The following is a 72,089-nucleotide window of genomic DNA, read 5'->3' on the forward strand; positions in this document are numbered from 1 at the left end:
TATTTATAATTCAGGGACAAACACAAATCACCTTCTTGAAGGTTTTCTGGACTGGGGATTCCAGCAATGCCTTGTCCACAGATTAGAGTTTCAAACATTTTCATTGTCTGTGTATAAGAGGAGGAAACAGCATGTGATGAGCATAATGTCACTGGGTACAAGCAACGAGGTTCTCTGCTAGAACAAAAACCGGCCATGGTGGGGAACGGGATCCTTCAGATTTTCTCCCATAAACTATTATATATGTTGGTAAGGAAGTTAGAGGAGAATCCCAGGGTTAGTAGACAATCCAAAGGTGCACATTTCTGCATTTTTGCTCAGTCAGAATTGTCTGACTTCATGTAACAAAAGTTCAGTGTAGTATTGAAGGGAAGGAGGTCAGAGGAATGGGTGTGGGAGGGGTGCTAGGTGCTTACCTGAGCTGCAGGGGCTGCTGTATTCAGCAAAAGCCATTTCATCTGAAAGACATGGGGTTAGAACCTGAGAATGGGAGTTTTTGAGAGAAGAGTGTGTGGAGGGAGGGGTGTGTGGAGGGAGAGGTGTGAGGAGGGAGGACATTGTGGAGGGCAGAGTGTGTGGAGGGGAGGTGATGTGTTGGAACTGACCACTTTGCTCCATCAAGACCTGAATGATTGCTAAAAAGTCATCTCTCTGGGAATATCAGACAAACTAAAGAAGGGAATTTCTCCCTTTGAAGCCACTGGTTGACATTTTTATCCTGTGCTGGCAAAATGGCTCAGTGGGGAAGGTGTTTGCTGCCAAGCCTGGTAACCTTAATGAGTTCCACCTTCAGGATCTGCATGGCAGAAGGAGAAAGCCCATTTCTGTCACAGGCCAGCTGAGCTCCACAGGCACCATGATGTGCCTGCCTCTCGCAAAATAAACAAAAACAGAACACTGGAGTCATTTACCCTGTGGAGAAAATCAAACACTTCTACAGTGTTTGAGCAGAAGACTAGCTGCGATCCTTGAAGACATAGGTCCTTTCAGATTCCATTCTATGTTCCTGTTTTCCTTCACTATATCTTGAATTCTTCTAGTCTGAAACATTTGGTTTGTATCTCTTCCCTTGACAGAAAGTCCTCCATTTAATTCCCCAGCTCTGGCGTTGTGCTCCTTCTTTGGTCACCACTGAGCACACAGCCTCCAATTCCCTCTCACCTTCAATTCCCACTCTAATTATTTGTACATTTCTTCCTCTTCCCATTACTACATTTCTAAGATTTGTGTGTCTTTCAACCTATAGACCCAACTTTGTAAAGTGTTTGGGCCCTTGGGTTACTTGGACATGTTTGGTCTAACATGGTTGCCTGGACAAACAGGAACAAGTCATGAAATTTCAATAAACTGAAATTTTATAAATGGTTGTCTGGCCTGCATAATATGTCAGGGTCTGAAAAACAATTGTCTTTACTAGTGGGTGTGATGGTGTATGTCTGTAATATTAGCATTTGGGAGGCTGAGTCAAGAGGACTGAGAATTTGGGCCAGCCTGGGTTACATAGTGAGAAAGTGTTAAAAAAAAAAAAAAAAACCCAAAACAACAACCAAAACAAAAAGTTTCTTTAGGGTCATCTCGCTCACCGGTCTCATAGTAGTCATACACTTTCACAATGGCAGGCTGCAGGTTCTTTACTGGGATGTCTTGTTGAATGATGAAGGAGAAGGACAGTGTCTGATTGGTTACCTAGGAAAGAGAGAAAAATGATCCAGACTCACAAAAGGGGCCAGTGTTTTTCCTCGGCGTGACTGAGTTATGTGTTGGGTAGCATTTGCTCTCACAGTCACTGTGTTCCTTAACTGCCCCCAGCTACGTGGATGCTGATATGGATTTTAGAGTGGGGGTGGGAGGAACTAAAGTACAGGTTCCTGGGATTATGTGAAGGTTTTCCAGTCTATTAAACCATCCCAAAAATCCATATTCCTCCTTAATGTATGATATTTGGCTTCATCCATTGTGAGAGTTACACCTTTGGCTTGTTGACTTGGACGCTAAGTCCCAGGAAAGCCAGCAACAAGGAAAGAAGATTTAAAAATTTGTTTTATCACTACTACTGCTACTACTGTTGTTGTTGGTGGGGGGGGGTAAGAATGGAGCCCAGAAGAGGGAATCAGATTCCCTGGAACTGGATTTAAAGGGAGTTGTGAATTGGGTTGGCTTCAGGGAACTGAATTCTGATCTTCTGCAAGAGCCGTAAGTGCCCTTAACTGCTGAATCAGGTCTCCAGGCCAGAGAGAAAGAACTCACAGCTCATCTAGTAAGAGGGAACGTGCCTCTAACTCAGTTAGAATTGATAAATCCTTTAGAATTGCTTCTCTTCTGCTATGTGCTTCCCACATAGACTCACCAAGAAAGATTGCCCACCTGGGTATGTATAGGAAGGCGGGAAGGACCCTCACCTGACCCACATAGATCAAGGACTACCATCTCGGCAGGCCTAGGGAGGAAGGAAGGACTCTTACCTGGTCCAAATATAACAGGACGTTGGTGGTGGTCACTTCTGTTCTGCTTACGTGCTCTAATCTTTCAAGCTGAAAATGAGAGAAAACCCCGAGTTACTGAAAAAGCCTTGGAGGGGGGGTGAGGAAGAGAAATGAACTGTGGGGTGGCAGATGATAAACAGGTGATGTTACTGAATTCACTTAAATAGATGAAAAAATCTTTTTCCAATAAGAATGAAAATATATTTAGAAAATTGTGACTGCTACTCTACTAAAAGCCTGACTGAATATGAACTCACTGAGTAATAGGCTTTTTTGCCTTTTGTTTGAACGTTAAAAATAGTCACCGCATCTGACAGTTCTTACCTTATATTGCCTGTGCTCTGTTAATGATCTAAACTTGTTGTTAAATTTCATAGTTCTTAAAACATCTGAAACTACACCTGCAATTTTGCCATTTATCATTTTCCCATGAATCATTATTGACCAGGTTCATCACCCTTTAAAAGTTATCATTAGATAGATTGTGGCCTCAGTGAACTCAGACACCTTTCTTTTATTATTATTATTATTATTATTAACTTGAGTATTTTATATACATTTCGAGTGTTATTCCTTTCTTCCGGGCAAACATCCCCTCCCCACTCCCCCTTCCTTATGGGTGTTCCTCCCAACCCTCCCCCCTTGCTTCCCCCCCCCAACAGTCTAGTTCACTGGGGGTTCAGTCTTAGCAGGACCCAGGGCTTCCCCTTCCACTGGTGCTCTTACTAGGATATTCATTGCTACCTATGAGGTCAGAGTCCAGGGTCAGTCCATGTATAGTCTTTGGGTAGTGGCTTAGTCCCTGGAAGCTCTGTTTGGTTGGCATTGCTGTACATATGGGGTCTCGAGCTCCTTCAAGCTCTTCCAGTTCTTTCTCTGATTCCTTCAACGGGGGTCCTGTTCTCGGTTCAGTGGTTTCCTGCTGGCATACGCCTCTGTATTTGCTGTATTCTGGCTGTGTCTCTCAGGAGCGATATGCATTCACTTTTTGATCATCCGTCTTGAGTTTCATTTGTTCTAGGCATCTAGGGTAATTCGAGCATTTGGGCTAATAGCCACTTATCAATGAGTGCATACCATGTGTGTTTTTCTGTGATTGGGTTACCTCACTCAGGATGATATTTTCCAGTTCCATCCATTTGCCTATGAATTTCATAAAGTCATTGTTTTTGATAGTTGAGTAATATTCCATTGTGTAGATGTACCACATTTTCTGTATCCATTCCTCTGTTGAAGGGCATCTGGGTTCTTTCCAGCTTCTGGCTATTATAAATAAGGCTGCGATGAACACAGTGGAGCACGTGTCTTTTTTATATGTTGGGGCATCTTTTGGGTATATGCCCAGGAGAGGTATAGCTGGATCCTCAGGCAGTTCAATGTCCAATTTTCTGTCAGACACCTTTCTTACGTTTCTTGTCCTGGCTGCTATCACAGTCCATACATACACCAGCATTTTAACAAACCCAAGTGTGTTAAATTAGTGCTACCTGCTTTGACATGGGTTGACGTAATCATGATGGTATTGGTAGGCTCCTAGTCTGAGGATACAGGAACACAAACATCTCGTCTCTGCCTACCTTCTTCACTGTTGGTTTCAATGGGATGAAACCAGAGAGCATCTTCACATCAGCAATCACCATGTTGGAGGCTGGACGGCTCCCCGTGTAACTACAGACCAAAGAAGTGCACAGGAGGAGTCATTTTAATAATTTGCATCCTGCCTTCTTTGAGGTCCAGCAGTAATTCCTGATATAGCCAGTGTGATATTTTCCATATCTTAAAATACATGACCTTTATCGTCAATATAAATAGTTCTGACAATAGACAGCATAATAGTATCATGTGCAGAGTACATTAATGGCTGGATCCTCCAGGCATGCTGGTAAGTCAGCAGTCTGCTTGGTTAGTAAGAGACCTAGTATAAAAAACAAGTATGTATGGAACCTGAGGGCTGACATTGTCTTTGTTACATGCACACGTGCTTATATATTTCTGCGCCTGCGCGTGCGCGCGCGCACACACACACACACACACACACACACACAAACACACACAAACACACACGAACATAAGTCTGATAAGGTCACACCATGGGAGTATTCTCTGTATATAAGATCCCTTTGGCTTTTACAGTTAGAGCCCTTTACGGGTTATATTTCCTATGAAACCTTTGATGAGCGTCAGAGGAACTGAATATCTCTTTTCTTATAGAAAATGGAATTTTAAAAGACCAGGAAGTCTATTCCTTGTTGGTGAAGAAGAATAATCCTTGTTAAAGTCTCCTGGAGAAGAATGATGTATTATTTTATTATGATAGTGGACTAGAAAGGAACACTAAAATCAGACTAATAAGAAATTATAATTTTACAATTCCCCATTGTTCACTTTGTTGAAGCGCAGTATTTTTAATCATTTATTTTACCAGGAAAAGCAAAATGTTAATGAAGAGACCCACTTTAGGTATCTTTGAACGCGTTCCATGAAGAGTGTTAGGAAGACAGCCCTATAGTAGCTGAGAGACAGAGACAGAGATAGATGCTCTTACAGAGACAGAGACACGTGCCTATCTCATACCTGATTTCTAGTGAGATCTGGAAGCTGTTCTGGCCTTTGGGGTTGTTACAAGTCAGGGGTACTGTCTGCACCTTTAGAGCAAATGCAGGCTGCTGCTTCTCCAAGGGCATGTTGTATCTCAGCGTGGTCTGATAAGTAATGAACAGAAATACTTCACCTCCATTGCACTGTGTCCTTGGATCAATTTTCCCCAATGTGAGCATAGTGTGTGCAAAGTCAGACTTTCCATTTTGGGGAAGGAGGCTCACAGCCGCATACCCACAACTTCCCAGCATCTTACCTGAGCATACACACATCCTTCCCCTGACACACTGATGGTATAGTTCCCAGGAATGTCTGGTAATGCAACCTGCTGCAGTAACAGGCGATTACTGTTGTCTACTTGGAACTTTTGGGAAAATGACCCTGAAGACTGGACAGTCACCGAAGGAGTTTTCTGGCTTTTGGAAAAAGTAACTGCTCCATATTTGGACAGAGCATCGAGGGCCACCACAGTGTCCTGGCAGGAGTGAATGAAAACGTTCAGGATAGCATCCATTTGGAAGGCCTTGAGCTCTTCTCAAAGTTTGCTCTAGCTGTGACAAACGGTCATGAAACTTCTGTCTCTAATTACTTGAGCTCTAGACTTTATTTCAGGCTTTAATATAGAAACATTTGAGGGTCAAAAACTTCCACATGTCTTTCCTACTTAGCGTATCCTGCCATATGCAAATCCTTCCTAGTCAGAGGAAATAGGAATACAGATCAGATTTTCCTCCCAACATTCATTGTTTTTCTCCTTTGTCCCCAGCTCCCATGGTTACCCCCCCCCAAAAAAATCACGTCCCTGCTCTCATCGATAAACTTGCTTCTGCACTTACTGTGCACTCAAGGCAGCATGGCCATGTGCCTGTCCTGGTTCAGTCTTATCACATAGAAAAACTACGATCTAGTGTTCTACTTCACTGCATTGCTCCTCAGTGGCATATTCTGTTCAACTGTCCTCCATGGTCCAGAAAGGATCTCTCTCACACAATCCTTTCTTATCCTAAGAGAACTTCAGCTGCTAACCTGAGAACAGGGCTCAGCAAGAGAGCAGAAACTTGCAGCAAGGGCTTTATGATCACAACAGGGGCTGTCTAGTGAAAGGAAAGAGGAAAAGAACTGAACTGCAGAGCAGGGTGGCTAGCATCACAGAAGGTTTCTTTTCAATACATTGTACTTGTCCTTTAGAGGACCCTGCCTCTCACTATGACCTCTGCCATGGTACCAGAACAACTGGAGCATGAATTACAGTCACTGTGGCAGATGTGTTTGCAGGTGGAGATGTCATTACCTCAGGACAGCCCTGGGGGTTCCCAAGTGTCAAGAGGTAGCAGAACCTCCTGCCAGCTTGCAGAGAAGCCGAGAGTGATCTATCCCACATAAGATTAGGAGAGCCTATCAGGAGAAGGGAAAGAGCTGACCTAAGGTCAGTAGGGCAGCAGACATGTCGGTTTGGTCTTGGGTCTCTGTATGCTGTTCTAGGGTGAAGGAGCTATGTCTAGGGTGAGGGAGCTATGCCTGGGATTCTGGATATTCCAGGATTTTGGCCATTGTTTTATATTAAGGATTGGATCTGGGTTAGGAAGTTCTCAGAAACATAGGCCTGTTTCATCAATCTTTGTATCAAGAGAACTCCTGTGTCTGGGAACAGGAACTAGAGCAATTTATTGTAGGATTCTATCATCCCACACTTCCTACACACACAAAATATCCACGAGTAACATTTCCTTCTTCTCTTCTCTTCACCTTTTTATGGTTCCTGTGTCTCTTGTTCAAATCCCCTAACCCCATGTGGACTCTGAAGGAAAACCACTGACCTGTGTGGAGGAGAAGCCACCACGGGAATTCTGCTGCTTTGTGAGCCACTTGATGGTGCCCATTGACAAAGCCAGGTCCTTAGGGGATGGGGCTGACTGGGCAGTGAGGCGAGCTAAGATGACATAGGCATTCATCTCTACTTCAGCAGAGGAAGCCTGGGGTTTGTACAGAGAACGCGCTGATTTCACGGGTTTCTGAGGTCTTTCCCAGTGAATGGAGTTGTCTTAGGGTAAAAATTGAGAGATAATTAAAGGTCTGAATACATGACAATATGTAGAAAGAAGGAACTGTAAAAGATTGTAGAAGGTTTTAAAGTTTTCACTCACAATACACCCAGGTTTACTAATTCGCAGTAAAAATCTGCAGTTGCTACAGATGGGTTGTGATTGAGAAAGACCATGGACATATATATTATGTTATTAACTAAATTACGACCTCAATGGTGCTTTAGCAGAGCTGTTGAGGAGACAATAGCAGACACAACTCTTTTACTCATTAACTCCCTCACACCCAACAAAAGGCCACTTGTTCAGCTTTCAAACCAAATGACTTAGTAAAGTTTCCCAGTGGGTTCAGAGTTGCAATTGAAATAACAGAATCCTTAAAGCAGTAAATGGAAAAAGCACACAGTACCATAGACAAATCCATACTGCACTGTGCTAGAGGGGCCCTTTACCATAGACAAATCCATTCTGCACTGTGCTAGAGGAGCCCTTTTCCCCCACTTAAGAGCCCATTGGGATGCAGCAGTGCTAATGTCAACCAATTACTATTTTGTCTATGAATAGGAAAATATGTGAATGGCCAGTGCAGTTGCAAAGTAAAACATTTGCATAACATTAGCCCTTCCTTGGTTGTACAATTAATCTTTTGGGATTAGGCATTTGTAAACATAATTTTTCAGAGCAGTGTCAAGAAAGTTCATTTTACCTATTGAAACACTCTAAGTCGTAGTTATAGCCTGCCATTGTTTATTGAGCACCCACTAATACCAGACATCATACAAATATGACTGGTGATCCTCACTACAATATTATAAGGTGACTTTTATACAAGAATTTAGACTAGGAAGCTCAAGTCTGAAAAGGGCAATTAGAATGTCCACAGAAATAAAGAATTCAAAACCAAAAAAAAAGAAAAGAAATAACAGAATCTTGAAGCATCTTTCCTCTGTGTGTCCTTCATAGCAGAGAGAAAAGCTAAGCTTTAACTATGTTCACCACTGTAACATAGTTAGACCTGTGTGCATTCTACTGTGATATTACATTTGTTGGTTTTGGTCACACTATCAGCAAATGCCAAACAGAAGGCTTTTGTAGAGAAGGAAGACTCATTTCGAAATAGGGCAGTCAAGGAGAAACCTCAGCATGGCATAGAGCTGGGACTAAAATGTAATGCTATTTCCACTCTCCATATGCTACCCTGTTTTCCTTCAGGAGGGCTGGATGGAGACAAACTCGAGAACACACATTCTTACCTTCCTTTATAGCTTCCTTATCAAGGGATTTCAGGATTTCATTTCTCTTCTCCTGGTTCCCCGCCAGAGCGAAAGCATAGGCCATCAGTGCCTTGGTGTACACGGAGCTGCCATTTCCTCCTTGCTCTATGTTCTCCCAAGATGACTCTAGGCAGCTCAGAGCTTTGGAGACAACAGGATGGTCCTGGCAGTACAAGGAAAAGTGAGCTACATGTGATAAATAAAAGGTCCTAGTAGATCCAGGACAAATATGGAGGCTACAGTGTTTACAATTTTCAAATCAACCCGCCCTCCTCTCCCCTTCCCTCCCATCCCCTCCCTTCCAACTCCCAGCTCTTTCTCTGTCCCTCCCTCCCTTTTCCCTTGCCCTTTCCCCTTCCCTCTCCCTCCCTTCCTTTTCTTTTCCATTCCTTCCTTACTCCCTCTTCCCTCTCTCTCTCCCCTCCCCCCTCTCCTCCCTCCCCTTTACTTCCTCCCTTCCTCCTCCCCATTCATTCCCGCTCTCTCTCCTTCCCTCTCCCTCCCTCCCTGTATTCCTCCCTCTCCTTCTCCCTCCCTTTCTCTCCATTCCTTCCTTTCTCCTGCCCTTCCATTCCTTTCCTTCTTCCTTTCTTTCTTTCCTATCATCTTCCTGTCATTGATTATCTGTCTGTCTATCTCTCTGCTATCTTTTGGGAGCCATTCCTTTCCTCTAAGGAATGTTCTATTTAAGATACAGACAAATAGGGACAGTATCCGAGGCTGTGTTTTGGGGTTGATTTTTGGAACATCTCCAGGATTTCGTTGAGCAAGTGGATGCTTATTAATGGAATCTGACGAATGCAAAGCATTGTAAAACAGAAGGAGGAGGAGGAGGAGGAGGAGGAGGAGGAGGAGGAGGGAGGAGGAGGAGGAGGAGGAGGCAGCTGTACCTTGGCTTCAGAAAGGATAGGAAGCCACAGGCTTTACACATGGATGCTGGAAAGCAATGTGGTACTTACAGTGTCTGGGGGTAAACTTTCCAAAAGGGCCACAGTTATATAGGCAGAGAGGGTGATTTCATCATCGACTCCCCCCTGCAAGTAACCAAGGAGTGAAGTCAGCAAAATATACAGCAAGCAAGATGTCTTCCCCGCTCATGGCCAATCCACATATTCAATGGAAGTTCCCATTCACATCGCCATTATGAGAAAGTACATCCCAACATAGAGGCTTATTCCTCCCCATGGTAAGTAGTAGGACTTAGCCTTGAGGAGTTATTAGGTCACCTGCTTATAAGCACTTCAGAAAAGATCACCTTCATGGCATTGTTGAACAGTGATCCAGAGCTCCTGAAGCAGCCACTGTCCTTCTGCTGATGGGAGAGCCAGGTGAAAGCGTTGTTGATGTGTGATTTGTCAATGAAGATGAAGGCTTGAGCTTGGGCAAAAGACTTGAGCACAAAGGCTGTGAGCCTGATGGGGAGGGAGAGTGTGGAGATGAAGCCTTTATTCTGAGGCAGCATCACCACACATGGGTTTCCAGGGGCCAGGTTCACACTCATGAGAAATCAGTCTAAGAATCTCTGAGTAGAACAGCTGGACAGTCTCTCTGTCTATTCCAAGGTAGTCTAACATTTCTTAGTCGAACTGGATGGGCATGGTGGTTTCAGGTGCTTCCTGCTTTCCTTTCTCATTGCTTCTATCTTGTGCCTTCTCGTGTTTATCTAACACACCTGCATGCTTATCCTAGGCTTCCCTTCACTTCTCATGATTTCCTTTTGTAGATAAGAAGAATGTCCTTTCCTAAACGTCAAAGCCATACATTTTCTGCCTCAAAAAATTAGGTCCCTCATCTGGTTTATCTCCAGGTTATGCCTGTCACTTTTTCCTTTCTCACCTGTTGGCTGATTGTGTGTTTTATCTCAATAACACAGACCTTTTTGTTTTGTTTTGTTTTGTTTTGTTTTCAAGTGAGTAATGTTTAAAAAAAAGATTTATTATTTTATGTGTGTATACAGTTGCTCTCTTCAGACACACCAGAAGAGGGCAACAGATCTCATTACAGATGCTTGTGAGCCGCCATGTGGATGCTGGGATTTGAACTCAGGACCTCTAGAAGAGTAGTCAGTGCTCTTAACTGCTAAGCCACCTCTCCAGCTGTGAATAATAAATTCTTATGTAATGAAAGGTCACATGAAGACTGGTAAGAGCTTTTCAAGTCTCAGTTATAAGCATCTTTGAATGTTCACTAAAATGTAGCCAGGCACATACTAATGAATGATCTTGTAGAGAAATGAAAACGCCAGCTTACCAAAGCCATTAAAGCACATGGTACACAGTCAAAGGCTCAAAGGAATCTTAGTTCTTCAATTCATGATTTGCACTACCTCAAATATGTTCCTCTCAGGCCCAGGCATCCCCTAGACTTCCATGAAATTAGATGCATGTAGAGCTGCTGTGAGGAACAAGAGTTGAACAAGGCCAGGTACACAGTGGACTCCTCTTACCAAGTGTTTCCTTGACGCTGGCCATTGTGATCCCCGAAGGCACTGTAGGAGCCATCCTTGTGTTTGTAGTTCAGTTCCCTCTGATAACCTGGAAGAGAAGGCTTTGGGTGTGTTCTAAGGAAACGATTACAGCAAAGACTGGCAGGCTGTAAATCTGAAGAAAGAAAGACCCTCACATACCCTGGCTTATAGGACTGACTAAGAATACCGATCAGCTCTCCCCTCCAATGCTAAACCCATTTCTAGACATTTCTAGGGAGAATATTTACAAGAATGAGGCAGAGTTTCTGAGCCTTACTGACCAGCTCTGAGGTAGCCAAGGGCCTTGGACTTGATCTTCTCTGTCAGCTGTTGGGTTTCGTTCAGGTATTTCAGAACATAGATGTTCGGAGCAAAAAGGACCATGTTCTGCTCCCCACAGCCATAGGGCATTTGGATAAGATTTTGTGTGTTTTTTATGGCTGAACTCAAGATATCACCTGGAATTGAGAGTGTGGGACATCAGAATAGCCATTATCTTTAAAAATAAAGTAAGGTCTTTAAAAGAAGCACTTCTCAGTGATGTGAAGGAGTTTTATGGGTGACATGTGTTGGATCCCAGAGGATATTCAGGGGATAAAGTCAGAAGAATGCTGTGAAAGAGGTCAAGGGTAGTAGTTTGGAAGCTACATTTGAAATCGTGGTGGGGGCAGGGCAGTGGTAGTGATGATTGTTCCAAGTCCCCCAGGGATGGATTGACTCACCCATCACAGAGAAATGTGCTCTGGCTGAATCTTTCACTACTGTTGGTGGAAGCAGCAGAGACAATGTTTCCGATAGCTCAGCATCTTATAAACAAAACAGATAGTTAGATGATCATCTCTGTTCTCTGCATATCTAAAGTGCCCAAAGATCAGTGGCTTCAGAAGTGCACCTTAAGCTTTGATTTCTTGTCTCCTTCTTGAGGTTAAATATCACAAATCCACATTTCCTGGAACCACAGGCTTGTCAAACTCCACCCTCTTCCCCTGTATCACCCACTGCTTTGAAGCACAGCATCTGTCTAAAACAGAATGTCTAAGGCTCTGTGACCTGTGTCCCTCTACTTCTGTCAACACTAATTAGTTATTTTAATGAACACATAAAAATGTGTCATTTATTGAATTTTGGTTTAGGAAAACCCTGCTTCTGTCTGTCTGTCTCTCTCTCTGTCTCTCTGTCTCTCTGTCTCTGTCTCTCTCTGACTTTCTCTCTCTCTCCTCGTGTGTGTGTGTGTGTGTGTGTGTGTGTGTGTGTGTGTGTGTGTGTGAACTTTGACATGTTTTGTTTTCTGGGAGTGGGGAACCACAGTTGTGAAAATCCTCCATGACACTGGGCTGTAAGCCAGTCTTGAAGCTTTTTTTTTTAATATAAATAATAGATGTGACAGTTCCTGGCCCAGTGCCCACCATCTGTGCTGTATAAGAAAGCAAACTGAATCAGAGCAGAGCAAGCTAGAAAGTTGCATCCCTCCATAGCTTCTACTTCAGTTCCAGATCCCTGACTGCCTTCACTTCATGATGGACAGTGATCATGTAAGCTGATCAACAGTCCAACTATGTTAGGTCCTAGTGTTGAGGATGGAATCCTACAACAAAGCAATGTGAAGAAGCATCCAACATGTCACAATCAGTGAGTGGAGAAGTCCTGAGCCAGCTTTTGTTCTTCCTTGTTCTCTGAGGTGCTTGGGAGGCTCTCTGTTCTCTCCCATACAGCTGTCATGGACGGCTTCCTAAGGCAGGGATGATGGGTAGATTACATTGTAATCAGTAACTGTGAGGGGAAGCACAGTTGACCAATGGAAAGAATAGGGCTTTTCTTATCCTATCTTTAGATTTCTTTATTCTATTGACAAGTGTGTTCTGAGTAGACATTACAAGCACTGGCTAACAGAGGTGCTGGCCTTAGAGCCATTATTCTAAGTGGACAGTACCTGACCTTATGTTTGTCCCTCATATGGGATAGTGAGCTTTCCCTTATGTGAAGCATTGCTATATTTCCTTTGCAATCATTGGCTTCCAGTGAGGAGCAGGGATAAAAGAACAAGGTATCAAAACATCTAGTAGAGAGCAATTTTATGCTAAGTACACACTGTGATTTATCATGGCTTATGTATTTCTTTCAGTCATATAAATCTTTGCTTTTATTTGTGATCTAACAAAAAACAAATATGGTGTTTTCCAAGGTATTCTCTATATTTCCATCCCTCCCCCTTTTTAAAGAAAAATTATAATTGTGACCTCTTCTTAGTCACTCCCTATCTATAACTTTCTAAGTGTTGAGATTGAAGAAGAGGCTTCTGTATTCTAAAAGTAAAAAGGGCTACAGTGTAAACAATATTCTTAGGAAACTGCATTGCATAAGTGTTGATCTTAATTTACAAGACACAGTTTTGTTAGTTTTTCTTAGGGGTTATAAGGGGTTATAAGGTATGTAGTATCCTGATTTTCTTCTAGGAATATTGCAAGATCTCTAAGTAGGCAACTTAAGTTATTATTTCATTGTTGTTTTGAAAGGTTCTCACCTGATGCACAGAGCAGTGAGCTGAAAGTATGCTCTGTCTTGATTCCTTCAGGCTTGAACAAAAGATAAGAAATTCAGACATGAGAAATCACCGAGCATGCAAACACTAAGTGGGTAAACACAGAAATGCTGGAGACAATTTTTAGTTCTCTCTTTTTTTGTCTTTTGAGAGAAAACTTTACTTGTGAGGCCATGAGCTGGAATGGCTTCAGCATGTGAGAATTTTGTCATGCCAGGACAAAATGAAGATAATAGGGAAAGATAATAAAGAAAAAAGTGGTGAAGCATAATCATTAGAAAGAGGTCTACCCTGGAACAACGATTCTGGAAATCAGTCTGGAGGTTCCTCAGAAAATTGGACATTGAACAACCTGAGGACCCAGCTATACCTCTCTTGGGCATATACCCAAAAGATGCCCCAATATATAACAAAGTCTCATGTTCCACTATGTTCATAGCAGCCCTATTCATAATAGCCAGAAGCTGGAAAGAACCCAAAATCCCTTCAACAGAGGAATGGATACAGAAAATGTGGTACATCTACACAATGGAATACTATTCAGCTATCAAAAACTATGACTTTATAAAATTCGTAGGCAAATGGATGGAACTGGAAAATATCATCCTGACTGAGGTAACTCAATCACCGAAAAACACACATGGTATGCACTCATTCATAAGTGGATATTAGCTCAAATGCTCAAATTACCTAGATGCACAGAACACATGAAACTCAAGGAGGATGACTAAAATGTGGATGCTTCACTCCTTCTTTAAAAGGGAACAAGAATACCCTTGGAAGGGGATAGGGAGGCAAAGTCTAGAAGAGAAACCGAAGAAATGCCCAATCAGAGCCTGCCCCACATGTGGCCCATACATATACAGCCACCAAACTAGATAAGATGGATGAAGCAAAGAAGTACAGGCTGACAAGACTCGGATGTAGATCTCTTCTGAGAAACACACTCAGAATACGGCAAATATATAGGCAGGCGAATGCCAGCAGCAAACAACTGAAACCCATTGAAGGAATCTTAGAAAGGACTGAAAGAGCTTGAAGGGGCTTGAGACCCCATGTGAACAAGAATGCCAACAACCACAGCTTCCGTGGACTAAGACACTACCCAAAAACTGACCCTGGGCTCCAACTGCAGAGGTAGCAATGACTAGCCTAGTAAGGGCACCAGTGGAAGGGGAAGCCCTTGGTCCTGCCAAGACTGAACCCCCAATGAATGGGATTGCTGTTGGGAGGGACAGCAATGGGGGGAGGGTGGGGAGGCGAACGCCCATATAGAAGGAGAGGGGAAGGAGTTAGGGGGATGTTGGCCTGCAAACTGGGAAAGGGCCTAACAATTAAAATGTGAATAAGAAATACCCAATTTGACTCAAGCAGCAGGTCCCCTGCAGTCCAGACACAGCCCAGATCTGAAGGGACCAGATCAAAAGATCCCTGCACACAAATCTCGAGGGAAGGAGAGCTAAACCTTCAGAAGGGCAGACACGCCTGGAAAGCCAGAAAAGATTACACTCTGCCCACATTTCTGACTACAGAGGAAAACACCTAATGACATCTGGGACCATAGTGCACGGCAGTTCAGGCCCTCCTGGTTGCTGCCCTCACAAAGAGCTCAAAAGCAGCCCCCAGGAGCAACTTCAGCCACGGGACCAGAGGTAAGACCAACTTTTCTGCTCCAAGTGACCTGCCTGGTGGACTCAGGGCACAGGCCCACAGGAACAGCTGAAGACCAGTAGACAGGAAAGACTACACGCCCAAAAGCAGAACACTCTGTTCCCATAACTAGCTGAAAGAAAACAGGAAAACAGGTCTATAGCACTCCTGACACGCAGGCGTTTAGAACAGTTTAGCCACTGTCAGAAATAGCAGAACAAAGTAACACCAAAGACAACCTGATGGTGAGAGGCAAGGACAGGAATCCAAGCAACAGAAAAGAAGACTACATGGCATCATCAGAGCCCAATTCTCCCACCAAAACAAACGCTCAATATTCAAACACAACAGAAAAGCAAGATCTAGATTTAAAATCACATTTGATCATGATGATGTAGGAGTTCAAAAAAGACATAAAGAACTCCCCTACAGAAATGTAGGATAACATAAATAAACAAGTAAAAGTCTACAGAGAGGAATCACAAAAATCCCTGAAAGAATTCCAGGAAAACAGAATCAAACAGGTGAAGGAATGAAAAATAGAAATAGAAGCAATAAGGAAAGCACAAAGGGAAATAACCCTGGATATAGAAAACCAAAGGAAGAGACAAGGAGCTGTAGATACAAGCATCACCAACAGAATACAAGAGATAGAAGAGAGAATCTCAGGAGCAGAAGATTCCATAGAAATCATCGACACAACTGTCAAAGATAATGTAAAACGGAAAAAGCTACTGGTCCAAAACATACAGGAAATCCAGGACACAGTGAGCAGATCAAACTTAAGGATAATAGGTATAGAAGAGAGTGAAGACTCCCAGCTCAAAGGACCAGTAAATATCTTCAACAAAATCATAGAAGAAAACTTCCCTAACCTAAAGAAAGAGATTCCCATACGCATACAAGGAGCCTACAGAACCCCAAATAGATTGGACCAGAAAAGAAACTCCTCCTGTCACATAATAGTCAAAACACCAAATGCACAAAACAAAGAAAGAATATTAAAAGCAGTAAGGGAAAAAGGTCAAGTAACATAAAAAGGCAGACCTAACAGAATTACACAAGACTTCTCACCAGAGACTATGAAAGCCAGAAGATCTTGGACAGATGTCATACAGACCCTAAGAGAACACAAATGCCAGCCCAGGTTACTGTATCCAGCAAAACTCTCAATTAACATAGATGGAGAAAACAAGGTGGTCCATGACAAAACCAAATTTACACAATATCTTTCTACAAATCCATCACTACAAAGGATAATAAATGGTAAAGCCCAACATAAGGAGGCAAGCTACATGCTAGAAAAAGCAAGAAACTAATCGTCTTGGCAACAATACAAAGAGAAGAAAAGCACACAAAAATAATATCACATCCAAATATGAATGTAACAGAAAGCAACAATCACTATTCCTTAATATGTCTCAACATCAATGGACTCAATTCCCCAATAAAAAGACAGATTAACAAACTGGATACGAAATGAGGAACCTGCATTCTGCTGCCTACAGGAAACACACCTCAGAGACAAAGACAAACACTACCTCAGAGTGAAAGGCTAGAAAACAACTTTCCAAGCAAATGGTGTGAAGAAGCAAGCTGAAGTAGCCATTCTAATATCAAATAAAATCTATTTTCAAACAAAAGTCATCAAAAAAGATGAGGAAGGACACTTCATATTCACCAAAGGAAAAATCCACCAAGATGAACTCTCAATCCTAAATATCTATGCTCCAAATACAAAAGAAACTACATACATAAAAGAAACCTTACTAAAGCTCAAAACGGGCATTGCACCTCACACAATAATAGTAGGAGATTTCAACACCCCACTCTCATCAATGGACAGATCATGGAAAAAGAAATTAGACAGAGACATAAACAGACTAAGAGAGGTCATGAACCAAATGGACTTAACAGATATTTATAGAACATTCTATCCTAAAACAAAAGGATAGAAATTCTTCTCACAACCTCATGATACTTTCTCAAAAACTGACCACATAATTGGTCATAAACAGGCCTCAACAGGTACAGAAAGATATACATAATCCCAAGCGTCCTATCAGGCCACCACAGGCCAAGCCTGGTCTTCAATAACAAAAATGGCAGAATGCCCAGATATACGTGGAAGTTGAACAATGCTCTACTCAATGATAACCTGGACAAGGAAGAAATAAAGAAAGAAATTAAAGACTTTTTAGAATTTAATGAAAATGAAGGTACAACATACCCAAACTTATGGGACACAATGAAAGCTGTGCTAAGAGGAAAACTCATAGCACTGAGTGCCTGCAGAAAGAAACAGGAGAGAGCATATGTCAGCAGCTTGACAGCACACCTAAAAGCTCTAGAACAAAAAGAAGCAAATACACCCGGGAGGAGTAGAAGGCAGGAAATAATCAAACTCAGAGCTGAAATCAACCAAGTAGAAACAAAAAGGCCCATAGAAAGAATCAACAGAACCAAAAGTTGGTTCTTTGAGAAAATCAACAAGATAGATAAACCCTTAGCCAGACTAACGAGAGGACACAGAGAGTGTGTCCAAATTAACAAAATCAGAAATGAAAAGGGAGACATAGCTACAGAATCAGAGGAAATTCAAAAAATCATCAGATCTTACTATAAAAGCCTATATTCAACAAAACTTGAAAATCTACAGGAAATGGACAATTTCCTAGACAGATACCAGGTAACAAAGTTAAATCAGGAACAGATAAACCAGTTAAACAACCCCATAACTCCTAAGGAAATAGAAGCAGTCGTTAAAGGTCTCCCAACCAAAAAGAGCCCAGGTTCAGATGGGTTTAGTGCAGAATTCTATCAGACCTTCATAGAAGACCTCATAACAATATTATCCAAACTATTCTACAAAATTGAAACAGATGGAGCACTACTGAATTCCTTCTATGAAGCCACAATTACTCTTATACCTAAACCACACAAAGACCCAACAAAGAAAGAGAACTTCAGACCAATTTCCCTTATGCATATCGATGCAAAAATACTCAATAAAATTCTGGCAAACCGAATCCAAGAGCACATCAAAACAATCATCCACCATGATCAAGTAAGCTTCATCCAAGGCATGCAGAGATGATTTAATATACAGAAGACCATCAACATAATCCACTATATAAACAAACTGAAAGAACAAAACCACATGATCATTTCATTAGATGCTGGGAAAGCATTTGGCAAAATTCAACACCCCTTCATGATAAAAGTCCTGGAAAGAGCAGGAATTCAAGGCCCATACGTAAACATACTAAAAGCTATATACAGCAAACCAGTAGCAAACATTAAACTAAATGGAGAGAAACTTGAAGCAACTAAAATCAGGGACTACTAGACAAGGATGCCCACTCTCTCCCTACTTATTCAATATACTTCCTGAAGTTCTAGCCAGAGCAACCAGAAAACAAAAAGGTTATCAAAGGTATAAAGATTGGAAAAGAAGAAGTCAAAATATCACTATTTGCAGATGATATGATAGTATATTTAAGTGATCCCAAAAGTTCCACCAGAGAACTCTTAAACCTGATTTAAAAAAACCTTCAGCAAAGTGGCTGGATATATAATTAACTCAAATAAATCAGTAGCCTTCCTCTACACAAAAGAGAAACAAGCTGAGAAAGAAATTAGGGATACGATACCCTTCATAATAGTTCCAAATAATATAAAATACCTCGATCTGACTTTAACCAAGCAAGTGAAAGATCTGTATGATAAGAACATCAAGCCTCTGAAGAAAGAAATTGAAGAAGATCTCAGAAGATGGAAAGATCTCCCATGCTCCCATGAAAACCCAGAAATGAACCCACACACCTATGGTCACTTGATTTTTGACAAAGGAGCCAAAACCATCCAATGGAAAAAAGATAGCATTTTCAGCAAATGGTGCTGGTTCAAATGAGGTCAGCATGTAGAAGAATGCAGATCGATCCATGCTTATCACCCTGTACAAAGCTTAAGTCCAAGTGGATCAAGGACCTGCACATCAAACCAGATACACTCAAACTAATAGAAGAAAAAGTGAGAAGAGTCTCCAACACATAGGCACTGAAGAAAATTTCCTGAACAAAACAACAATGGCTTATACTCTAAGAACAAGAATCGACAAATGGGATCTCATAAAACTGCAACGCTGCTGTAAGGCAAAGGACACTGTGGTTAGGACAAAATGGCAACCAACAGATTGGGAAAACATCTTTACTAATCCTACAACAGATAGAGGTCTTATATCCAAAATATACAAAGAACTCAAGAAGTTAGACCGCAGGGAGTCAAATAACCCTGTTAAAAAATGGAGTTCAGAGCTAAACAAAGAATTCACAGCTGAGGAATGACGAATGGCTGAGAAACACCTAAAGAAATGTTCAACATCTTTAGTCATAAGGGAATATCAAAGCAACTCTGAGATTTCACCTCACACCACTGAGAATGGCTAAGATCAAACTCAGGTGACAGCAGATGCTGGCGAGGATAGGGAGAAAGAGGAACACTCCTCCATTGTTGATGGGATTGCAGACTGGTACAACCATTCTGGGAATCAGTCTGGAGGTTCCTCAGAAAATTGGACATTGAACTACCTGAGGACCCAGCTATAACTCTCTTGGACATATACCCAAAAGATGCTCCAACATGTAACAAAGACACATGCTCTACTATGTTCATAGCAGCCTTATTTATAATAGCCAGAAGCTGGAAAGAACCCAGATGCCCTTCAACAGAGGAATGGATACAGAAAATGTGGTACATCTACACAATGGAATATTACTCAGCTATCAAAAACAATGACTTTATGAGATTTGTAGGCAAATGGATGGAAATGGAAAATATCATCCTGAGTAAGGTAACCCAATCACAGAAAAACACACCATGGTATGCATTCATTGATAAGTGGCTATTAGCCCAAATGCTTGAATTACCCTAGATGCACAGAACACATGAAACTCAAGAAGGATGACCAAAATGTGAATGCTTCACTCCTTCTTTAAAAGGGGAACAAGGATACCCTTGGCAGGGAATAGGGAGGCAAAGTTTAGAACAGAGGCAGAAGGAATACCCATTCAGAGCCTGCTCCACATGTGGCCCATACATATACAGCCACCAAACTAGATAAGATGGATGAAGCAAAGAAATGCAGGCCAACAGGAATGGGATGTAGATCTCTCCTGAGAAACACACTCAGAATACAGAAAATATATAGGCGAATGCCAGCAGCAGTCCACTGAACTAAGAACAGGACCCCCGTTGAAAGAATCAGAAAAAGGACTGGAAGAGCTTGAAGGGGCTCAAGACCCCATATGAACAACTATGCCAACCAACCAGAGCTTCCAGGGACTAAGCAACTACCTAAAGACTATACATGGACTGACCCTGGGCTCCAACTGCAGAGGTAGCAATGAATAGCCTAGTAAGAGCGCTAGTGGAAGGGGAAGCCCTTGGTCCTGCCAAGACTGAACCCACAGTGAACGTGATTGTTGGTGGGAGGGCGGTAATGGGGGGAGGATGGGGAGGGGAACACCCATAGAGAAGGGGAGGGGGAGGGAATAGGGGGATGTTGGCCCAGAAACCGGGAAGGGGAATAACAATGGAAATGTAAATAAGAAAAAAAAAAGAAATAGTCAAGTTAATAAAGATGAAAAATAAAGAAATCTAACTACAAAGAACAAATAAGGTAAATGTTTTGTAGACCAACTCATAGTATAATCAGAATTCAAAAGAGGTAAGAATATATAGCTAGAGTATTACATAAAATATTTTCTGCAAATCACTTTTCTGTACAGAATCATGGAAAAACATTTTTAAAATTATTTATGAATTTCAATGTACTAGATGTATGACTAATACCTACAGAAGTCAGAGGAAGGTGGCAAGATCCCTGGTATCAGAATGAATGAAGATTGTTGCAAACCATGTATGTTCTGTGTATGAAAATATCCAGTGTAATCAAACAGCAAACCATCTTTCTTGCCACCATGGGGACACATTTAATATCTAATGTATTATGGATCCATGACACACTCTTATGTCAATCTAGAACATAAGGAATCACACTCCTGACTCTACTCAATGCCCTGGTATTAGAATAAATGAAGATTGTTGTAAAAAAAAATACCCAATTTGATAAAGATGAATATATATATATATATATATATATATATAATCAAACACACACAAGAAAAGGAAGAAGTCTAGCTTTAAGAAGATAAACCAGCCTAGATCATCTTCCCTTCCCCTTCCGCCCATGCTTCAATTAAAAGACTACGAAGGGAAAAGAAGACAGAACACATATGGATTTAAAAGCATGGGCTCACTAGCTATGAACTATGCCAAGGTCATATGTTATTATCTTTTATTTTTCATCTAAATATAGTCAACATTGTTCCATTTTCTGGACAAAGCACACTGCTGACTGAGCAGGTTTACTCACCTCAACTATTAAGACTTTGACGATTGTGTCCTTTCTCCCGGTTTCAGGCACTGTGGCCACCTCAGAACCACAAGGCTCTGGTGACTGTTGTGCTTCCGCAGACACAGAGAAATTCACATTCCCTGAAACACATGGTCCAGAGAGCTAAGCTCAGATCTGCCAGGACCCTGGCATCCACCGAACTTTCCAAGATCTGCCGTTTGTCCTCAGTTCTGTGAGTGGGTCAAGAGCTTGTCTTGTATTGAAGAAGGTGGTAAACGTTGGCCAGAAGCAGCAATGACTGAAAGCTTCCTCTTGGGGACCCAGTAAGAAGAAAGTAACTGAAGAAACCTTGCTACCCTCACCTCTTCTAGGTAGAGTCCCCTTACAAAATGTTCACTCACCTAAAGATTTGGGAGTTACCAACCAGGAAGAGGTGTGCCTCCCATTGGCACCGAGGCAGTAAGAATCTTGGTCCTTTCCCACTGGGACAGCTGTGAAATCAGGAGAAGCTTCCAGCTGCACTGCCATCTGTGGCCCCACAGGGACAAGAAAAAGCAAATTAATAAATGAAAACCAATGTTGCCACAGAAGGACAACACATTATGCATGGAGGTAGATAGGCAAAGAGTCCAGGAGGAGACAGAGGACATGTCTAAAATGTCATGTAACTTACACAGAAGGCTTGCCTAGATTTCATCTGCAGATACATGTCTAGAACTTTATTTAGCTATAATCTATGTATTATCTACACAAGCCATTGAGGAGATAATTACATATGTGTCAATTTATATGTGCTTTATTTTGATGGCAGTACTACATTTACTGTATTAGATTTTTAGCTACTATTTTGAGTATAGACCTACCTTGAACAAAACCAAAGTCCACTCTAAAACAATATGCCATTTTATCCTGACAGCAACCTCATATACTCTGTGAACCATGTCCTTTGGTGGTATACAGAGGCTACATGGAATATCCTATCTCTGTCAGTACAGTATGTGCTGTTTAAATACTGGCCAACTCACCTAATTATATGTAGTGTTCATATTGGTGAACAACACTTTGCTGTATATATGTAGCTAGACTCTGGAAGTTGTTTAAGCATTTAGAACCACTTGCTGACTGGTCCAATACAATCTCTTCCTTCCTTTCTTTCTTCTTTTCATTTATGTCTTAGTTATAATTTACATACACTAATTGCTCTCCTCCTCTCTGGTCACACTTAGTTCAGAAAGGTGTTTACCGGCAAGCTTGTAGGGAGGTAGTTCATCACTGTGGCCTTGAGCGTGAAGGCTTCTCCACGGATCACAGAGTAGGGCATTGTGAGCTCCACAAAGAAGGGCTGGAAGGCTTGGAGAGTTGCCACAGAAGAGAGACCAAGACCAGTGTCATTGGACAGGCAGAGGGCTCCAGCCTTCCACTCAGTGATGGTGTCAGGGACTGTCATTTCCAGTTCAGTCACTCCTGAGGAGCTGGGAGAACGGCATTGTGAAGCACAGAGAGGGAACACATGAGTTAGTTTTCTCTGAGGTGATAACTGAGTGTGACAAGGCAGCATCCCATGAGCCCTTCAAAGGAGTGGTAGGAAGTGAACAGGGTGAATGCGGCTCCAGATGGAAGAATGAAATCTTGTTTCTCCAACTCAAGTCGTAGCCCCACAACATCTCCAAGTTCATATGTTAGTGGAAAGCTGAACATAGATTTGAGGTTTTCTCTGAATTCCCATGTTCAAAATAATTAACAGTTTTATGATGTATATGGTCTGCTCCATGCAGCAGTCCCATGGTCTGCTCCATGTAAGATGGCCTCACCTACTACTCAACATGGTGATCCTGAATGGCTTTAACTATCAGAAAGGTACATGACACATTTTATGTGCATTTTCTGGGAGTGATGGAAATACATGTGTTTCATAATTGGTGGGTTGATATGCTATGGTTTTCTAAATGACTAATTTCCTTTGCTTATGATAAAAATCAATAACTAGAGAAATACAAGAAAATAAAGAAAAATTTTACACCCAGCCCAAATCATATGAATGGAAATCACTTACTTTACTGTGACTAAATCCCAGACCCATGTTTCAGGAAAATAATTCCTAAGGGTCTCAATAACTGGATCTTTAGGTGGGGGATCTTTACGTGCTGCCTTTTTAAGAGGTGGACTTTGTATTCTTCCTGAGAGAAAACCTCCAAAAGAGCTATCGAAATAGTCATCAAGAAATCCCGCAGCAGGTACTATGAAGAAATGAATACACAATGAGACACAATGGTACAGTGTAAATGTACCTTAATCTTCAGTTTCTTCCTGACTGTTAGACACTATTATGGTTACACAGGAAATGATACTGTCAATCACTCATTATGGAGGAGACTAAGTAACATCTTTCCAACAAAGTGAAACCTCATCTGGAGCAGTTGGAGTTGGAAGAAACTATGAAGCATATTTTCCTAGGTTAAAATTGGAAGGTTAGTGAATGTTTACAGATCTACTGTGCTCCGTAGGAGGAATGAATATCCATAATGCGATCCTAGGTAACAGATCTTATGGCTGCAATGAGATCACTCCAGAAAAGAGCTGAATGATGTCTACATTGTCGTCAGAGATACTCTTGCCATCTTTTTTCTTTCTTAAGATCTGTAGGATTGACCCAATATTTTCATAGGTTTTCAATTTATATAAAAATGGAAATAGGTATAAGTACAAACTCTTGGGTTAGAGATAGAAAGTTTATGACCCAAGAATCATAGCATTGGCTTGCGTTTGGACTGGCAAGAAATGTAGGATTTAAAGCTGGTGATTGAGGGTCTGTACTCTGCCTTTTTTCCAAGAACAAGTATATATGCAGATTTAATTAGGGCTTCACCTAAGTGTTTCCCATTGACTTCTAAGCATGGAGTATCTCTCCCAATTTTTTAATCCATACAAACACAAAGCTACATTTCCATAGGTCCTTCCCTGCGATCACCACAACCTGTAACCTGACCTCAGACTTTATATTTGCCTTCAAGAACAAGGTCAAAAAAATAACTGACAACAAGTGCTGAAGAAGATTTGGGGAAAGGGAGCCCTCATTCACTGTTGGTGGGGATGCAAATGGTACAGTCACTCTGAAAGGAACTCAAATGAGAGGAAGAGGGGAAGACTAAGTGATTAGTTGGTTAGTATATGAGTGTGCTTTTTTTTCTCCCTGTCCTCTCCTTTATTTGCAATGCCTGACTTTTCTGTCCCTTTCCTCTCTAATGCTTAGGGAACTCTTTTCACCTCTCATGACCCATGTACAAAAGTCCTTCCCACTTCACACAATGCTCCTGTACCACAATAACTATTATGTTTTTGTCTTATTTTAACGTTGAAGGAAGGACGTCCAGCCTTTAACTTCCTTGAAGTAGCAGCATATTACCTAGGCACATTTTGTTCTGCTAAGCTTGGGCTCTTTTCCTCTCCTTGGATGCTCTACATGTGCACCACAATTTCATTTTACCAGCTTTGATAAACAATTCACATTTGTTTTATTCTGAAAATACAGATTTTTATTTTACCTGCTAATGGAACCATGTCATAGTCAAAACAAAATGTACGAAGTTTCAAGTTGGTGAGTGCCGTTAAACCCGTGTCCTAGAAAGAAAAATATTGATCAAGCAAAATATCTCAAAATTCTGAAAAAAAAGTATATAAAAATCTCAGTAACTATTTCACATACAGTTTTACATGTTCAAGTAGAATTCCTACACAAATTGTGTGTCTCATACTCATGGAGTGCAGTGAGGAACAGAGTTTATAGAGAGGCTCATGTGCAGGCCTTCTTTCTGATACACTGCTGCTAATTTTAGAAGTCGCTCTCAGCCATGCATGGTGGCACATTCCTTTAATCCCAGCACTTGAGAGGCAGACAGATCTCTGTGACTTTGAGGCCAGCCTGGTCTACAGAGTGAGAACCAGGACAACCAGAGCTACATAATGAGAGCCTGTCTGTAAAACCATTAATAATAATGATAATAGTTAATAATAATAATGATAATGATAATAATAATAAAGTCAGTTCCCCTCTCTGTGCCAGTTTCCTCCATAGAGAGAAAATAGTAGTCTAGACTGTCCACTTTCCAAGATACAGATTTTTGGAAAGCTTAGGAGTGAACCCTGAGCCTAAGCCTAAAATTCTTTCCTAATATAGGGTTTCATTAAACCTAAATAATTCACATAGCAGCAGGTCAATAGACAGCATGGCTCACCCTCACGTGTCTGTAGACATCCTTCTCTCGTCCATATGGTACTGAGTATGTGAGCTTTCCAATGACTCTTGGTCGGTAATCACACAATGATCTTCGTCTTCAAATGGATCAGTGGGAACGTGGAATGAAGTTGCTGTCTTGCATACCTGGTAGATCATATATCTGTAAGAGACAGGACATGACGGGGCTTGTGGGGAGCACTCCCCGAATTAACTTTGGCTGATATTGTGGTTCCTGAGTTGACTGACTGGTTGCCTCTGGCAGGGTCCTCTTTCTTGGGCTTTCTTCGAGGATTCTCAAAAAAAAAAATCACTGTGATCAGCACAAATACCTGTATGTTCAAGAAAATAGCTGTCCTCATCAAAAGTATGGGTACCCAGAGCAAGGAGAGGGCAGGGTGGACAGAGTAAGGAAGCCCCACCCCCTTTTCTTTTTGAGGTTTTGCAGAATGTTTATTGATACTCCAACAGCTCCTTGGGATACAACCTATCATTCAAGAACAAGCTGCTCAGATGAACTGGGAACACACACCTTTTAAATTATCTTGCTACATTCTGTATTCCTACATCTGTGAGTAGGACACTAGCTGCATCAACCCACCACGTTTACATCAATCACTGGCCAATACTTTTTCTATGTGACACTATTTCTTAATCCATCCCAAGCACCTTCGCCATATACCAGGATAATGTATAACATAGCTGTACTTTCATTTTCCTACCCATGTAGTCTCTTATATCATGTCTACACATCTCTAAATAAACCCTTTAAGAAAGAACACTCAAATTAAACTATTTTGGCATTTTTTTAGGTTTTTTTTTTATTAAATTGAGTATTTCTTATTTACATTTTGAATGTTATTCCCTTTCCCGGTTTCCAGGCCAACATCCGCCTAACCCCTCCCCTTCCCCTTCTTTATGGGTGATCCTCTCCCCACCCTCCCCCAATTGCCGCCCTCCCCCAACAATCACATTCACTGGGGGTTCAGTCTTGGCAGGACCAAGGGCTTCCCTTCCATTGATGATCTTACTAGGATATTCATTGCTACCTATGAGGTCAGAGTCCAGGGTCAGTCCATGCATAGGCTTTGGGTAGTGGCTTAGTCCCTGGAAGCTCTGGATGCTTGGCATTGTTGTTCATATGGGGTCTCAAGCCCCTTCAAGATCTTCCAGTCCTTTCTCTGATTCCTTCAACAGGGGTCCTATTCTCAGTTCAGTGGTTTGCTGCTGGCATTCGCCTCTGTATTTGCTGTATACTGGCTGTGTCTCTCAGGAGAGATCTACATCCGGCTCCTGTCAGCCTGCACTTCCTTGCTTCATCTATCTTGTCTAATTGGGTGGCTGTATATGTATGGGCCACATGTGGGGCAGGCTTTGAATGGGTGTTCCTTCGGTCTCTGTTTTAATCTTTGCCTCTCTATTCCCTGCCAAGGGTATTCTTGTTCCCCTTTTAAAGAAGGAGTGAAGCATTCACATTTTGATCATCCATCTTGAGTTTCATGTGTTCTGTGCATCTAGGGTAATTCAAGCATTTGGGCTAATAGCCACTTATCAATGAGTGCATACCATGTGTGTTTTTCTGTGATTGGGTTACCTCACTCAGGATGATATTTTCCAGTTCCAACCATTCGCCTATGAATTTCATAAAGGCATTGTTTTTGATAGTTGAGTAATATTCCATTGTGTAGATATACCACATTTTCTGTATCCATTCCTCTGTTGAAGGGCATCTGGGTTCTTTCCAGCTTCTGGATATTATAAATAAGGCTGCGATGAACATAGTGGAGCACGTGTCTTTTTTATATGTTGGGGCATCTTTTGGGTATATGTCCAAGAGAGTTATAGCTGAGTCCTCAGGTAGTTCAATGTCCAATTTTCTGAGGAACCTGCAGACTGATCTCCAGAATGGTTTTACCAGTCTGCAATCCCACCAACAATGGAGAAGTGTTCCTCTTTCTCCACATCCTTGCCAGCATTTGTTGTCACCTGAGTTTTTGATCTTAGCCATTCTCACTGGTGTGAGGTGAAATCTCAGGGTTATTTTGATTTGCATTTCCCTTATGACTAAAGATGTTGAACATTTCTTTAGGTGTTTCTCAGCCATTCGTCATTCCTCAGCTATGAATACTTTGATTAGCTCTGAACCCCATTTTTTTATTATTATTACTATTAACTTGAGTATTTCTTATATACATTTCGAGTGTTATTCCCTTTCCCGGTTTCCGGGCAAACATCCCCCTCCCCCCCCTCCCCTTCCTTATGGATGTTCCCCTCCCAACCCTCCCCCCATTGCTTCCCTCTCCCCAACAGTCTAGTTCACTGGGGGTTCAGTCTTAGCAGGACCCAGGGCTTCCCCTTCCACTGATGCTCTTACTAGGATATTCATTGCTACCTATGAGGTCAGAGTCCAGGGTCAGTCCATGTATAGTCTTTGGGTAGTGGCTTAGTCCCTGGAAGCTCTGTTTGGTTGGCATTGCTGTACATATGGGGTCTCGAGCTCCTTCAAGCTCTTCCAGTTCTTTCTCTGATTCCTCCAACGGGGGTCCTCTTCTCAGTTCAGTGGTTTCCTGCTGGCATACGCCTCTGTATTTGCTTGAACCCCATTTTTAATAGGGTTATTTGTCTCCCTGCGGTCTAACTTTTTGTGTTCTTTGTATATTTTGGATATAAGGCCTCTATCTGTTGTAGGATTGGTAAAGATCTTTTCCCAATCTGTTGGTTGCCATTTTTTCCTAACCACAGTGTCCTTTGCCTTACAGAAGCTTTGCAGTTTTATGAGATCCCATTTGTCGATTCTTGATCTCAGAGCATAAGCCATTGTTGTTTTGTTCAGGAAATTTTTTCCAGTGCCCATGTGTTTGAGATGCTGCCCTAGTTTTTCTTCTATTAGTTTGAGTGTATCTGGTTTGATGTGGAGGTCCTTGATCCACTTGGACTTAAGCTTTGTACAGGGTGATAAGCATGGATCGATCTGCAGTCTTCTACATGTTGACCTCCAGTTGGACCAGCACCATTTGCTGAAAATGCTATCTTTTTTCCATTGGATGGTTTTGGCTCCTTTGTCAAAAATCAAGTGACCATAGGTGTGTGGGTTCATTTCTGGGTCTTCAATTCTATTCCATTGGTCTATCTGTCTGTCTGTCTCTGTACCAATACCATGCAGTTTTTATCACTATTGCTCTGTAATACTGCTTGAGTTCAGGGATAGTGATTCCCCCTGAAGTCCTTTTATTGTTGAGGATAGTTTTAGCTATCCTGGGTTTTTTGTTATTCCAGATGAATTTGCAAATTGTTCTGTCTAACTCTCTGAAGAATTGGATTGGTATTTTGATGGGGATTGCATTGAATCTGTAGATCGCTTTTGGTAAAATGGCCATTTTTACTATATTAATCCTGCCAATCCATGAGCATGGGAGATCTTTCCATCTTCTGAGATCTTCTTCAATTTCTTTCTTCAGAGTCTTGAAGTTCTTATTGTACAGATCTTTCCCTTGCTTGGTTAAAGTCACACCGAGGTACTTTATATTAATTGGATCTATTATGAAGGGTGTCATTTCCCTAATTTCTTTCTCCGCTTGTTTCTCTTTTGTGTAGAGGAAGGCTACTGATTTATTTGAGTTAATTTTATACCCAGCCTCTTTGCGGAAGTTGTTTATTAGCTTTAGTAGTTCTCTGGTGGAACTTTTCGGATCACTTAAATATACTATCATATCATCTGCAAATAGTGATATTTTAACTTCTTCTTTTCCAAACATTATCCCCTTGATCTCATTTTGTTGTCTGATTGCTCTGGCTAGAATGCAAGAACTATATTGAATAAGTAGGGAGAGAGTGGGCAGCCTTGTCTAGTCCCTGATTTTAGTGGGATTGCTTCAAGTTTTTCTCCATTTAGTTTAATGTTAGCAACTGGTTTACTCTATATAGCTTTTACTATGTTTAGGTATGGGCCTTGAATTCCTGCTCTTTCCAGGACTTTTATCATGAAGGGGTGTTGAATTTTGTGAAATGCTTTCTCAGCATCTAATGAAATGATCATGTGGTTTTGTTCTCTCAGTTTGTTTATATAATGGATCACTTTGATGGTTTTCCGTATATTAAACCATCCCTGCATCCTGGGATGAAGCCTACTTGATCATGGTGGATGATTGTATTGATGTGCTCTTGGATTCGGTTTGCCAGAATTTTATTGAGTATTTTTGTGTCGATATTCATAAGGGAAATTAGTCTGAAGTTCTGTTTCTTTGTTGGGTCTTTGTGTGGTTTAGGTATAAGAGTAATTGTGGCTTCATAGAAGGAATTCAGTAGTGCTCCATCTGTTTCAATGTTGTGGAATAGTTTGGATAATATTGTTATGAGGTCTTCTATGAAGGTCTGATAGAATTCTGCACTAAACCCGTCTGGACCTGGGCTCTTTTTGGTTGGGAGACCTTTAATGACTGTTTCAATTTCCTTAGGAGTTATGGGGTTGTTTAACTGGTTTATCTGTTTCTGATTTAACTTTTTTACCTGGTATCTGTCTAGGAAATTGTCCATTTCCTGAAGATTTTCAAGTTTTGTTGAATATCGGCTTTTATAGTAAGTACTGATGATTTTTTTGAATTTCCTATGATTCTGTAGTTATGTCTCCCTTTTCATTTCTGATTTTGTTAATTTGGACACACTCTCTGTGTCCTCTCCTTAGTCTGGCTAAGGGTTTACCTATCTTGTTGATTTTCTCAAAGAACCAACTTTTGGTTCTGTTGATTCTTTCTATGGTCCTTTTTGTTTCTACTTGGTTGATTTCAGCTCTGAGTTTGATTATTTCCTGCCTTCTACTCCTCCTGGGTGTATTTGCTTCTTTTTGTTCTAGAGATTTTAGGTGTGCTGTCAAGCTGCTGACATATGCTCTGTCCTGTTTTTTTCTGCAGGCACTCAGAACTTTGAGTTTTCCTCTTAGCACAGCTTTCATTGTGTCCCATAAGTTTGGGTATGTTGTACCTTCATTTTCATTAAATTCTAAGAAGTCTTTAATTTCTTTCTTTATTTCTTCCTTGACCAGGTTATCGTAGAGTAGAGCATTGTTCAACTTCTACGTATATGTGGGCATTCTTCCCTTATTGTTATTGAAGACCAGCTTTAGCCCATGGTGGTCTGATAGCATGCATGGGATTATTTCTATCTTTCTGTACCTGTTGAGGCCCATTTTTTGACCAATTATATGGTCAATTTTGGAGAAAGTACCATGAGGATCTGAGAAGAATGTATATCCTTTTGCTTTAGGATAGAATGTTCTATAAATATCTCTTAAGTCCATTTGGTTCATGACTTCTCTTAGTCTGTCTACGTCCTTGTTTAATTTCTGTTTCCATGATCTGTTCATTGATGAGAGTGGGGTGTTGAAATCTCCTACTATTATTGTGTGAGGTGCAATATGTGTTTTGAGCTTCAGTAAGGTTTCTTTTACATATGTAGGTGCCCTTATATTTGGGGCATAGATATTTAGGATTGAGAGTTCATCTTGGTGGATTTTTCCTTTGATGAATATGAAGTGTCCTTCCTTATCTTTTTTGATGACTTTTAGTTGAAAATTGAAGTTATTTCATATTAGAATGGCTACTCCAGCTTGCTTCTTCCGACCATTTGCTTGGAAAGTTGTTTTCCAGCCTTTCACTCTGAGGTAGTGTCTGTCTTTGTCTCTGAGCTGTGTTTCCTGTAGGCAGCAGAATACAGGGTCCTCATTGCGTATCCAGTTTGTTAATCTATGTCTTTTACTGGGGAGTTGAGACCATTGATGTTGAGAGATATTAAGGAATAGTGATTATTGCTTCCTGTTATATTCATATTTGGATGTGAGATAATGTCTGTGTGCTTTTCTTCTCTTTGTTTTGTTGCCAAGACGATTAGTTTCTTGCTTTTTCTAGGGTGTAGCTTGCCTCCTTATGTTGGGCTTTACCATATATTATCCTTTGTAGGATGGATTTGTAGAAAGATATTGTGTAAATTTGGTTTTGTCATGGAATATCTTGGTTTCTCCATCTGTGTTAATTGAGAGTTTTGCAGGATACAGTAACCTGGGCTGGCATTTGTGTTCTCTTAGGGTCTGTATGACATCTGTCCAGGATCTTCTGGCTTTCATAGTCTCTGGCGAAAAGTCTGGTGTGATTCTGATAGGTCTGCCTTCATGTGTTACTTGACCTTTTTCCCTTACTGCTTTTAATATTCTTTCTTTATTTTGTGCATTTGGTGTTTTGACTATTATGTGATGGGAGGAGTTTCTTTTCTGGTCCAATCTATTTGGAGTTCTGTAGGCTTCTTGTATGCTTATGGGCATCTCTTTCTTTAGGTTAGGGAAGTTTTCTTCTATGATTTTGTTGAAGATATTTACTGGTCCTTTGTGCTGGCAGTCTTCACTCTCTTTTATACCTGTTATCCTTAGATTTGATCTGCTCACTGTGTCCTGGATTTCCTGTATGTTTTGGACCAGTAGCTTTTTCCACTTCACATTATCTTTGACAGTTGTGTCGATGATTTCTGTGGAATCTTCTGCTCCTGAGATTCTCTCTTCTATCTCTTGTATTCTGTTGGTGATGCTTGTATCTACAGCTCCTTGTCTCTTCCTTTGCTTTTCTATATTCACGGTTGTTTACCTGTGTTCTTTCTTGATTGCTTCTATTTCCATTTTTTTTATTAACTTGAGTATTTCTTATATACATTTCAAGAGTTATTCCCTTTCCTGGTTTCCGGGCAAACATCCCCCCTCCCCTTCCTTATGGGTGTTCCCCTCCCCACCCTCCCCCCAACAATCTAGTTCACTGGGGGTTCAGTCTTAGCAGGACCCAGGGCTTCCCCTTCCACTGGTGCTCTTACTAGGATATTCACTGCTACCTATGAGGTCAGAGTCCAGGGTCAGTCCATGTATAGTCTTTAGGTAGTGGCTTAGTCCCTGGATCTCTGGTTGCTTGGCATTGTTGTACATATGGGGTCTCGAGCCCCTTCAAGCTCTTCCTATTTCCATTTAATTCCTTCAACTATTTGATTGGGTTTTCCTGGAATTCTTTCACGGATTTTTGTGATTCCTCTGTATAGGCTTCTACTTGTTTATTTATGTTTTCCTGCATTTCTCTAAGGGATTTCTTCATGTCTTTCTTGAAGTCCTCCAGCATCATGACCAAATATGATTTGAATCTAGATCTTGTTTTTCTGGTGTGTTTGGCTATTCAGTGTTTGTTTTGGTGGGAGAATTGGGCTACGATGATGCCATGTAGTCTTGGTTTCTGTTGCTTGGGTTCCTGTGCTTGCCTCTCGCCATCTGATTATCTCTAGTGTTACTTTGTTCTGCTATTTCTGACAGTGGCTAGACTGTCCTATAAGCCTATGTGTCAGGAGTGCTGTAGACCTGTTTTCCTGTTTTCTTTCAGCCAGTTATGGGAACAGAGTGTTCTGCTTTTAGGCGTGTAGTTTTTCCTATCTACAGGTCTTCAGCTGTTCCTGTGGGCCTGTGTCCTTAGTTGACCAGTCAGGTCGCTTGGAGCAGAAAATTTGGTCTTACCTGTGGTCCCGAGGCTCAAGTTTGCCCGTGCGGTGTTGCTTATGAGCTCTCCGTGAGGGCAGCAACCAGGAGGACCTGTGCCACCCTTTCCGGGAGCCCCCATGCACCAGGGTCCCTGATGGCGTTTGGTGTTTTCCTCTGGAGTCAGAAATGTGGACAGAGTGTAGTCTCTTCTGGCTTCCCAGGCGTGTCTGCCTCTCTGAAGATTTAGCTCTCCCTCCCACGGGATTTGGGTGCAGAGAACTGTTTATCTGGTCGGCCCCTTCAGGTTCTGGCGGTGTCTCGGGCGCAGGGGACCTGCTGCTCCAGTGCCCTTATCTAAGGGATCCCAGAGGCCGTATCACCCCACCACTTTTAAACAAACCTTGCGTTTTCAAACTAATTGCCCATATTTGTCAGCTAAAAACATCTGATCAAAAAAATCTCGTGTTTAAAAGCTTTGGGGAAAGTAAAAATCAAAAAGAGAAACATTATAGCAGGATACTTTCCAAAGCATTTTCTCCACGTGCATCACAAAATCTCATCATTAAACTACTTAAATACTGGTTTAATTTATGTGTCAGTTTAGGACTGGTAAGTTCCCAGCATTATTGGAACTAAAGAGTTCTGTTTTTAAATTTACATATCTACCTTACATTCTAAAACATGCTATTAGCCAATGTTATTAATAATTTTACACTATTTTACACTATTAGTGATCACAAAATTATCCCTAATCAGTCCTGTTTTTAATTCAATATAAAGAAGAGGGTTTTTTTTTCATTATTTTGGGTAAGTCTCTTGTAAATAGTGCATGGTTCATTTGTGCTTCTGAGAATTTTCAAAACGAGGTGAGAACCTTGCATTTTAAAATTATAAATTTTAAACCACTATATATCGGGGTTTTTTTTTTTTTCTTATTCTGGAGAACTCTTGAGATGTGCACGATTCTATTCGTATAAATGTTTTCGTTTGGCTCCCACATGCAGTGTGAGTCTGAAAAGCTGCGTCATGAACATCCAATGTGAACAAGCCATGTCTGGGGTAGGACAGATCCAGTAAGAGCACAGAAGACTTTGCAACTCAGAGAGCCTCATTTCCTTCTCTGTCTTCAGTTTATTGGCTAAAGTTTTCTAATCTGTTCTCTGGGATGTTACATTGAAGAGCTCCCTTACAGACACTGTCAGCATGAAATGCAGTATTTTAGTGTTCAAGAGCTCTCGTGGCCGAACAAGCAATTTCATCAGAACTAGGGCCACTTCGGGCCCAGAGCCCACTCTGTTGAACAGAGGCTTAAGAGGACTCACCAAGGAAGGGGAGAGCTCAGACTCAGGCTTCAGGAGCAGCACGCTTTGGTCCACAGCTCTCAGGCCACAGAGGGACTGAGGAGAAGCTGTAACCCGCATATGGGTTTGTGAGGCTGGAAGACTTTGGGATGGGCTGAAGCTCAGGTGCACCTGTGGGAAGGAAAATCACACTTTAGCAGGGGTTGGGTTCCTGCCTTGAGCCCTGAAATCTGCCACATGGAGTCACTCGGGAACTCTGCAGACACATGTGTTTTTCCAGATTATGAATACGGTCAGAAGCATAACTGAGCTTCGTTGTTTCCCCTTTCTCCCCTGGGATTGATTTACGAAAACAGGAAATGTGTCAGTCAAACTCCAAAGCAACAAATGATTTCGGCTCCCTGAAATCTTGCAAATGGATCATTTTCGGTGTGCTTGCACGTGTATGTGACTATGAAGCAAAGCACACACATGTGCAGGTGTATGTACCCATGCACCCAGCAGAGGCCAGAGGAGGGTGTGGGTGCCCTGCTGCCACACAGTGCCTTATTCTCTTGAGAGTGTCCCTGGAACTAAACTGGCAGCAGGCAAGTCCCAGCAATTCTCCTGCCTCTAACCTCCACATCACTGGGGTTATAGGACCCTTTGGTCACGCCTGGCTTTTACATGAGTGCTGGAATCAGAATTCAGTGCCACCAATGCTATTACCTATTGAGCCATCTCTGCTGCCCTGAAGTTACACTTCCTCCCTCTCTCTCTCCACCTCCCCTTCTTTTTCCTCTCCCCTCCCCATCTTCCCCTCCCTATCTGATCCCCTCCATCTTTGACTCTCTCTGTCTCTGTCCCTATCCCTGTCCCTGTCCTTGTCCCTGCCCCTCTCTTCCTCCTACCCTTCTTTCCTCCCTCCCTCCCCTGGCCCCCATCTTTCTGTGTATCTCACTCTGGTGAGGTTTTTTTGAGACAATGTATTTTGTGTGTTATGTGTGCAGTCCTGGCTATCTTGGAACTCACTCTGTTGAACAGGTTGGCTTCAAACTTAGAAATCTGCCTGCCTCCTGTGTGCTGGGATAAAAGGGTTACAACACTAACCCTAACAAGGTTACTCATTTTAAAGGACTTTTTCATGAAGAATCTTATACATGGGGTAGAAAAATCAATATTCTAATTGGAAATATGTCTACTTCTGCCTTTCTGTCTGGCTATTGATCATCTACCATTCATCTTCATCTCTCAATGCTTCCTATTTCATTTCAGCGAGTGAAGCAAATTGGGTTATAGTGAAGGGGGCCTAGAAAGCAGATCAGGGACATTAATTACTCTAGACCAAGCAAAGCATAGATGCTCACCAGCATACATAGTTTCAATGGCCTAATGTGAACAGGTACTGAAGGTCTATGATGCTACACACATTCAATAGCAAAGGTCTTAGGTTCTTATCACACGTATAGAAAAATCATAATGAAAAACTGGAGGGAAATAAAGGGACCAACAATTGATAGGCCTGGATCATCTGACTGGATTACGTGACTGAGATCATGGGACATTAAAAATCTTTGAGATGACTCAGTGGCTAAAGGCACCTGCTGCCAAGTCTGTTGACCTGAGCTTGACCTCTCAGACTCAAGAAGGAGAGTACATGTGAGATGATGTCACAGGGGAGGCAGGTACAAGTTAGAATGAGGCTTGTCATTGGATGAGAAGGAAGGATGGGCAGGAGAAAAGTTTGAGGGAAGGGGAGGAGACTGGTATGGAAAGGAAGAAGAGACAGAGGAAGGCGAAGAATCTGCAAAAGAAAGACAATATAGAGGCTGATGTTAAGATTCCACTCTGTGTATTTACAGGTTGTTATGAATATTCTCAAGGGATGGATGTGTACAGGGATCTGTATGTTTAGGTGGGCAATTATATCTTTTCAGTTGGATCAGAGGTTATAGTGTCCTGTGTTCTTTCATGTGAAGATTTAAGTGTAAGGGAGTGTGAGGCAGCTAGTCTGGGCTGCCAGAGTTGGGATGTGTACTTCTGGCAAGATTTCTAGCAGATATCTTGGGGCACAGCGGTGCTGGATCTAGCAGGGTAAAAGACAGCATTTTATTTTATATATTTTTACAACAACAAGTATGGGCTTCTAAAACTCTTTCTGCCACATGTGTTAATTCACATGTTCATGTGCATATGCAGGTAAATACAGCACAACGTAAGCTCCACAAGGTTAAAGTAGTTCCTAAGGATTTGGTTCTCCTCCCCTGCTCTCCACCTCCTTGCTTCCTTTCTCCTAAACCTCTGACCGTGTGTGTGGTTTGTGAACTCAAATCTGGCACTCTGGTACCGTTCACGTCTTTGCCACTGAGGCACACATCAGTGACTGGGTTTAGCATATTGATCTGAAATCTATGTCTTTAAGACTCCCCCCTTTTTAAAGAAATTTAGGTAATAAATCCCTTACTTTATGACGAAGACATTTTTCAACTTGAAACTTTACAGAATCTGCAATCACTTCTCCATCAGGCAAGATGGTGTAGATGAGCATTTTAGCCACGGGAACCATGCTGAACTCCACAGGGATCTCCAAGGTGAAGTTGCCTTGTACTTGAGCTGGAGGGAATGGGAAGAGATGGTTATGGGTCAGAATACTGACAGGAAAACACAAATAACTGAACACAGGGATTTGGAGGACTGTCTAGATGTGGAAGGCGGTCTTCCTGTCCTGTGGTTAGTTGTTTGCATGCTAATGATCTCAGGAGGGTATCTCAAAGATAATCTCCCACCAGGATGTTAACTGTCAAAGTTATATTGGTTATTGATAGCCAATCCTACACTAACCTCATATCTCTTCTATACCTCAGCATCCCAAACAGCATGTTAGATCTTCCCGTTATAAACAGGATGAGAGAACCTTGGCTTATGTCCCTTTTATTATTCAGATAAAAGGAAGAATGATAAGGGGAAATCCTGGTACTCAGGGAGCTGAAAATTAATAATCACCTCAGAGGGGCAAGACACGTTTGATAGAACAGGCATTGCTTTGTATTGAACTGGTTTTCACTGCAATGTTCACAGTATTTACTTCTCTTCAGAGAACTTTATGCGTTTTTTGAAGTCTCACTTATTGTTTCTGGTAACCCTGAGGGGACTCATAAAACTTCTCAAGATCAATGCTCTGATTCCCTCTTAGTGTTTTTTGAAGAACTAATTGCATATCTTATTGAACAGCTAAATAGTTTTGAAAATTGATCAATGACAAGGAAGCCGCTTTTCAGTCATTTTTTTTTTTGAGTATCCACTGAGTATCTACCACTTCTAGAAATTACGTGAAAGATATCTCTGACTGCATGGAGCACACAGGTTTACATCTAGAACATGCTATTAGTCAGTGTCAATTTTTAAGCTATTAGTGCAATCATATAACTATATGAGCAATAGAGAGAGAGAGAGAGAGAGCAATCATATAACTAACCAGTCCTGTTTTTAATTCAATATGAAGAAGAGTTTTACTGTCATTATCTTGGGTGAGACACCTGTAAATAGTGCATGGTTTCAATTGTGCTCCCTGCAGTTGATATGGCCATGAAGGGAGATGAATAATAGAAGGTAAATTATAGAAAATGTGTTTGCATGTGGTAAGTGCTCTTTGGGAAGGGAAGGATGACCAGAGCAGAGCATCAAGATTACCAGGATTCAGAGGTTACTTGGGATTTTAAGGAGTGGGTGGAAGAGGTCCGATTAAGGGAGTGACAAGTGAGTCAAGTTTCAGTAGAACTGAGCAAATATCAGGAGATGACAGGGTGACTTGACTCAGAAGTCACAGCAGCTATGGTTTGCTGCCCAAAACCTTTACAACAGCCAGTCCATCAATATTCCAGCATGGAAGGGGAGGGGTTTGTGAAAACCCACTCTTTGCTAAGGAGCTAACACCATTGATGACTGCTGAGAAGAGGAAGAGTCAGATCTCTTCAGTGATGTGGCTCATGGTAAATTGTCCCTGTTTCAGGGACTTGCCCAATACTATGTCATATATGGGTAGCACTCACTGAATTGAATAGGTTAAAAAAAAGACATAAAATAGGACAGGGGCCTGGTGAGGAAGGCAGGGAGGAGTTGGAGAGGGGGATTAGTAGGAGAGAGGTTGTAAGTAAAATACATTGGATAAATGAATGTAACTTTCAAAGAATAAATAAATTATCTTTAAGAGTAAAAATAAAGGGCTGGAGAGAGAGTTCAGAAGTTAAGATCACTTAATGTTCTTCAAGTTTGATTCCCAGCACCCACACCAGGGTGCTCAGATCTCTGTAATTCTGGCTGCAGTATTCCAGGGGACCTGATGCCTCTAGCTTTCAGAGTACCTATATTGACATGCCGATAGTTACCCAAAGCACTTCACACAAAATTTAAAAATAATAAAAATGAATCAAAATACATGAAAAACATTGTATCCAAAATGGGAAGGACCAAGTCTACAGATTATTACTATTTTTTTGGACAGACACTAAGATAACTCCTTTCCCATGTTGGGGATAATCTACATGTGAGTGCACAGTTTCTGCACATGGGTCGTATCTCTCAGTACATTCTGTACTCGGGTGTTACTTATTCACAATAGATATTTCACCATTTCAAAGGATACTCAGTTTGGGACTCTGGGACTTTTTCCCTGAAGGGCATGGTATGAGTAACAACACACATTAGAGAGCAGAGCCACGAGTTCCTACTGTGGAGAATGTTTACAGAGACACACAAACATGATGGCACTGCTAGTTGCTCAGTCATGAGATTCCATAATGCGTATGTGGACACTCACTTGGGAAAATGTTTCGGTGTGAGGAAACACTTACATTCTCCTGGTTCCACTTGATGAGTGTGGTTTCCAGTCTGGAGGATGCTGCCCTGGGCCATGACCTACAATGGAAAGTATTTTCCAAACTTACATCTGTGTTTTGCAAGACTTTCTTCTAACTGTGCTAGAAGAAATAGAAGAATTTATTGTATTCCAGGCAGAAATAACCAGCCTAGATCTCAATGAGTCAGGAGAGACATGGTCTTTTCTTTTCTCTTTTTCTTTCTTTTCTTTTTTCCAATTTGGAACCAGAACTCACCAGGTAGTGGAAAACAAACTGTGGCAGCACTCTCAAGAGCTGCCCCTTCAGAATAAAATGCGCCTGAACTGTGTGAATCTGGTTGCAGGGCAAGACGTCAGCTTCTGTGTCAAGGTAGATGTAGCTCTTGCTGATGGAGTAAACAGCATAGGCCGTATGATGTGCCTCTGCGTGTCTTTCTGCTGTGCAAGAGGAATCGCTACATGAATTTTCCTCCTTGTGGTAGACCTGGAGAAACAAGAAAATACTATGCTGTAGACTGCCTAGGCAGAATCTCTCTTCTGTGATGACTCAGCAGATTTTCCCATCTCATTTAATGATTGAATATTTTGTATACCTTAATAAAAAGGGAGGGGAATTTCATTAAATGAATTGATGTCTAACACCATAAATTTTCAGAATTGAGGCAAATGTTTACACCAGGGAAGAGTGAAAAGGGAAAATAATTTTTTTATAAGACAAAGGAAGCATTTTTTGTGTATCTAATACATAATGAAAAATGTTTTACATATATGAATTTTAGTGCATAATGAATGTATGAATTAATGGGCTGATGAGAACCTTTTCATATATTAATGTAGAGCACTCTGAGTATACTCGGCCACCGTACTACCCAATCCTGTGTTTCGTGCTGCCTTCCTTCTTCCTTAGTAGAGCCTCTCTACTTCACTGTGTTCTTTCCCTACATTCCGCATATGGGGGACAATTTCTCCTAGCTTATACTTTTTTCTTAAATTGACAGTTTCTAAATCCAAGCATCTCTCTATAGACAAGATAACCTTCTTATAATTATCTGAGTAAAAATCATGAGTAAATGTGCATGTATTTCCAATTTTCTCTATTCACCCATGTAATGGTGGGCTTTTCCACCCGTGCCCAAGTTCAGGAAATAATGACTCCAAGACTGGATTATTATGAATAATTGTCTAGTCCAAAACCTTGGCTCCTCCCATTGGGTCATAATTAATTATCCCGTTTATTCTATTCTGTTGGTTACCTCTCCTCAGTTTGGGGTGAATCTCCCATGCCTGACTTTATCCCAGAAATCTTCTCTGTACCAGAATTTTTAACTCCCTGTTTCCTGCCTAAGGTAATAGGCCAACAGCATTTTATTGACAGGTGATGCTTCCATACATTGCATAAGAGAGTCTCTGTAAACACTCATCCATCACTAGGCATTAAAGTTGGCTCCATTGCTCAAATTGTGTTGAGAACTGCTGAGATTGCCATGGGGATGTAGGTCTCTATCATATGTTAGCTTTGACTCATATGGACATGCATATGGCTGTAGCATGCCTGCACTATACACTGCTTTCATTTTGGAGTTTTGTAGAAGCTCTGAGTTTCATGGTCACACTAATTTACCTCCTCAGTAGCTGTGCACACAGGTTCCCTTGTTCTCATAACCTTGCCAATATTTGCTTTCCTGATGATAGCCATTTTGGTGGGTGAAAGATGAACTTTCAACATAGTGTTAGACTTCATTTTATTGAGAGCCAAGTGTGGTGAGCATCTTTGCATGTGTTTCCTGACCATTTGTATTTAGTGTCTTGAAAATAGATGATTTGTTGGGTCTACTGAGATGACCATGTGATTCTTAACTCTTGATTCTGTTTATATGCTGTTTCACAGTTCTCAGCTTACAAATGTGAAACCACCCATGCATTCTTAGTATGAAATCAGTTTGATCATGGTACAAAATTTGTGTAATGTGTGGTTGAATTTGGCATGAAAGAATTTCATGTAGACTTTCCTTTAATGTCCATTGGGTAAATTAGTCTGAAGGTTTCTTGTCACTGTTTCCTCATCTAGTTGTGGTCTCTGGGTTGTTCTAGATTCATAGAATGGCTTAGGAGGCATTCCTTATTTTGAGTCTTTATACAATAATATTTCTTTTTTAAAGTTTGGTTCAATTCAGCAATGAGTTCTTCCCAGTCTCAGCTCTTGTTTTTCTGGGTCCTTTTAATTATTTCTTCAGTTCTGTTTCTCATTGCTGATCCATTTAGGTTTTTTTTAACATCCTTTTGGCTCACTTTTGGTACAATATAAATATATAATAATTCACTTGTCTCTACTGGATTTTCTAATTTATTGGAATGAAAGCTTTCAGATTATTCTCAAAGAACCCCATGGATTTCATAGTATGTTCTGTGATATTTACATCTAATTTTCTAATTTGGGTTTTATCTCTCTTTGGGTTTAGATAAAGGCTAATCAATTTCATTTATCTTTGTGTTTTCATAAATACATTTTTACTGATCCTAGTTTCCATCCCCATCATTTACTTTCAGCAATATTATTTTTTACTTCCTTTCACTAATTTTGTATTTTTACTGCTCTAGGTATTTATTTTGAGGTAAAAATTGAGGCTATTTCTTTGATAGCTATCTTATTATTTAGTGTAAGGTTTACTATACACACACCTGTTGAATTTCATTCTGTAAGATGTAAAAAATTCTGGTGTGATTGAACCAAAATAAAAAATCTGAGATTTCTGATACAGATGATAATCTTCAATGGATCACTATAAAACATTATTTGGTATAAATAATTTGTATTTATCTATTTGTCCATTTTTATTTGTATTTAGTGTTTTTTTATGATAAATGATTGAAATTTTTGAAGATATACATTTTACCTAAACTGGATCTTTTAATGAATTATTTGCTGTTTAAATGCTTAAAATCATTACTGTTGGATATCGCATTCTGTTGGATTTAGCAGTGTTCAGGTGTTTAGTTTAACCTGAGATTTTTCTTGGTCATGGAATGATCCATCTATCAATGCACACTTTTTATGAAGTGAGTTTCTTTACAATAAGCATTAACCTATTTGTCCTTTTAGTTGTTGATGTTGTTTTTAAAAATCTATTCTGCCCATTTGTGTTTTCTTGCAGGGGGTAAATTTATTTATGTGTATGTTCTTGGTGAATTATTTACTTTTTAAAATGCAGTGGTGTTATCTTATTTTGGCTTGAAATCTTATTGTCAGATATGGGCATAGTAATTAATTCTTGTTTTATAGGTTCATTTAGTTGAACTATAATTTTTCTTTCATTCAGTTCAGTCTCTATGCTATCTTTTTTATTCGGTGAGTTTCTTGTAGACAGCAAATAGTTGGATGTTGTTTTAAAATCTATTCTGCTCATTTTTGTTTTGAATGCAGAGATGTAAATTGGTATTTATTTACACTTAGTATTGAATGCTACAGTACTACATATAATTTTTTGATGGTTACATTAAGTTTATCTAGAAGAATGGAGCAGACAAAATGAAGATATATTAGTCTTTATACTTAAATTAACCCATGAATTTATTCGCAGCATGACTAGAGGTTGACCTACTCTCTCCATCACAGGCCTGTTGCAGAGATGATTCTACATCTTGCCAAGTTGAAGTTAATATTATCATCATACTGGTTTTGGATGGTCTCTGTTATTTTCTTCCTCCTTTGTAAATCTTAGAAGTTTCTTAGCTTAATGAATTGATAATGTTTGTTTTTTTCTCTTTTATCTTTCTAACTTCTGATGATTGCATATTTTCTCGTTTTTCTGTGAGTACTATTTCTTGAACTATCTTCTACGATGCTGGTATGGTAGTCATGAGTGGCTTTAATTTACTCAACTTATTTTAAAGTATTATTTATTTTATTTTAGCTTGAATGAATGCTTCTTCAGCATGCATGTATGTGCACCATTTATATCCCAGATGCCTGAAGAGGTCAGAAGAGGACATTGTACCCCTGAGACTGGAGTGATGGATGGTTGTAAGCTACCACGTGGGTTCTGAGAACTGAGCCTAGAACCTCTCAAGGTTATCAAGAGCTCAGCACCTTTTGAAGTACTTCTGCAGGTCTGTATTGGGTCTCATCTCATCAATTACCCTTCAATTTTACAGGACAACTTCATCTGAATAGTAAAGTTGGATGCCAGCTTTTTGTTTATATCCATTTATTTACTTATTTATTTATTTATTTTCAACTTTAATTCCATCATCCCAGGATCTGAGCCTTCAGAGTTTCTGTGGTTAGGACTGTTGTTACTTTAATAGTTTGTCTTATAAGTGAGCTGGACCTTCTCTCTTGCAGCATTTAGTAATCTTTTTATTGTTGTTTCTGTATTCTTGACATTTTAATTGAGGAGTTCTTTTCTAGTTGTCTGTCATTCTAAATGTCTCCTGTACTCTCATGTCTGTATCTTTTCTCAGCCTTGGAGAATGTTCTGTTAGTCCACTGAGTGGGTTTTCCATGACACTTGCTTGCAAGTTGCACTCTGTGCAATGCCAACACCTTCAGGCCTTGTCTCCTAACTGAGTTCTAGAGGCCTTGAGAGTTGGGGCCATAATGATTTAATATTTCGTTACCACACATTAAGTGTAATAATACTTTTTCATTATCTGTAAATCCTGGTATTTTTCTTCCATTATATCTAGACTATCAGTGAAACTTTCTACTTAGTTTTTTTTATTTAGGTTATTTTTTATATTTCCATTTTTTTATAAAATTGTGGGGACAAAATCTATAGTCTCTTCTTTACTCCACTTGGCAGTCTGTGTGACTGTGTGTGTGTGTGTGTGTGTGTGTGTGTGTGTGTGTGTGTGTCTGTGTCTGTGTCTGTGTGTGTGTTAGGTGTTGTATAAGTGTCCAATTTTGTCATTAATAATTTTAAAAATTAGAACTATGAAATTATTTGTGTAACATTTCATGTGCTTCTATAGCTTTGAGTTCAGTTATTGGAAAAAATAAGAGCTTTGGGACAAAGCTCTTATTTTCAGATTTCTTCTATTTTGATGTTGCAATTTATAAATCTCTAGTGATGGCTATAGAGCACCTGCTATTATAAGGATATTTTTATCATGAGTGGCTCTTTTTCAAAGGCTTTAACTCCAACAAACCCCTAGAATATCGAGGAGATTTCAATAAATCCATCAACAACAAAGTAAATCACATGTATGGATGTAATTAAAAAACAATTAAAAATAGCCACTCTACCCCAAATTCCAATGCATAGAAAGTGGAAAACACAATGTCCAGTTAAATGTTAAGTCAAAAAATAGAGGTAAACTTTATTACTCAAGCAGCAGTAAAGGAAGTCTGAGAAAAAGAAAAAAAGGATTAAGATCAGAGAGAAAGGAAACAAGGACTGAAGAAGGAGAAAGAAAATCAGGGAAGAACACAAGAGGAGTCTGCACTCCGTTATGTGGACGTGGAAGGAAGACTCTTGGGAGCTGAAGTATATGAGTAGGGGAGTAGCAATTTGGGGGATGGAGGGATCATTGGGAGAGGAGGATTAAATGACAAAATATATGAAATGCCATAATGAAGCCTGATAGTTTCTACCCTAAGTAAAGAACAAAACAAAACATTGACATGTCAAATTCAAAGGAAGAGAAAGAGAAGATTGGAAAATCTGAAATAGGATCATGAAGGAAAAAAAGAAAACAAATTTTCATCACTTAGGAAGACATGGCTCTTTCCCTAAGGATCCATTTCTAGGGTCACCAGGAATCCGAGGAGAAGACTAAACAGTAGTGAGCCTTGTGCAATCTGGGACGCAGTGAAGCCGCTCAAGGCAGATGGGCAATCAGAGGGATGAGCGCACCTGCCTAAGTCATTAACTGAACTAAGACAATGTCTGCTGTCCTGCAGGACTGACTTCTGGTCACTGAGTCTATGTATGTGTTTCTGTGGGGGAGATGTTAAATGACAAAGTGAGCTACATGTGGTTAAATCAAGCCAAATAAACCAATTCTGATGGAGTTTCTCCATACAAGAGAAGAACCCGCTCAGTCCACATGAGCGTGTGTGACTGCATGGACAGGTGTTGTGGTGGAGGACTGGAGATAATAATGTTTGGTGTCTTATCCGGTATGTGACTCCGAATGTCTGGGCTTGGAGAAAACCTCCAAACCAAAACTATCTGAGTAATGTGACACTGGCTGGCCTACAAGTGAGTGTCACACTACTCTTTCCCTCCTCCATCGAAATGCACACTCCATCCTATCTCTAGGGTCCATCTGCTGTTTGCAAAGGGACATGTTTTTCAGCTTCTTTCTATAAGATAGAATATGAGTTCCACCATTTAAATTTGCAGCCAGAGATGTGTGTGAGTCACCGCTGGCATTCCTGTCCCCACAGGGGTTCTCAGAGAGGTACATGCTGAGACAACTGGGGCAAAGACTATTGGGATTAGAGATGTAAGGCCTCAGGGTCTTCAGAGACCTCTCCTGGAAAGTCAGATAGTGAGCTTCTCTTCGAATGGCTCCCCTTTGTGACATATCTGACTAAGCTATGATATACAGGGAGAACTCTGTCAAATTCCAGCTGACTGCAGATTGCAGATCTCTAGAGTTTTCCTATTTCCAAATTGCATTTCTAGAAAGTGTTGAATCTCTCTTTCTCCTCTCCCCACACCGACTTTGTGCACCTCAAGCAGGAACTAGCGTAATGTCAGTAACATTCAGTGACACAATAAGTATCTCTTGTTTGATAAAATGGGCACAACATACTTGGGTAATGAATTTGAGGATACACAACAAATATCCTTCACTAAGTAGAAAAAAATGGACTTTTAATCATTTTTGCTTGAAGGTCCCAACTTGACTTATTTAAAACACACAGTAAAAGAGACTATGAAAAATACCGTGTTTAAAATGTGTTCAAAATATATGCTCATACTTTTATTAATGGTCAGAAACTTTTTATGTTTTGCCTTAAAATAAGAGTTTGGCATGGAATTTTATTCATTAAACTAAACATTATTAATTTCAAACTGTTGCAAAGTTTCACCTTGTATCTTATGTCCTCCTCATTTCTGACTTACTTTGATATTGAGGATATATCGTGAGATGCCGCTGGTATCTATGGAGAACTTGGCCAAGCCATGCTGATCAGTGGTAGTAGCATTGGTGTAGCCAGCTTCTTGTGCTTTGATGAAGACTTGCTCATTTGGGATAGGATCTCCCTTGATATCCACTAGGCGGACCTAAATTGAACAAGGAAGAAAAGTAGAGTCTAGGCATGGGTAGATGACACGGAAGAGAAACCCCTGTTTCAGTATTATACAAAGATTCCAAAGATGCAACCACTAATTCAGTCTACAAAAATTCGTTTCTGAAAATCTATACCTGCAGAACCAGCTATGTTGTGAAAGTACAGAGACTGAAGGTATCATACTCTTAATTTCATAACAGATGCTTTTAGATGCTTCCTATTTTCCTATTATTCACAAGGGACCATCAATGAGCCCATCCTGTAAAACACTGCAAGTACATGCTCTGACACAACAAGTACTTGCAGTGTTTTACAGGATGAAAAGAACAACTCGTGAGGGAGCAGAGGCTACCAGCGAGCATGAGTGTGTTATGAATATGTAGCTCATGCTGCTTCACCATTGAAACACGGTGATACTCTGGGGTTTAAGGTTTTCAGGTGCAGCAGTTATAAATGAAAACTCTGCTGCATAGGTTTGAGATTTGGAGCCTCTTGATAAACTTTCCTAGTCTTCACTTTAGTTCTGGGAATTGAACTCATGTGCTTGGCCATGTGAAATACAAACTCCACCACTAAGCTGGCGCTTCTAGTCTTGCAACCCATGATGTCAAAAACACTTAACATTGGCAGAACAGCCTTGAAGCACCTTTTACAGCTCTGCCACCTATGAACCACAAAGCACCTTACCTTCACAAAGAATGGGATCCCGTGTCTGAAGTGCGAATCTGCTTTCAGAAATAGGAATTTGTTTCTGGTTCTTTCGACTTCAATTCTTCCAGATCCACTGAACTCTGACCCTGAGGAAGAAATTAGTGATGACATTGAAGGCCCAACCTGGTTAGAGAGTTGTTTGCTTTCTGCATTCTCAGAACTACCATCTCAATGTGAAAATGTATCAGTTTTCACAGCGCCATCTTCTATATTCTTACTCACATACCTGTCCCTTCTTCTGTAACAGTTGCATTCACATGGAAAGCCTGGTGCACTTTGCGGTAATTTTCCTTTAATTGGAACTCAGTGATGTTCACTTCTTGTGTGCTGCAGCCGTTGTTGTCTAGCTGATATTTAAGATAAAAGCAAGGTGACATGGCACACTGGTCAGGTTGATGGTCTACTGAAACCCACACACGAGGGCTTCTATCAGAAAGAGAGTGCTTAGTGCATGGTCTTCTGGTTCTAAGCCTGGGACTCAGCCTAAACACTGTGCTGCTGTGTGAGCATGACCAGTCACAATGCTGCCTTGGCTTGGTCATCCATAAACACAGTGATTGTATTCTAAGTATCCACTTAGTACTTAATACATCTATTAAGGAATATTAAGTATAATACAATATCACAATTATAACATGCAGAACACTTAACTTACATGCCATTAGAACTTAATAATTACTTTCTATTATTAAAATAGCAACCACAGGTATGGATGTAGCTCAATGGTACTTTTTACTAGCAGACATGAACCTGATGGCTTGATACCTAGTGGCAGAAAGTAAACTGAAATCCATTTCCAGAATGAAATGGTGCTTAGAAGCTGCCATTCTGTGGATCGGTGAATGAGAATAGCCTTCATAGGAAAGAATTGACATTATTCTGAACTGTGAAAGATAAGAGTTGCCTGGATCATTATTTTGTTCTTAATTAAAGTTTAGTTTCACAGCTTATTTTTTGTACCATTTTCATTGTTACAATTATTGTTGACATAGTAGTAAACTTTACATCATTTAAATTGCATTGCTCTAACAACTTTGGTTTTCTGCTGTTGTGGCAGTTTGTCTGGATCCCTTTCTCCTTTCTGCACTGCCTTGTCTGTCCAACCTCAATAGAAGATGTGCCCAGTCTTACTGCAACTTGGTATGCCAAGGCTGGTTGATATGCATGGGAAGCCATCCCTTTTCTGAGGAGAAAGGGAGGAGGGGTGAGAGGAGGTGAGAAGGAGGGTCTGGGAGGTGAGGAAGGAGGGGAAGCTGTGAACAGGATATAGAGTAAATACATACTTTAATAAAAAATGAAATACAGGAAACATGAACAAACAGGGAAACATGATATGTACAAAGAGGCACAGATCTTCACTAACTGAATCCTAGGATATGCAAATTGTCATAATGCTGGACAAATAATAGTGTAGTCTTGGAAATGACTAGTGATCTCACAGAGGATTTAAGCAAGCAGAGACAGATCTGAATGCTATCAATTCAGAACAAGACAATAAATCAGCAACAGATAAGAGATAAAAGATAAATATCATCCAATAGTCATAGGAATGAACATGTAATTATCAACAGAAACTCTAAGTATAAATGATTTTAAGTCTTTAATTAAGAGACACAGGCTACATCCTTTGCTGCAGAAATGTGAGTGGGAGCAACTGGAGCATGAGCTCAGAGCAAGATTCCAAGAGTTCTAAGAAAATGGCAGGCAAGTTATCCATGGGGGAAATTGCCAGCTTCAATAAGACCACACTGGAGAAAACCGAAGAGCATGAGAAGAACACCAGCCAACCAAAAGACCATTCAACAGGAAAAGAAGAGTAAAATTTCCTCCAAGCCTAGCAGAATTTCTCCACCTCACCTCATCATTTCTGAGACCCCATTCTGGTGGGGAAGATGGATAGGCACAAGCCACAAGCTACACTCTGAACCCACCCAGGCACTCAGTTTGCCCTGTGATGTAAAAAATTATCTATATGATTGATGAAAATAAAACACACCTTGTGGCAAAAAAAATAAAAGGCTAGCTAATTAGACTCCAAAGAACACACACACATCAAAAATGAAAGGGTAGGAAGGGATAGATCAAGAAAATCCAAGTTGAGAAGAAACAGAAATATCAATACTCATATATGATAGAATTGACTAGTCCAAATTTAGTTACAAGGAATAAAATAGTCACTACCTATTAGTGAAAGGAATACCTACCCCCAATTACTGAGTAAACATGTCAGTGCGTCACAATTCATAATAGAAACACTACTAAGCAAAGGATAGATGGGTCCTGGTACAATAATAATGGGTGATTTTACTACTACACACTCATTAAATTGATCATCTGGCCAAATAATAATAATTGTTAGGGTGTTATGTAGAAATTTCATCTGAATTTAATCTTTCCATATGGAAGGAGGCTACTGAGACTCAGGACATAAACAAGACTTATAAAGCTCAGGACATAGACAACTGACAAGGCTCAAGAAGTTCCTAAACTGAAAAAATTGTAAGGCTATAAACAGGCTAACAGAATTCATGTCCAACAAAACCAGCTCTACTGAGAATATTGAAAGGACAGGAATATTGAAAGAAGAGGGGAAGAAGCAAAGCTAACAGACTACAGGAAGAAAACAAATGAAACTATAATTATTGAAACATAAAATAGAATTAAACACAAATAGCACCAAAAGTAAAATGACAGAAATCAACAAGCACCTTTCAGTGATAACTTTAAATATTAATGGCAACAATTCTCCAATCAAAAGGCATAGGACACTTGAATGGTTTAAGAAACAAAATCAGTCTTTTTGTTGTTTCAAGAAACTCACTTTATCTTCAAAGATAAACACCACTTTGAGTGAAGGGATTGGAAAAGTATTCAAAGCAAATAACCAGAAAGCAAGCAGGCATTGCTATTATAATATCTGAACAAACTGATTTCAAGCAAAAATTAATTAGATGAGATAAAGAGGGACACTTTATTCTGATAAAGTGAAAAATTAACTGAAAGACACTACAATTCTAAACATAGATGAACCAAGGTCTAGCACACACGCTTTCATAAAAAGCATACCATGTGATTTCAAGACACAGATGAAACACAATTCAGTGGTTATAGTTGATTTCTGCACCCTAATTTCTCCAATAGGGCATCTGGACAAAAAAATAAGGCAGAATCATCAGAATTAAATAAAACCAATTTATCATTTTGCCCTAACAGATATTTATAGAACTTTCCACCGAAACACTAAAGTATAATTATTCTTTGAAGTAGTGAAAGGAATTTTCTCCACAATAGATGATGCAGTGAGAAACAAAGAAAGTCTGAAAAATACAGAAAAATTAAAATGACCCAGTGCACCCTATCTGACCACAATGCAATAAAGCTTAAAATCAACAGCACAAGGAGTTAAAAAATTGCATGCATTCATGAAAATCAAACAACACACTATCTAATAATGAGTGAATCAAAGAACTCAAGAAAAAAATTTAAATCCTGGAATTAAATGAAAATAAAAACATGACACAAAAGTCTATTGAAGGTATTCAAAGCAAGAGAGACATAACTAGCTCTGAGTGCTGCTTAAAAGAAGGAAAAGATTTAACACAAATAAATGGCTTGATATACATCAAGGATTCAGAAAAAAAGAAAGATCAATCAAATTCTGTATTGGCAGATAGTAAGAAATAATAAAAACCAGAGCAGAAACTAGTGGAGCAGAAAGAAAGAATACAAAGAAGGAGAGAGTTATTTAAGAAGATAAGATCAAGACTAATCTTTGGAACAATTAACCAAACGAAAGAAAGAAAATGACCCAAATCAATAGAATCAGAAATGTGCAGGGTAATATTATACAGACATTATAGAGATTTGGACTATTGTAAGGGAATACTTCAAAAACCTATACCGAATTAATTTAGAAAACTTAAAAGTGGACAGATTTCTACATTCATCCAAAATACAAATGTTAAACTAAGAAGAAATGGATAACTTCAACAGTCACATGGACTCTGTAGAGAGCAGCCTACTACTGCCATTTTCCTTAATCAATGTAGTCCTTTACTGTATCTAAAATCTTGTCCTTACAGATGCATGTGGGTCTCACCTCATCAAAGAACCTTATTTTTCAAGAGATGGAGACCTTTATAGAGATGCACAACCCATCAAAATGCAGAATTGCCTAGGATTACCCATCCCCAACAATGCATCTCCAACATAACCCTTCATTGAAGGATCAGGGAAAATCATAGAACAAGAGTCAGAAGATTGTAAAAGACCAGAATGCCTGTCGCAAAAATAGTGTCCTTCAGACACAACAGGGAAAGACACCCATAAAAATCTCAACAATGTGGTTGCCCGAAGAAGATATAAATAATGGTAAAACAAGTTAACCTGCCAATGTGGTGGAAAGGGGAAATTTCACAAACCCCACTCCTAGATCAAGAGCTACAGGTAACCAACAGCTGCTGAGAATGACTAAGATAAATGTAAAAGTCTGTGGGAGTCAGGAGTTGCTTGGCTCTACAGACAACATGTGGGTAAAATACAAATGGCATCTCCCATAACAATGGGTTTTATTGACCTGACCAAGAAACTGCTCAGGATAAAAGTCTAGAAAGGAAGAATCTGTAATAGTTCAGGTGTGGCCTTGTGTCCTTTGTTGAGGAGACAAGCTTGTGTTTAACATTCCTGTTTTCCCTAATGCTTAAGGTGAGCAGGTCAGCAGAAGAGCCTCATGCCCTACCCATCTCGTACATTGTGGGTGAGGCTACAACCTAGTACAGCCACTACCCAAGTCAGTCTAGAAGATCCTCAGAAAACAAGAGGTCAAGGTACCATATGATCAGCTGTCAGGAATCTACAAAAGGAATCTATGTCAGCATACTAAAATGTGTTCCCATGCATGGCTTGCCATTTAAACGAGTCACAGACAAGAGAGTCCACCAGATAAACTGATAATCAAAACCAAATAGGAGAATGTTAAGGGTATGGAGATGACCACCTTTTACAAAATATACCAAACTCTGACACACAACAGTGCATGCTTTCTCTCCTATGGGAGGTAAAACAAAACAGAACCAGAAGACAGCAAAACAGTGGTTCCATTTGGGAGGAGGAAGGGTCTGGCGGGAGGAAGGAAGGAGAGAATCAGATAAGCACTGAGGTAGGTAATCAGTTACATGATGTGCATGAATGAATATATTGTAAAGAAGGCTATTGTTTTGAACAATTATTTATATTTTATATGTGCTTCTTAAAATGCACCTTCAAAGAATAGTCTACAAGGCACAAAAGTAGTGGAGGTTACCTAGGAAGAGAAGAGGACACATAAGAATGAGGACCCAAGAGAACATAGGTGGCAATGGGACAGGGGAATATAGTTAAAAGACATGACACTCAAGTATGGAAATGTTGTAAACCTACTATTTCACAATGAATATGTGCTCAAAATAAATTTTAGTGGCCAAGTAAAGTTGTGGAAATGTGTCTTTAACAGTGGTGGGTCCGAGGGTTATCACTTCTGTCAGTGTGGTCTTCTGGGCATTGCACACATGCCTGGGCTACTGTTCCATCCCTGAGCTACAGTCCAAGTTCCCAGAACATCCTCTGTCAACATCTGGCTATGTGTTTCCTCTGATCTTTGCTGAGTGCTTTTCTGTTGGTTAACCTTAGATATTTAAAAAAGGCCTTTGAACAGATTCACTCACCTTGGAGTCCTCTTCTTTGCATGCAGACTTTGTCTCAGAGCTAAAGGTTGGATTTCCATGGCAAAGTCTTATCTTTACATGTCCTGGGACAGGCTTCCCATAGGTATATCTGTCACAAGATAAAGTCACAGAGACCCAGGGTCTTTCTAAAGTGGAGACCCATTGTCTTCTCACTGAGACTGTATGGTTTCATAATGGGCACAAACACAGACCACCATTGCCTCCTGACACCTTCTAAGTGCGTATGCTAAAAATTTGCAATGTAAATAAATAAATTAATTAATAAACAAAAAAGCATAGGTTCTTAGCTCTATTAAGAACCTAGGAAGACCTGGTTTTCTCCTTTTTGTGGTAAAAGATTAAGTCACCAAACCAGGATCCTCAGCTACTAGATGATGGGGCTGAAATGAGTGGGGAGGATGGGAAATGACTCAGAACCTAACGCACCTCCTCAGTCCTTGGCCTTTGTCCTATGGTTTAGTTTTTGAGCTGGTTCACTGGAATGACAAGCCAATGTAGGCTGGGGTGTGTGTCTTCTGTTTGATTGAGGCACATACTGCAAGTTCCTTCTTTATGGTTCTAGACTTAAATAGAACTTTTATTGGTTATAGTGCAAGGCCCTCATTTATCAGGTCCAGAAATGCAAGCAGAAGGCTGAGATGTCTAAGGTTAAACTTGGGTGGCAGTGGTTTGAGGGGGAGGCAGACAGGAAGCTCTTGTCTCTCTGCTCTTTCTGTCAGACCATAAGAAGGCAGGGAGATGCCTTGACTTAGTGCTTATGTTCTCTTCACATGGGTCAGTGGATCTTATTGGGTCCCTTCCTGTCTCCAAAGGCAGGAGCTCTTTACTGCCTCAAACAATTGATTTTATCCATTGATATCAGCAATGCACACAGCGAATGATTGCACAGCGATTGATGCAGAGCAGTAAAGGACACATGAACACCACAGGGGAAATGTTCTAGTCGGGGAAGGACACAAGTGTAGCATTTCTACATATTCTAAAATGAGGCATTATTCCAGGGATCTTCTGTGTCCGAGTTCATTCTTAAGGAAAGAAGGACAGAAGCAGGTAACTCACGTCGCACAGGCAGTCACATTGATTATTTCATCGCATACAGAGATGCGTTTGGGACCTTCAACGTCAGACACCAAATCTAGGGGAAGCACTAATGGGAGAGAGAGGAGATGCTCAGAGAGGAGATGTGAAATGTGTTGTCTTGTTGCCTAAACTATCATTCTCTGTCCAGAAATGGAGATTTCACATTATTAAGGCAATGTCCTCACCCCCAATAAAGTTAGAATGTTGAGTGGTTATGTGCTATATCACTTCTTGCAAACCACAGGGGTATCTACTTGATTAAACAAACAAACAAGAACACCAGTAATTTGGTTCTGAAAAATCCCAGGACTTTCTGGAAGTTGGAGATGGATAGCCTTAGCTAGAGTCAGATGAAACCCAGCCTAAAACCCAAAGTAGTTCATTCTATGATAACCAGAAACCTATGACACCCACTTTCTCTTTTTGGTTTTCCCAATCCATACCGAATTCCATGACGGTGAAGGAATGCTCTTCCTTCACTCCTGACTGTTTGAGAATCACTATCTTGTAGGGGCCCTGAATGGGCTCTGCTGACAGGCTGAAGGACAGTTGCTTAAGCCCATTCTCTGTCTTAATGTCCTGCCACTGCATAATTCGGTTCATTTTCGGATCCTGTGAATGAGGGTGTAAATTTTCTAAGTTAATATAGTGTTAAGTATAACAACGCTTCTAGGATCACTGTGCTGGTGATGGAAGCACTTGGGGACTCAGTTATATTCCTTTGGGGAAAGAAGAAATAAAAGTGAAGTGGGAAATAGCAAACTCATTATCTCAAATGGCAGAGGGCTGCTGACCCATAGAAGTTCAACAACATTCCAACATCAGGTTACTTTTATCAGATTGATTATGAAACATTTAAATTTCTTACCTCAATGTAAGCCAGAGGAAACTGAAACACAAGGAAAACAACATTAGGTTAGAACAGCAGGTCACAACCCCTTTGGCAAAACTGTTTCCAAAATTATTTACATTACCATTCATAGCAGTATCAAAATTATGTTTATGAAGTAGCAACAAATATAACAAAATGTGGTTGGGGGCTATCACAACATGAACTGCCTCACAGGGTGGCAGTATTAGGAAGGATAAGAACCACTGATTTAAAAATGTCACCCACACAGCAAATCCAATAGATTTATAAAGTAGGCCCTAGGATGGGAGTTTCAGCCAAAATTTAATGAACTTAATGTCCAGTAAGAAAGTCAAGTGTAAGCCTATTCACCACCATAGAGAATTTTCAGTATATTTTCTAGAATTCTGAGTCATACGAATCACTCAATAGATTGGAACTCACAAACAGAACTTTGAGGGACATCATCAGTAAGATTTCTCTGATGTTCTCAAAGACCCACCCTGAGCATTTATGATATGGAGATTACAAAATTTAATGTCTAAAGCAGACAGACCCCTCTGGGCTCTGTGCTAGTTTCTCTGCATGCAGTGCTGGTTTAGTTCAGGGTGTTTGTGGGGGTCCTAACAGTGGGACTTGGAGTCTTTGACTCTTTTGCCTGCTCTTGGGACCCCTTATCCCATACTGGGTTGTCTTGCCCAGCCTTTATATGAGGGTTTGTACCTAGACGTATTGTATCTTGTTTTGCCATATTCAGTTGATAACACTGGGAGGGCTATTTTTTCTGAAGAAAAATTGATTTGGAGCAAAGGGAAGGTTGTGGGGAGACTAGGAGGAGCAGGGGGAAGGGAGGCTATGGTCAGGATGTTTTGGAAGAAAGAAGAATAAATCAGAAAAAAGAAAAATATATACTTGATAAAAATTATACAACAGATTATTGGGATAAGTAGAACTTTTAGAGTCTCCAAAAAATTGTGTCTATTGTAATTTGCTTTTTGTAAAGAACAAATTAAGTAAAAGTGGATTGATTTTGTTTAATTTTTAAGTTTTTGTTTGAGATTTTTTACAGTATTTTCTAATGATTTTCATCCCTTCCGGATTTACTTCCCTTCCCTACGTACCTGATTAGTGTTCTCTCCTTTTTTCTATCCATTAAGTCCAATTTGTGCTGCATACCCATATATTCTTGGACATGTGGACTTCCACTGGAGGATGGTTGACTTAGCAGGGTCTATCCCTGAAAAGATAACTGAGTTTCCCCCACTAGCTGTCCTAACAAGAGCTCCTCAGCTAGGGGTTGGACTTCGTGTCCATCTCCCCTCTCCATGGCAGTGTTTTGCATATGCTTGTGTATGCTAATGCAACTGTAAGTTCATATGTGCAGCTGCCATGCTGTGTTAGGGATTGTTCCCTTGCATGCATTCTGGATCTAACAGGATTCACCTGTGGCTCTTACGGTTTTTCTTTCCTCATGACACAATAATCTCGGTGTCTTGGGAGGTGAGGATGGGATTTATATGTCCAATTTAGGATTTCATATTCTACAGTAAAGCTGGTACAGACGGGATTCATCACCCCTATGGACTGGCTTCCATGCAGCTGGAAGGTGTGATGCATAGTATCAAAGGGGGAAGATAACAAGCAGCCTCATACAGTTATGAAACCTATAAACTAGGAGAACCACTGTCCAGGTAAGACATGACCACTGGAGCAATAGTGGCACAAATGTCAAGGAAGTAACCAACCATTGTCTGACTGGACTTAAGTCCCACTGTGCAAGATGAAACCCACACACTTGGAATCATGAGCTTCATGCATCATAGGCCCCAAGTGAGAACACACTATCATTGTGCTGCTAGAGGACACAGGATTAATCTAACTGTTGCTGATTTATCTTTATGTTTCTAGATTGAAGCATCCCTCATCCCTCATCAGAGAACCTTCTATTCATAGGAGAGAGTATTTAACACAGATACACACAACTTGCCTAAGCACAGAGCACAAGAGACTGAAATGCAATTTTATTCTTAGAGGAATTCAACTAGGGAAGAACCCAAGTGTTAAATATGAGGTTATAAAATAATAGAGACTGTGTGAAAAATATCCCTGTCACACTAGAAATGGATTTCTGAGGGATGGTAACAGAATCTAGAAAAGAAATGACTGAAAAACCTAAAAGGTTCTATACAGTATAAGGCTCCACAGAGTATGAAGACAATCCAGAGATACTTATCCAGTCAAATGGAGTCCAAATAAGGACAGTCACATATAAGGAAGCCATAGGATGGCCAATGGTAGAAGAGCTGAGGCTATAAAGTGGCAAAGGAACAGAATAGAAAAAAGGGCTAACCCATGTCTCAGAAGGAGCCGGAAATTAGAATGTTGCTGTGACATTTTGTCTTGAAGAACCCACCAATAACCATAGGTAAAAAACTCACCATCTCATTCAGGGGGTGTAGATTTTTATCCATAGAGACAACCCGAAATTTAACTGGAAAAAGAGAAAGAATTTTCTAGTGAGGTCCAAAGACCCAGGCCTTCTTCACACCATGTTTAGGGTGGTGTATTAATTCCTTTGCCCACTGTGGAGCTTCATACCTGACTGTCCTGGCTTGTACATGGGCTTATCTGTCTGGACAAAGACAACACTTTCTTTGTTCTTCACAAGCACCACACGCCTTTCGCTGAATTTATGCTTTGCCCCTTCAATGTTGATGTCGAGTGACTCCTCCTCTTCAAAAGAGGGCAATCTAGGGATCTGAGAATGACAGGAACACAGACCCTTCACCATCTCACTCTGCCCTTCTTATATTACCTCATTAAACTTTTCTCCTTCCACCTCCCAGGAAAGAGATAAAGGCTCCATCAGTTTCTGTTTAAGTATTACATGGAGGGGAAAAAATTGCCAGGAAAAAAAGGGATGAATAGAAAAGTCAATTTATGTAAGTCAATGAGAGTTTATGTGAAAACAAAAACAGTCATTTTTATAGAGTAAATATACTCTTCATTGAAAATTACCTCTAAGACACGAAAGAAAATGAGTTCTAACTCTGAAACTGAGGTAGAGAGAATGGTAATGTTTTAACAGTGGTAGGAATTATGTCTTGAAGATAGGTCCTGAAGAAGAACCCCAGCCCTTATTCAGGATCTCAGGATTATGCATATGAACTGTGGTAGTAATTATATGCAGTGCTGTTTGAAAGTTTCCTAACTCAGCACCAGGAAGTGCTATGAATTGGAGAACCCTTTCTTTCTCTGGATGTGGGCTTTTTTTGAAGGAATTGAATGGGACAAGTATTGAACTTTCTCAGTTTGGGGTGAGATGATGTATTCTATTTGTTTTTTGGATAAATGTTCTAAATTCCTATTGTTTTGAGTTCACAGATATATTTTTAGATTAACCTTTTTTTGGAAATATGTATGGGTATTTTATGTACATATTCACACGCATGTGCATAAGTATGTAAAACAAATCAGGACAGGTACTTAGTACTCACAGTGAAGGAAACACAGTGGAACAAGTCCTTGTCAACCACAAGCTCATCGAACAGTTTTCTTGTTCCCATTTGAGATATCAAGGAAGCTGTCACAGTCACTGTCTCATTCAGATGGTATAGATGCAGGCAGATTTTCTCAGGGGTCTCGGTGTAGAGCTGGGAAGGGACCAGCACCATATACTTCCTGGAAAGGAAAGGGTTCCAGCTAGCTGATGACTGATCTCATTGTCTATAACTGGAGTTTCAACACAGTCACCATTACCATTCATGTTTTGACAGTCAGAGATGGCAGGTTGACAGTGTGACAGTTGTCACAGTTTGTCACATAGCAGAGTGGCAAGACAATTATTAGCTTGTCAATCATCAGCTTCAGCAGTGATACCTGCCAGGGCAGGTTTGAATGGCGTGTACTCCTGTCACTAAGCAACCAGCATGCAAGTTCTATAAAGTTTCTATTTTTTAAATGAAAATCCAGGAGGAATAATTGTTATTTTCATAGAAATTTATCATGATTTTTTCATTAACATTTTTAATTCGTAAAAATAACTCAATACCCTGTTTTTATTTTGGGGTACTTTTCAACTGATGATTTATAATGTGACTGTGAAATTCACACTTGTAGAATTCACCTATGTTACACTTGAGCAAGTGTCAAAGGCTATCTGTAGGAATCATTCTCTACCTTTTCCTATAATTAGAGACTTTTGTCCCCCAAAATCTAGTTGGTCATTGCTATATCACAGTATGAAAAAATATCACTAGCTTTCTTATCATTTTTACTACCGTAAATATATTTTTATGATCACAGATACAAATAAAATCACTCAACAATATACTCCTAATTATATGGTTATTTTGGTCATCAACTAAGAAGTTCTATTGGTAGTTTAATCCAAAGTCTTTGATCCTAACAAGAGTATTGTTTTAGGACACAAACATCCACAGGGTTCTGATGTGCCAGACAGCTAAATCTATCTGAAGGGTAAACCATAGGCTACACATTTCCAACCAAGGATGCCACCCAATTAAATGCTTATTTTCAAAGTGATTAAATAGTTTCAACATCTGAGAATGTCTCTGATGATTGGGATTTGAGATACTACTTGTTCAGTAATAAGAGCAATACTATTCTGAATCACGGCACACCTCAGTTTAACACTGGTTGCTTTAGAGTTGGAAAAAAGATCACCTAGAGTCATATAATGATAAAATATATATAATTGTTAATTGAAAAGCAAAAAGAATTTTGGGAGATTTTCAAGGGAAGGAACTGTGAATGGAAATGGATATTTTCTGATTGGAGGAGGGACGATGTGGAAGAGGGCCTTGGTGGTACTCACGAGTTTCCATTGAGCAAGGAAGCAAAGGGCAGGAAGGCAAGAAGAGCTGAAAAAAGGCACAGCTGAGCCTCTCTGTTCTTCCACATGATGGAAGGACAGGAGGACAGGACGACAGGACAGAGCTTATGCTGTCCTCTTCCTTAACACTGTTTCCAGAGTCCTCCAATCCACAGCGGCTTATTTATGAGTCCTCTCTGTAAACAGAACTCTCTGCCCAAGGTGTTCAAAAAGCAAAATAGAATATTTGTTCTCTGTGAATGTCACTGTGTGCAGTGGTGGCCTGAGCACAACTCAAATAAATTACAACAGTCGCAGGAAAGGTGCCAGGGGATCTGTGGACAGTGTTGGTAAAGGATCAAGGCCACAGAATTTGCTTGGTCTGAATTAGAGCAGACTTTCTCATCTTAATGACCAGTAAGCCTTCTCCGTGCATGGCTCTGCTATGATTGTGTGACATTTACCACCTCACCCTCTTCTACTCACTAGGAATCTAGTAGCACGCTCTGGGATGCGGCATCTCCGTTTCTCTCCTTTCTTGTTTGAGAGTCACTAGAGTGGTCCAGGTTGGAGATTTTAAGTTCTCCTGTCTCTGATTGTTCAAGTATCTACTTTTCTGGGTCTTGTGTATAAAAAGGGGACTGTGGATACTGGGCAAGCTCAAAAACTCACCTGTTACAAGTCACTGTGCATAAATCTTCTTTGTTAGAACAGAAACCCACAAACCTGATCTAAAGTGTGCTTCTATCTCTGCAGTTTACTAGGAGACCAAGTGTAACCTGTGCAAATACAGGTGACTGTGTCAATTGTTCGGGTATCAGTATTTGGGACACAGCTCGATTCATTTGGAAGGTTATTAAGGTATGAGTTAGGAACCACATTAGAATTTCTAGTCTAGGTCAGAGGGCTGTTTATTTTTGCAAAGATCTCATGACACTGGCTTGAGAGCGAGGCATAGCATAAGCTGAATCAACTTTAATGTTGAGGCATTGAGTAGAAAGAAAGAACATGCTAGAAGGGAATGTAATGGAAGCATGTAAGCGATGAAAAAATTAAAACTCATGCCTGGCATGCTGGTGGACCACTTTAGCCCCAAAATTCAGGAGGCAGAGGCAGGCACATCTTTGTGATTTTGAGGGGAGAGCCTGGTCTACAAAGCCAGTCCAGAACATCAGAGCTTCCACAGAGATATGCCTTGGTTTGAAAAGAAAAACAACACAAAACTTATGTATTTCTCTGATGGACCTCTGAACCCAAATTAATCAATAGGAAACTAGTGCTAGATGCAGGCTTGCTGGTTAACTTGAGTTCAACCTTAGGTCAGATTCTTTTTTTCCCCCAAGTGTAGAGGTTTAATGAGAGAAGAGTAGAAAAGGCGGCCAGCCATGGGAACATGGAGGGGGGTGGTATATGGGGACAAGAGCAGTGAAGAACATAGAACAAGAGGGGGTAAGAAGGGAGGAAGAGAGCAGGTCAGATCCTTTAAGATGGAGCCTGAACCCATGCTGGAGATGGTCTGGTCTCTCACACTGACCATGACAGAGTCAGCCAGGTATGGGGGAAACAGGACATGTATTAAGACTTATTGTACATTTTAGTGCTTCAAGTTATGTGCAAAGATCCTAATACAAGAAATAAAAACAATATGGGAGGTAGTTTTGTGTTTTAACTTAAAAATAATGGTTATGTCTAAGGTATGTCGATCAAGAGACACATATATCCTAGACATATTGAAAACAAACAAAAACTATCAAAAAATAGAACATTGTGTGATAAATATTATGTTTAAAAGATTAAAATTAATATAAAACAAAATGGCTCTAACCTGGGAGCTCACTTGCCCGAGGACAGATGTCTTTCCTAGAATGAGAGAATTATACCTGGAATTACCTGATTTGTTTATGTAAGATAACAAATCAGGTGTTTTCATTCCTGTAAACAAACTTGCTTGCCTCTGACAACATGAAAGATGTGTGCTTTTCTGCATGTAGGTCAGATGTGTGGCTGGTTGCACATAAGCAGGAAGTAGATACCCTTGTGAGTTTTGCCTTTATAATCCCCTTACTAGTGTAATTCATAGCTACATCTTGAGAGTGCTCTCAGATTCTGTCCTGGAACCATGAGTATATGGTGCTGGTTAAGAACTGTCATTTCAGAAAGATGAAATGTTAATCAATAGTGTTCTCTTTTTCCTCTTTTTCAAGCCTCTGTGTGTGTATGTGTGTGGGTGTTTGTGTGTGTGTGTGGTGTCTGTGTGTGTGTATGTTTGTGTGAATGTGTGTTTGTTTATGTGTGTGTCTGTTTGTGTGTATCTGAGTACATGTGTCTAAGTTTATATGTGTGGTTATGGTACTTGAATGTGTTTACTCGTTTGTGTATAGGACAAGGGTCTTGTGTCATTTTTTACCATGCTTATTGAGACAATTTTCTTGATGCTGAAAGTTATAAATTAGCTTAGACCATCTAACACAGGAATCTAAGGGATTGGTCTCCTTCTAACTCCATAGAAGTGGGATTACAGGCACACCACTGCCATGCAAGGCTCTTAAGTCATAACGAATTCTAAGTTCATGTCCTGAAGTTTGCATTAGCTTTTTTCTAGTGAGCTCTCATCCATGACACAAGAAGGACAGTTTTTTTGGCTAGATTCCTAATGCATGTCTTCTCTCATGAGCCTAAGTTAATCCACAGAGTATTTGGCTCATAAACTCAGTGCTATGGCCAATGTTTTTTGCAGCTCTGTACAAGATGCAGGACAAGCTAGTGGTAGAACATGGTTTCTGTCTAGAGTGTATGACTAAGGAAAACCTGCAAATTAACGAGCACCATGGGTTATTATCAATTTCCAGTCATTTTAGAATATGGGGAAACCAGGGAGACAAGCATTAAAAGTTGTGTCTTTAATATCTAGGGTGGATATTCTGGCTGAAATGGACACAGGGATGAACATATAGAGGGTCAAGCAATGGCCTCATAGCATAAGAAACTTTGTGCCTGGGAGGTGTCGAAGAGAAGTAACCTACATAAATGGATCATTCATAGTTGCTCTTGTGACCTCATTTATCAGGGATTAATTTCTCTCATATTTCATAAAACTAGGTAACCTTTGTCTTGAGGAGGTGTGATGGTTTACATATGCTCAGTCCAGGGAAAGGCACTATTAGAAGGTATGGCCCTGTTGGAGTAGATGTGTCACTGTGGGCATGGGCTACCAGACCCACTTCCTAGATGCCTGGAAGTCAGTCTTCTCTTAGAGATGAGCTCTCAGCACTCTTTTAGACTCATACCTGTCTGCTTGTTGCCATGTTCTCCTCAATAAGGATTGCAGACTCTAATTTTCTTGACTGGGAGCCTCAAAATTTAATGTTTTCTCTTATAAATTACCTTGATCATGATATTTTGACATGGCAATAGATTGTAAATTATGACAGAAGGAATGTGCCTCATCTGTAAGTGGATAGTGTAAGGGAAATGGTCCAGGGTATCACAGAACCAAGACTCAAGCCCTTATTATGATGACCTACTGCACTATGGCAGTAATGAGGGACGAGTGGAGCAGACTGCTATATCGACTTGGTCATGGCTATAGGTGTAAGCTGTGGTCAAGGATGTGAATTCCATACAAACTGATAATCTGTCACAAATGATCACATTCCCGTTGACCATAACAATCTCTCTGAAGAAAAAGCTCAAATATGACAGGGTTACATTAAGTCCAGGCTTCAGAGACTCATCTACCACTACAAGTGGACTGAACCTGAATGAGATTGAGTGATCCCCACAGATTATGCCCCTGCATTTCCTGTCAGCTGTGCTGCCTTTGCTGACTCACAGAGCTGCTCCCTGCCTGAAAGTTAGTAAGGTGAACACAACAGATCCTAGTCAGAAAGGCTCCACATGATACCACTTGCTGATATCCAGAGTTGCAGGAGCCAGTCTGTCAGTCAACATGAGAGCCAGGACTTGGCAAGTGAGGATGATTATAAGAAAGTCAGAAAGAAGTCATGAGAAACAGCTTTGGGAGTGCCATTGGTTAATACCATTCCAGTGAGCAACTCTACTTTCTCAGTGTCTTTTAAAGGGCAGCAACACAAACCATGACCAATTCTAGGAAGATAAACAACAGCCACAAATCATTAAATGGTGAATTTTTTTATACACACTATCTATGTTTCACTTAAACCATTTCCTTCAGGTTAAGACAGTTTCTCAAGGATTCGTGAATAAATATTGGAACTTGGTAGGGCATAATGCATGCATGTCTTAATTAAAAACAAAGAGTTTGCAGACTCATTTATGATTATTACAAGCAAGTCAGTCAAAGCTAACTCTAGAAGTTTTCCCCACGTGTCCCCCTTTTTAATCTATGCAAGCGCAAACTGTCTCAGCTATTGGCACAGAAAGACTGTGCCTGTCTTAGACATCCCCTCAAGAGGTATGGACCTTACCTGACCCTTGGTACATGAATTTAAGTATTCATGTCCTGTCTTAGGTTGATCCACCTCTGAGAGAATCTTAGCCATCTTTTTTATCTATAAGAGGCACTTTATCAGTCCTGGAGCAGAAAGTTGTGCCTGTCTTAGGTTGCCATCTGGAAACACAGCTTTTACCCATCATTGGGATATGAATAATCTTGTACTTGTGGCCTGTCTTAGGTTGAGGAATTTTTCAAGATGATCTTACCTGTCATTGACTACCAACTTCTGCTAGGGAAGACTTTGGAGCTTTAATTTATGTAACTCTGCTTTGACATCTGTAAAAGCTCTCATGATTCCTCTCAAAAGAGCAGGTAATAGACATGCCATAAAAAGGATCACAAAACCAAGTCCCTGTTACACCTAATAAGAGATGTAAATGAGGAAAAAGGCCTGTAATTCTTTCAAAATATCATCTGCAATGCTAGCAGCATCAAAAGGCAAAGGCTTAAACTTGCAACCTCATTATGCAGGGCTAACAAATCTAAAGAACTATTATGTTATGACAAATACCTGAGTGTGCCTTTTAACTCTGTTCTGGTTATGCTACCTCTCATTATACATTTGTGGAGTTATACAAATCCAGAGATATTGAGTATGACATTCCAAATGGCTTCTGAATTTCATTCCTTATACCTCATCTCTCATGATCTGAATTATATCTTATAATATGTCAATTCTTTGTTCTAGTCATCTATCCAAATCCTCTTGTATGCTCAGGGCATTGGTTACAATTTCAGCAAGATGATTAACAAAACTCGATTTTTGTACTCTTAGTAGCACTGCCTATCACCTTTATGAGAGGAAAACATACTGGCAATGATCATCCCAATCGTATGTTTGCTCCTTGCCAGAGCATGATCTAATTCTTATAAAACTGAAAGCCTTTTTCAAAATACCAGGATTCAGATTGCCATGAATTATAATAAAAGCTGGTTTTACCATTAAAGATTGACCATCACACAGGACAGAAACACAATTAGACAAAAGACAGTTAAAACAAGAAATATTTAATTCATTATCAGAGCCTACAACCAAGGTAACAATTAATAAAAGTAGGTGTGGGTAATGCAGGATGTTACATTTACATCAATCCATGAACCTGTTCCATTTTTATCCACAGCAAACATAACATCATACAAGGAAGCTATCTCTGAAAATATCCACAATCAGTCCTCCACATGTCCACTGTCATTTCCTTTTGTCCAATATTGGGTTGATTTCTAGACCAGTGCTTGCTTGAATCACAATAACTGGTCACATTAAAGATAGAGGAGGGTCATTCTAAAAACTTTTCTCCTTGATTGATTTTTCAGAGGCTGGTTCCACAGTCTCTGTTTTCTGTCCTACGATGTCTAAAAGCCTGAGGCAAGGCAGCTTGTCCAGTCTGAGATATAGGCATTCCCATCTTAATGCTTGGCACTGTAGTCTTCTTCTAAGTCTTAGGGTACACAGAGACACATCCAGCATTGGTACAATTTCTAGCAAAACAGATAGGGAGCCCCTGACCCACAGCAGTGTCATTCACTAATTTGAAATGCATTTTACTCTCAGACCAAGGAAACCCTAACAGCTGAGTATTATTAGATGGCACAAGTACTTCTGGCCTTGACCACACAGAAGGATGTAGCAAGGGTGGGTCAGGAACATTTGTCCAATACACCTTCCCTGTCACCATCTTCAGGGTACTCAGCAAAATCAAGGTCACCCTCATTCTTTGTGCCAGCATCATCATGTCTCTCCAATCACTATGCAGCTACTGCTCCTTTGGCATCCTGTGAAGAAACATCAACATGTCCACTTTCATATTAATACCATATCAGGACCATGCTATATGCTAGTAGGTGGATATTTCCATTTCACCTGGGCATGAGTGTGCCAGTTGTAGGGCATCCATTGACACAGAGCAGCAGGGATTCCCTTGGTATCCAAGGTCAGGAAATTCAAAATAAAATTTTGTGGTGAAGGAGTATACAACCCCCTCCTTTTTATTTATTCATAACTGATTTTTAGAGCTCCACAGGCATGTTCCACAATTCCCTGTCCTGGAGGACATGTGAAATTATGTACATTATATAGATATTAACTTATAGATTTAACTCATACTTTAAAATATATGAAATATATTTAATAAATATATTTTTCATTTAAAGTATATAATTAATATTTAATGCAAATAATTTATAATTACTGTATATATAGTAATATACACAATATTCGCTAAATAAATAAATTATATTTAACTTGTATAATTCATATTTAATGTTCATAATTTATATAAACACATGCAAGTTTGAACCCTCATGTAGTTATTCTATACATGTTTTATTGTATATAATTTCTAATTTGTGTGATACATGCTAGTTTATATGAATTATGTGTGGGGCCACCTACTGGATTGGATCAGAACAGGCAGTGTACTTATCTGGAATCCATTTGATCTGTGACAGGAGGGTGCAAGTCTTAGGGCTTTTGATTCTCTGAAGCTTATGTGAACTTTAGTTTACAAAAGGATATATATTAGTATTTAACATTGTATTAAGTCCATATTTTAGAAATATAGTTAACAGGAATTCGTTAGATGACAGGAGTAGACTCATGCATTTGAGACCTAGCAAAAGCTATAGGTTTGGGTTAAAAGGCACAGAACATTTTTCCTCAATCCAGAGGGCTAGATACACAGATTGAAGAGAGATTTTTTAGCATGATGTAAAGCTAAATCTTTCCATTATATTTAGGAAACAACCAAAGGGATATTAAAACCACAAGCTTGTGACCGAATTACAAATTGCCAATGTTCCATTAGCTTATCAGAACTCCATTGATCAATGTTAATAAAACTATAAACTCTGAAATAACAATTGCATGTAAGAGAAATATGAAACATTTCCAATTTTTCTTTAAATCATTTCTTACATCTCAATAATTTGCATTTATATACATTAAAACATCTTCTTAGACCTTTTAACACTTTTAACTTGCATTTGCCAACTTTATATATCTTAACTTTATACATCTTTACCAACTTTAAAACATCTTTGCATTTATCAATCTCAAACATTTTTCATGAACTTATTTTCTTAGACATTGACCTCCTGGATGGATCATAACTCACCTATGCCAGAGCACAGGCACACCTATGCCTCTGCAGTGGCCCAACAAGGGAGGGATGAGAGTGAGCTCCAGCTGATGCTGTGGGACTGCTTTCCTATATTAGTACATGTTCTCTCACTGAACTGTAGGTCAATTTCATTCATGTCTCCAGTTGTGTGGATGGTATCAGTCACATCAATATCATCCTGTGTCTCTGGGATCCCATGGCACTTAGTGCTCCCACTCTCCTCAATCTCAGCTTCCACACCCTTGTCCTGTGGGGTTTAGCTCAAATCAGAAGTGCTGTCCTCCAGGTAGGATAAGGGGTCTTTGTATGTACCACCATATCAGATAGATGTCGTATGCATCCACAAGATTCTCCTGTAGGTCAGAAGTCCAAGGAGAGCTGATATCTAGTGTGCTGCATAAATCAGATGATCTGGACCTAGAGGAACCCTTGCCACTGTTTTTCTTCATTTGCCTTCTGGCCTTTGTTGTCCTCAGAAGCCATGAATGTGGGCAGGGAAGGTAATTCCATCTCTCCATTAAGGGAAAGAGGGAGGGTTAGGAGACATGCAAAACCCATGTTTGAATGGATCTTTTGAAAAAGCCCTATTACCCCAAGAATGTAACCACTACTTTTTTTCTAGTAGAAGATACCATTTTAAAGTATGGCGAGGACACCATTAAGTCTATTTATTCTGCAAGTTAGTGGGTTTCCATTGGCATGTAGCTCAAGGAACACATAGCATCCACTATGGTGGACATGGACCACCTGGAATGTCTTTCTGTGAATGCTGATGGCAAATTTGCATCACAGAAATTCAGGCCTGGAAATTCCACCTCCATTTCTCCCACTTATAGGTGGGGAATGACATCACTACAAGATGCTAGAAGTAAAATACAAAAAACCAAAGGAGGCCTAGCAGACAAGTTTATGGCTCTTAGTTTTTGTGCATTTAGGCTTGGTTTTCTTTTAAAGATTTATTTATTATATAAAAGTACACTGTCGCTGTCTTCAGACACACCAGAATAGGGCATCAGAACACATTACAGATGGTTGTGAGCCACCATGTGGTTGCTGGGAATTGAACTAAGTGCTCAGTTTCTATATCATGAAAATCACGGATATCTCAAGCATCCTAATGATGCATCTTGTGTTCAGAGATTAAGAACAACAACAAAAACCCAACCCAAACTCCAAAGTAGTTATGCAAAGCATACGAAATATCAGAGCTGGAAATAAGCAAACACATAGAGGGTGAAACAAAGATCACAGAAACAAAAACCTGCAAATTTGATAGGATGATTGAATCTGACAAACCCTTGGCATCAATCACGCAGAAGACACAAATTATTAAAATGTGAGACACAGAAAACAAGTTACAATCCATTGGAACCCTAAAGGCTATGAGGAAAACTTACACTCCAGAGTGCTCACAATCCTGAAAGACATTTCTCAGACATCAAAATTGATAGGAGGTTATCAAATACGAAGCACTTGCTGCCTTCCCACTGCTAATCTGTTGGCGTGATGATAAATTCAGAATGTTCCAAAACATGAAGAGATCAATATAGGGACAAGATAGAAAGATGTGATATAGTCTCCCCTAAGAAAGAGAGCCTGGACCAACAAATTGATGGAGCTTAACTATTGGCTGTAAAGTGCCACAAAGAAGAATGCTCAAGCTGCTTCACCAAAGGGGTGAGATCATTCTAAACAACCTACAAAGCCAGTTTTACTCTGGTGTCAGAACCATAACAGCAAATGTGAACACAGAGGCCACATGCACAAACATACATGAATACATACATACATACACACATACACATAAATGCATCTGTCAATATTCTTGAACATTCACAGATACATCTGTTAGATTACTTTGTAGGTCAGATACATTTCAACATGATAGAGATGGTGTTTTGTGTTCATGTAGTGTTCAGCATGGGATCTTGGGTTAATTTCACAAACCAAGTGGTCAAACAAGAAGCATATAAGGAGGACAAGTGAAGAGGCCCATGCTCAGCCATGAAGAATGAAATTTTGTCTTTTTCTGAAATGTGAACAGACTGAGGGTTGCTTGTCTGCAACATGTCAGTTCCAGAGATAAGGAGAGCCTAACTAGGGCCATGGATACATAGCTGGAACCTTAATAAAAACGAGAGGCTTTCAGCCACATGCCAGGGCCTGCTGCAGTGGAACAGAGTAGATGATGACCCAAGTTCCCTACATAAGTGTATAGGAGTGCCACAGGGAAATAAATTCCTTATGTTACAGGGAAGGTTTCAAATAAGAAAATGAAACCAAAGGAAAACATGGCAGACACAAACTGTTGACAAAGAAACAGTTAAGAAAATTTAACACACAAGCAGAAATCAATGCTTCAAGCAAAAGAATTGAGTGTGTGAATGAAAAGGAAAAACAACACAAACACCAAACCAACAAAGAGGAAACCTGCCCATATCAAGGTCCAAGAGATTAGGAAAGCCAGAGTTTATCAGGACCAATGGTAGTGTCCAGCTGGCTTGTTTTTGTTTTTTCAAGGAGGGGTCATGGCAAGATAGTTATCAGGACAGAAAAGCTTTAAGCCCATCAAAGGTTAGTGGGTATAACCACTCAGCGGATGTTTTCAAGTACGTACTGTGATGAGATTCATTATTGTCCACTTCTTATTCACACTAACGATGCATTTAAAATAAAAATTAAATTGAAAAATATCAATGAACTGTGCTTATTTAAGAATATTTTTACAGGTCTAGAAAACAAGAAATTCAAGTTAAACCCAAACTTAATCCAGAAACCAATTAAGAGATATAAATCAAAACCAGCAAAGCCAGATACAAACTGACTCTTTGGATGTCAAATCAGATCAACAATGTCTGTTTTCAGGAGATCAATAATACCAAAGTCTACAGAACCAATCTGTGAGTCCAACCTCTCTGCAGCCAACCAAACAACAGGTTCTGTGTAGTATGTGAACAAGATCCAGCGTCTCCCTGCCCCCACTTCCAGCCTTCAATGGGAGGGGTCTGCACTTTGTCACAATGGCACCAATGAGGTCATAGCAAGAAATGAGACAATCATCATGGCTCTTCATAACCAAAAAAGAAGTTTTTCACTTCCCATCTCCAAGCACTCCATTACTTTCACTGCCACGACTACATCCCTGAGAAGAAACATACAGTACACAGGTTCTATTTTGGCCCAGGCTCTCAGACAACAGGGAAGGCATGGCTGGAGACTTGGGAAGATGAATCTGAATCAGCTGCTTACATGGATTTGGCAAATCTCATTGCTTCTAGTGACCCAGTTCCTCTTGTTGGGTTCCACTGTCCTGGTCATCAATGACTCCTCCAGACACACCCCTGCAAGAGACCAGCATTTTAGAGACAGGAGGTGGTGTGACCTCTCATATACAAACCTTGAAGAGGACATTTTTGACCTGAATGAGAGCAGCAGTAAAAAGAAGGATAAGCTTTGTGCTGACTTGGATTCAAGATGTGGCTGGAGAGTGAACACACGGGCTTCTTTAAGGCCCCTTTCTCTAGTGCATTTCAAGAGAGGCAGAGATCATTTTGGCTCAGACCCTTAAATTCTCTACTGACTAACTACTGTAGACCTTCTATTCGCTACTTAGAGGCATGAGACCTACTTCCTTTTCCTTAACCTCATAGTTATAGGCATTAAAAAGATGGTAGCCTGTTGGTGACAATGTGTTGACCTAAGGAAAGATGTCATCCCTCAAGATCACCCATGGTGTTTACTCTCTTGAGTAGCAGGGTAAGGTAGGATAGGACTCTTAACATGATAGGGGAATTTATCACTACAGAGAAAGGCTTGAAAGGTGGGCTGGGGAGTAACAAACTGGTGGTTATGATCCAAGTATAATTGAAGTCATTTTTTACAGCTGATATATACTAACAAGAGCTTTTACAGTAAAGAAATGAGTCAACATACAAAATGTAAAGATAAATGAAGAGATAACAATAGAAAACAGGTGATACTAGTAATTAAAAAAAACACATGAAGCAAATGCACAAACTAAACCCAAAACAATAAACCATAACTCAAAATCCAGGCACAGAAAACAAAACAACAACAAAAAACCCCAACTCATCAGGAAGCAAACTCATTATGTTCAGGTCAGTGGGGATCACAGATGTTCAATTCCAAAGAGGGACAATAAAAAACAAAATTCTCTGAGAACCAAAGTCTGAGTCCAGCTGTTCTGCAGCCAACCAACTGCCTTTCTGCAGTTTGTGCACAAGATCCAGTTCCAGCTGGTACCTTCGGTGTGTGATCTTCTACCTCAGTGGCAGTTTGTGAGGTCATGTGCCAATTGCAGCTCACCAAAAACCATTATGATCCTCAAGTTCTTTTCAAGAGATGTGGACACCATTTTGGCTCAGACTTTGTCTTAGTCAGGGTTGCTATTCCTGTGACAAAACCATAACCAAAAAGCAAGTTGGGGAGGAAAGTGTTTATTTGGCTTACACTTCCACATCATACTGCACTGACTTGACGTTTTCAGACTCATCATGTCTGCATGCAGGCATTCGATTCCTTTACTTTAAACTTAGATAGGTTTATTGGAGGAGGTCAGAACAGGAACTCAAGCAGGGCTGGAATCTGGAGGCAGGAGGTGATGCAGAGGCCATGGAGGGTGAGGGCTGCAAACTGGCTTGCTCCTCATGGCTTTCTCAGCAAGCTTTATTGTAAAACCCAGGACCACCAGATCAGAAAT

General features: G+C 40.2%; 1 protein-coding gene across 1 annotated transcript; it reads right to left on the reverse strand.

Moving 5' to 3' along the window:
• Nucleotides 1-378: 378 nt before the first annotated feature.
• On the reverse strand, nt 379-59,862 carry LOC116903890 (murinoglobulin-1-like). Its single transcript, XM_032906651.1, is given in 37 exon segments — nt 379-458; nt 1,584-1,686; nt 2,463-2,531; nt 4,061-4,151; nt 5,058-5,185; nt 5,338-5,556; nt 6,899-7,122; nt 8,377-8,560; nt 9,357-9,431; nt 9,653-9,809; nt 10,844-10,931; nt 11,146-11,322; nt 11,587-11,670; nt 13,386-13,437; nt 21,490-21,611; nt 21,873-21,999; nt 22,715-22,943; nt 23,525-23,708; nt 25,014-25,089; nt 25,704-25,783; nt 25,786-25,813; nt 25,815-25,865; nt 34,517-34,666; nt 36,939-37,087; nt 39,325-39,388; nt 39,586-39,813; nt 46,406-46,567; nt 47,263-47,372; nt 47,513-47,633; nt 52,989-53,097; nt 54,069-54,156; nt 54,533-54,701; nt 54,958-54,978; nt 57,378-57,430; nt 57,538-57,697; nt 58,437-58,620; nt 59,777-59,862. Coding segments are annotated over 37 exon segments (4,482 nt in total).
• Between the last annotated feature and the right edge of the window lie 12,227 nt (nt 59,863-72,089).

This window comes from Rattus rattus, chromosome 6, assembly GCF_011064425.1.
Source record: "Rattus rattus isolate New Zealand chromosome 6, Rrattus_CSIRO_v1, whole genome shotgun sequence".
Lineage (NCBI taxonomy): Eukaryota > Metazoa > Chordata > Mammalia > Rodentia > Muridae > Rattus > Rattus rattus.